We start from the raw sequence: 72089 nt of genomic DNA on the forward strand, positions 1-72089 counted from the left end.
ATGGAGGCTTGGTTATGCTCATGCATGCTTAGTGATAGGATAATTGTGATGCATGCTACAATTATGTACGAGTTTGACCCAAAGCCCTTACAACTACTACGGTGTGAAAGATGAAAAGATGCAGGGGGGAAGAGAGCTTGAGCTCTTGCAAGCACACACACACTCACAAAACCCTAATAGAGAACACACACAAGGTGAGAGGCTGAAAGTCTTCTTCTTCTTCACTCAACACTCAACACACCATATACAAAGATAAGAGTACTCATAATATGAAAGGTACTCAACCAATACATGTAACACGGGTTCTCTATAGTGTGAACCCAACTAAATGAGCTGGCGCTATAACTATGCCAGTCTCTAGAATGGCTGTCACACAGCCTGTCATCCCACTGGCCGCATATCACCCAAGATCTTACAAACTATGCCAGTGGTGTAAGTGTGGGGCCTATCCCCCAGGCGGGTCATCAGTGTCCACCGCCTCACTAGACGAGCTCGATATCTCAACACTCCCCCTCGAGCTCAACTCCATCTCATGTACACCAAGCGAAGCGAAGCCCTGAATCTGTGGAGCTTCTCTGTACCCAATGCTTTGGTGAAGATGTCAGCTACCTGATCCTCTATGCTGACATAAATAAGGTCGAGGTCTCCTGCCAAGACCTTCTCTCTGACGAAATGGTAGTGGACCTCTATATGCTTCGTACGAGCATGAAAGACTGGGGGTTCCTGGCCAACTGTATACTGCTAATGTTGTCACAGAAAATGACAACTTGTCTATCCACTGATAGACCCAAATCTGCAAGTAGCTTTCTCAACCAAGCTACCTCACATGCTGCCATAGCAGCTCCTCTGTACTCGGCCTCTGTACTGGATAGAGCAACCGTAGGCTGCTTCTTGCTGCTCCAAGTCATAGCAGCACTCCCCAAAGAAAACATGAATCCACTGGTAGATCTTCTATCTGAGATACTACCAGCCCAATCAGCATCTGTGTACCCATGTACACATATCTCTGTCCCAGTCTCATAAAATAGTCCACAATGCAAAGTAGACCTCACATACCTCAGTATGCGTCTCACTGCATCCAAGTGCGGTTTCCGTGGAACCTGCATAAACTGACTCACCAATCCAACAACATAGCTCAAATCTGGTCTGGTGATCGTCATGTAGACCAAACTTCCTACTATGCGCCTGTACATAGTAGGATCCTCCAAGCTCTCTCCTGAATCTGCACTCAACTTGCCATTCTGATCCAATGGCACGAAAATAGGCTTACGGCCTGTCATACCATACTTGGACAACATGTCCAAGCCATACTGTCTCTGCAGTAATCCAATACCATGTGGTGACCTAATCACCTCAATGCCCAAGAAATATCTGAGCTCCTCATTGTTTCTGCTCGAGGATGCATAGTTATTTTGCTGCAATTTTCCATTTTGTATGTCAGCCTTCTTCTTATAATAATCTGCTTGTACATGTCCAGGCTTACCACAATAAAAGCATCCAAGTGTATCATTATGCTACCTTTGCCAATTTCCATGACCTCTTTGACTCCCCGTGCCTCTGAACAGATCCTTCATCTCAAATTTCTGTCTAAGCAAGATCTTTACATCAAAGATCTCTGCATCATGGTCCCCCGTAATGATCAAGTCATCTACATAGATGACAACAAGCACAACCCCTCTACCACCATGTCTCACATATAGCGAGAAATCTACATTGGCTACATGAAAGCCAATAGTGACAAGATATTCAAAAATCTTGTCAGACCATGCTCTTGGTGCTTGTTTTAAGCCATACAAGGCTTTCTTCAACCTACAAACATGCTCGGGGTGACCCACATCCTCATAACCAGGTGGCTGCAACATATACACCTCTTCTTGCAAATCCCCATGCAAGAATGCATTCTTTACATCCATCTGATGTAAAGACCATTACTTTGACACAGCCACTGCTATCACAACTCTCACTGTTGCCATCTTGGCAACTGGGCTGAAAGTTTCCTCATAATCAATGCCATACATCTGCGCATATCCTTTGGCTACCAATCTAGCCTTGTACCTGTTTATGCTTCCATCACTGTTATGTTTTACCTTGTACACCCACTTGCATCCAATGGCTTGTACACCCACTTGCATCCAATGCCATGCGCATATCCTTTGGCTACCAATCTAGCCTTGTACCTGTTTATGCTTCCATCACTGTTATGTTTTACCTTGTACACCCACTTACATCCAATGGCTTTCTTGCCTTCAGGTAATTGCACTAAATCCCAAGTCTCATTTCCATACAGTGCATCCATCTCCTTATCCATAGCTTTCTCCCAACACACATTTCCAACAGCCTCATCAATGCATGTGGGCTCAACAACCTGCACAACCTTTGCCATATATGCATAGTGATGTGCCACATAACCATCATAGGTAAATCTCTGATTTTTCACTCTCCCAGATCTTCGCAGCTTTTCATTCATGGCTTCCATAGCCTTCTTTACACCAGGTGTTCTCATAGCTGGGATCCCAAGCTCTTCATCAAGGCTCATATCTGAGCCACTAGACTCTCCATCAACATGAGAATGCCCTGCAGAAATGTCAGGCATACCAAGGGCCTCAACCACATTAGGAACTCAATGGAGTCTTTTTGGGCCCTTTAATTTGCCATGAGATTATGGAAACGTTTAACTTTTTGACAAATAGGAGCCCGCCATGTAAGCAAAAACCATGGGTTTGTAAGAGAGGTGTAAGAGTGGTCAAAGGGTGCACTTTTCCCCCCAAAAAGAGGGGGCAATTTTACAATTTTTCAGACCTCCATAACTTCTACATACAAGCTCCGATTTGAGTGGAGATTATAGGTCCGTGATCTACGCATCAAGAGCTTTCCATAGATATGTTACATGATATGGTTTTATCCGCTAGATTTTAAATTCCATTTTCCCCCCAGAATTCAAATTCGAATAAAGTAGCCGTTTTGAAGCTTCAAATTAGAAAACGTTTCTTCTTAAGAGAAAAGGTTTGACTCTCTTAAACTGCCAAATAAAAGGGCCCAAGAAGACTCCATTGAGTTCCTAATGCTTTCTCTTTTCCTTTACGTGATGTACTAATCACATTTGCAGGACTGGTATTATGACGCAGCCTGCCACTCCATGGTCTATCAACAGGCCCACTAGATGAGGACTCTCCTAGTCCACTCAAAGACTGTGATTGCTGACCTGCATTCTGTGCAACCACACTTCCACTCACATCAGCCCCAACAGCTTCTTTTTGAGCAGCATACCAGCTGCTCATCTTATCAAAGACAACATCCTTGCATACCCTCAACTCACGTGTAGCAGGGTTATAACACCTGTATCCCTTTTGCTCAAGGGAATATCCAATAAACACACATTTTTCAGCTTTCGGATCCAGCTTAGTTCTCAGCTCATCTGGCACATGCACATATGCAATGCATCCAAAGACTTTCAGATGAGACAAATCTGGTTTTCTGCCAGTAAACCTCTCCTCTGGAGTTACATCATGTATGGCTGCAGTTGGAGTCCTGTTCATGATGTATACTGCTATAGAAACAGCCTCAGCCCAATAGCTATGCGGCATATTTTTCTCTTCCATCAATGCTCGCGCAATCTCAGTAATGTGCCTGTTTTTCTGCTCAGCAACTCCATTTTGCTGTGGAGTGTATCTGCATGTAAACTGTCTCCGAATACCATTCTTCTTAAAAAATTCAGAGAACTCATTAGAGAAGTACTCTCCCCCTCCATCTGACCTTAGGCACTTTACGTATTTCCCTGTTTGCTTTTCAACCAAAACTCTGAAATTCTGAAAGTGAGTGAACACCTCACTCTTCTCCTTCATGAAATATACCCACACTTTCCTTGTGTGGTCATCAATGAATGTCACATATAATACCTGCAGCCTCCCATAGACATGGTCTTCGTAGGACTCCATACATCTGAATGCACAACATCTAGTGCATTTCTGCTCACATATCTGTTACGTGGCAATACATGCTTTGTTTGTTTTCCAAATTAGCCTGCTTCACATATTCTCTGCATACCTTCCACTTTAAATTTTGGCAACCCTATCACAATTCCTTTGTCTGCATAGACTTCATTCACTGCACATTCACATGTCCAATTCTTTTATGCCATATGTCTGTGTCTGCAACAATTCCTGAACCATTTGCAAACATCACAGCACTCATTTCTTCAGGCATGTCTACATTCAACGTAAACATTCTGCCCACTCTTTTGCCTTTTGCAACCAACCTACACTTGTCTTTAAAATCTTCAACATAACAACCATCAGGGTTAAACCGAACCTGCAAACCCTACTCAATCATCTGGCCAACTGAAACCAGATTCTTTGTTATGTTTGGAACGTGAAGTACATCTGCAAGGTACTTCACTTTGCCATCCTGCATAGACAATGGCACATCAACATGGGCAATTGGATGAGCAGTGTCATCCCCTGTTTCCACAAAACCTGGTCTTTCCGGGTTTTTCATCTCCTTGAACCACTCCCCATGACTTGTCATGTGGTTCGAAGCACCTGAATTCACATACCACACATCATCTTTTTGTGCTGCTTCAACATTTTCAGACATGGCATTCACGAGGCGACATGCTGCATAACAAACAACCTTTCATTATTCTCATTATTTCTGCTTGAGGATGCATAGTTGTTTTGCTGCACTTTCCCATTTTGCATGTCAGCCTGATTCTTATAACATTCTGCCTGCACATGTCCAGGCTTACCATAATAATAGCATTCACGTGCATCATTATACTGCCTTTGCCAATTTCCACGGCCTCTTTGACTCCCCCTGCCTTTGAATTTACCTCTTCCACCTGCGTGTTGTTGTTGTTGTTGTTGTGTATTCTGGGACTGTTGTTGTTGCTGCTGCTGGCCATAATTCTGATTACCTGTTCGGCCACCTCCTTGACCGTGTCCATGACCTGCTCTACCTCGTCCTCTTCCTGAACTTGTGTAGAAGGCCTGTTGCTCTAAACTGTTTTTGTTTTGTGACTGTTGATCTTCACCCAAGCTCTTCTCTTCTATAATCAGCATAGACACCAAATCTGCAAAGTTGGGAATGTTTTTCCGAGTCTGAATAGACGTCTTGAACGCCTTGTATTGTGGCTCGAGACCACGTAGACAGACTTCCACCTTATCATCATCATCTACTGACACACCAATAGATGCAAGGGATTCCACAATACCCTTTATCTTCAATGCATAGTCGTTCACAGACATGCTCTTTTTCTCCACAGTATGAAGTTCGTTCTTCAACTGTATCATGCGTGCCTTGGTATTTGTTTCATAGAGTTTAACCAAGGTGTCCCACGCCTCCTTGGGGGACTTGGCATCCTGAATATGCCCAATCATGGTATCCTGTATACTAATGGAGAGCCAATACATTACTTTCTTGGCTCCTTGGTTCCAGTCTTTAAACTCTTTCACATCTGTAGTAGCAGTCGGCAGATTTATGTCCGGTATCTCTGGTGCCTCTTCATGCTCACCTTCTATGTAGTCCCAATAGCCTTTTCCCATCAGGAAATTCGTCAACCTGAACCTCCAAGCATGGAAGTTATTCTTATCAAGCTTCTCAGCCACAATCTGAGTTATCCCATCATTTGACATCTTGCCAAACACACAATTTTACCAGAAACAGCTTTCTGGTTTGTCCTGCATAAACTACTGTATTTTCTGCAGCGGTTCTGCAGCGGTACTGTAGTACTCTCAAATGTCACAACCAGTGACTTCAATGTGCATACATACACCCAATGGCAACTATTGACCTCTTTGCAGCACCCACAGTGTCTGCAGAGTCAATCTGTCTTCCTGCAGTTCTTAAAACAGAGTTCTGCAGAGAATCGATGACTTACCCACAGTGCTTGAAATCGCCTGCTTTCTGAAAAACGGAGGTCCAGACGTGCCCGAAACGTGTTTTCGGCCCAGAAAAATTCGTCCGATAGGATAGTATAGTTGCCCTATAGCTTTACTCCCGCGAAGAAAGCTCCTCAATCAGAGATCGTTTGCCAGTGCCTCCCGTAGAGCTCCCGACAAGGGTGTAGTCACCAACACAAATAGGGAAGAGTAGTTGAAGCTCTTACCCTCGTACCGCTTCCTGTGGTTCTCCTGCTTGCAGCTCAGCCCTTAGCACGACCAGGCTCTGATACCATGAAAAGATGCAGGGGGGAAGAGAGCTTGAGCTCTTGCAAGCACATACACACTCACAAAACCCTAATAGAGAACACACACAAGGTGAGAGGCTAAAAGTCTTCTTCTTCTTCACTCAACACTCAACACACCATATACAAAGATAAGAGTACTCATAATATGAAAGGTACTCAACCAATACATACACGGGTTCTCTATAGTGTGAACCCAACTAAATGAACTGGCGCTATAACTATGCCAGTCTCTAGAATGGCTGTCACACAGCCTGTCATCCCACTGGCCGCATATCACCCAAGATCTCACAAACCATGCCAGTGGTGTAAGTGTGGGGCCTATCCCCCAGGCGGGTCATCAGTGTCTACCGCCTCACTAGACAAACTCGATATCTCAACAAAAGATTGTATGCTCTTTTGGCCAATAGCCATTGGTTTGTCTCACTAGTAGCTAAAAGTAAAGGTGATTTTTTGACTTTTCTTGCTAAGACTCCTTTGTTTGTTTGATGTGGATGCATTCATTTTTCTTGAAGTTTCTTTTTTTTAATAACGGTTCTTGATGGATATCCCAAAAATTTATTTTCAAAGATTTTTTTAAATGTACTTCATTGGACTAGTGGACATGTGTCATGCATGGGGTTTACATATCCAACATATTATAATGGATTTTTTTTTAAGTATTAGAATAATTCAAGGGAACAACATTTAAAATTGACGTCATTTGTCTAACTTTAATTATGCATAATAAGTCACAAATTAAAACATCTATTCAAATCAAGGCTCAAATCTATCTTTAAGGCAGACATTAAGGATCACATTATTTTGTTTCAATTTTTCAATGTCACTCGTTTAGCTTTTATTATTTACAATAAGTCACAATAACTATTGAAATCAAGGCTCAAATGTACCATTAAGATAGAGACAAAGACATCAAGATGAAAATTTTTATATTAATTTTAAACTCTTATTAAATATAATAAGATGAGATAAGAAGATGTTCACCCAACCTTTTTGCATAGCATCATTTTTTATATGTTCAATAATGCTAAACAAATATCAAAGCCATTTAGTTCTATGAGCTCTTGCAACTCTGGTTCACACATATTCACACAATGTGAGTCAATATGTACACGAGGTTCTTAGAATTTTCATATTGAACATTTCACACAAGGTAAGGCCGCTTTATATATTCCAGTGTCTTACAAACAATAAGTGCATGTTCAAGTGGGTAAGATAATAAAGTGCCTTAGGTCAGGTAGGTGAAACCATGTTAACTTAAAAATGGTAAACATGCACACCTTCCTAATGGTGACTTTGTCCTCACATCACACCCAAGTCAGTGGTGAAGTTGCTATTGGGGTATAGATGGTCTAGGATACACCATCACTACAAGAGATCAGCCTAATATTGTCATATATATCGACGATTTAGACTTAGTTTTTTTGGCCTAAAATTTCTCGTGACATCATCGATATCAGTATCGACATTAAATCATTGGTATAATTGTCAGAATATTCATCGATTTCATCGGCTTCTTTACCGACCAATATACCAATGCTACCTTTGACCCGAACGTCAATATATGCATCAGGTATCAATGTTTTTGTTGATACAAATATTGACCTTTATACCGAGAGAAATACCAACAGTGGTATAATTGTCTTTTGGTAGAATGGTAAATATTGGGGCAATTTTCCCCTACTTATCCCATTCTACCCACAATACCTACCCAAGCACTTTAAATATAAACACATTAAAGACAAAGATGCAAAAAAGATAATCCAATTTATGTGTAAAATTTAGAAAACTAAAAAGTTAATAAATGTCCCTATTCAAGATTTTGTAACTCATTGATATTAAGAAACCTCACAAGCAGTATAAAACTCCAAACATTGTATTAGAAAATTTTGGAAAATCTTGATACTTCGAGACTTTTGAAAGTTGTTTTACAAAAAAAAATGAGTGGAGCTAGCGCTCTTATAAAAATTAAAAAATTAGCCCTTACAAAAAATATGAGTATGCTGATTGGTATGGCGAGATTACTAACATTGGTGATTACCTCAAAAGTTTCATCCCATGATGCAAGTTTAAGAATTAGTGCTTCGGAAGCTTCCTTTTGCAGAGCAAAGAAAGCCTCTAAAGCCTTACCTGTGTGACTGAAACTTTGTCTTCTAGTCTTCACTCCCTTGAGCAAATCTGTCAATGGTGCTGCAAGGTTAGAAAATCCATTCATATGCAAGCTATATGCTTGGCACAAGCCCACGAAGGAGCACATCTCTTGGGCTGTCTTTGGAACGTCCCAATCAAGGATTGCCTTTATCTCAAGGCAAATGCCATTGGAACTGATCACATAGCCCAGATACTAGGTACTGGACTTCTTGAACTCCAAATATGCTCTTCTTTGCATTAATGTAGAGTTCTTTTTCTCACAAAAGATGCAAGACCTTTTGTACATCTTTCATGTGTTGCTCTGCAATGGCAGAAAAAATAAGAATGTCATCCAAAAAAATGAAAAGACATGTACCGATGAGTACAGCGAAGACTTGTGACAATGGTCTTGTTGAATGTCAAGAGTGCATTGGTCAAACCAAGAGGCATGACCACAAACTCATAATGCCCTCGTTCTATTCAAAAGGTACTCTTTGGGATATCTGTACTCTATCCTTAACACATGGGAAACTTATTCTTGATTGTCAACTTGTTCAAGGCTCGGTAATCCACACAGAGTCATGTGGTCTTATCTTTCTTCTACACAAATAGAATCGGTGCAGCGAATGGAGATGATGAAGGCCTGATGAAACTAGACCTCAGTAACTGTGCTAGTTTCATCTCCAACTCAGCTTCTAGCGCCTTGGAAAGAGGATATGGAAACTTACTAGGTGGCTCAGCCTCGAGGTGCCAATTCGATACAATGGTCTTCAGGGACGAGAGGGTGGGGGTCTTGGTGGATGGACGATCATCCCTTAACATGATGCCCTGAAACTGTTGGAGGAGGTCGGTCATCTCGGGTTCTAACGGAGTCACGGTGGATGTTGCTATCTGCCATGGGGTGGACATAGATCATCGCACACTCAGTTCCCTTTCTAATAGCTCTATTGGCTTGAAGGTAGTATTACTAGCATTAGCTTAGGCTAATGAGTTGTGGGATTTGGTCATTAAAAGATGTCATATCAAGAAGTTGCAAGAGGGCTAATGGAGAGTTAGGATCTTGTGGAGGTTATGGGAGCCCAATAGTCACATGGTTATGGGAGCCCAATAGTCACATGGTTGGATGGCCATATAAAGCTTAGGCTAATGAGTTGTGGGATTTGGTCATTAAAAGATGTCATATCAAGAAGTTGCAAGAGGGCTAGTGAAGAGTTAGGATCTTGTGGAGGTTATGGGAGCCCAATAGTCACATGGTTGGATGGCCATATAAAGCTTAGGCTAATGAGTTGTGGGATTTGGTCATTAAAAGATGTCATATCAAGAAGTTGCAAGAGGGCTAGTGAAGAGTTAGGATCTTGTGGAGGTTATGGGAGCCCAATAGTCACATGGTTGGATGGCCATATAAAGCTTAGGCTAATGAGTTGTGGGATTTGGTCATTAAAAGATGTCATATCAAGAAGTTGCAAGAGGGCTAGTGAAGAGTTAGGATCTTGTGGAGGTTATGGGAGCCCAATAGTCACATGGTTGGAAATTTTACATGACATATGAAATGTAATACACTATGATGTTTTTCTTGTATCTTGTTCTTGATCCATGTCTCCTACTCCAGGTTCATATCTCGGTTCCTATGTACATGTGTACTCCATGGATATGTGTGTAGAAGCATGTGTTTTGTACTATGTTAGCAAGGCAATGCTAACACTTGGCCACATCACAACGTGACAAGAAGCTTTGATCTTCTCCTTGCCCAACCCACTCTCTTCCTCCTTGGATTCTCCATCTCTTGAAGCTTTAGCTATGGCTTCCTCCTCCTCTACTTTGTGTGAGCCTCACAGAGGCAATGATCCACAGTGAACTTGGCCTTCACTTTGGAAGTCTATACGCATGACTGTACCAAGCAGTCTAAATCGCCACATTTGTTCACTTGTAATCCTTTAAGGAAATATGACATGTCTGTGTTGCTTTTTCTCAAAAAAAGTCTTTCACGGTTTAGGCATACGTTTATAAATTAAGGTTTGGTTTTCTTCTTTGTTAGTAGGAAGGAATAATTATTGCAAACTCAAGCACTTCCACTCTCACTGTTGAATGTGTAGATGGCCCACTGCTTGGCAGATTTTTTTCCTGTGTTCTACATTCAAGTTGGAAATATCCTTTGTCATGTTATGCCTAATGAGTTTTCTGCTATGTGTTCCTCTTTGGAGTTAGAATCGTGTGTTGTGTTACTATAGCCGCCTGTGTGCTTATTATGAGACACATAACACGTGTTCCAACATCGCTCTAGTCGGCCAGCAAGTCCTACAAGAAGCGCTAGAAAGAGCATGATGACAATGTGGTGAAGGTGATCAAGCGCCTCAAGGAGTGAGACCCTTAGCAAGACGGCCTGGTGTGCACAGCTTGCAAGCCCTACACAGCCATGGGCGTGCGCAATGTGGACTACAAGCGGGCTCTTCACTTCAAGGTCGACCTCTACGCCTTTCGCCGCAACGTTCTGGAGATCAACACCAAGCGTATGGTGGCTCAAGTGGAGCCGGTGGTCAACAAGGGCCAGATCACACGGGTGACAGTGCCCTCGAACCTGTCCCTGGCTGTGGTGGCACTGCTGGATGACCTTGTCAATAATTAAGGTGTCCATTTGTATGTGGTGTCAGTAATTAAGGTGTCAGTATTAATGCTTTGAGGTGTCCATTTATATGTGGACTCATGTTTTTAGGATTTCCTTTATTCTATGCATGTATCTGGAGATGCTCTCCAATATTCTAGGGAAGCATAATTCTATTTTTATTCTTGCAACATGACTTTGCAACAGTCACTTCTATTTATAGTGACTCCACTTTGTATAAAGAGCTACTCATTCTCTCATTTGAATATATGCTTAACAAGCAAGTTGTTGCTCATGTCAAGAGCTCTCTCTCTCTCTCTCTCTCTCTCTCTCTCTCTCTCTTCTTCTATTTGTCTACTCTCCTCATTCTTCTCACCATCTCTACTCTAATAAAAGTTCTCACATGGTATCAAAGCATTGAGAACTCCATAGCCGTCCATAAGCCTTCTTCATCTTGAGATCTCATACCTTAGCTTTAATCTCTACTATCTTCAAGCTCCAAGCTGAAGCTCCTTCTCCTTCAATCAAGGAATCATGAAGGTAATCTCTTCTTTCACTACAACAACCAAGCCAAGGTTGTTCTCCATTGACAAGCTCAATGACAATAATTACTTAGTATAGAATCTAAGAATGAAGCTATATCTCAAGAAACTTTAATTATGGAAGTACATCAAGGAGGCTGACGACACCCAATGAGGAGAAAACCGAAGCTCTCAAGCTTTGCAAAGCAGTAAGACATCACGGTGCAGATGGAGATCATTATTCATTGGCGGATATCGACGAGTGCAAATGGTGAGAAGCTTAAAGTCCTCACAAGAATATGGCAATTCTTGAAAGATTATTATCTACACACTGACTTGATTTATCAAGTGTCTTTATAGAAGATCAAGTGTCTTTATAGAAGAGACTTGTCAACTTCAACATGCAAGAAGGTCAAGCAACCACCAGTTCTTGGACTCTTGGCAAGGTCTTCTAGATGAAACCTTTCTCTCTTGGCAAGAAGGTCAAGCAACCACCAGTTCTTGGACTCTTGGCAAGGTCTTCTAGATGAAACCCTTCTCTCTGGTCTTGAGATCCTAGAGACTCTTCAATCAATGTTCTTGTTGTGGCAGCCTTACCATCAACATGGAGGGCAGTCGTGCTTCAACAACGGAGCTCAAGCTTCAAAGCTTAGTGGCAAAGATTCAACAAGAGGAGGCCTTAAGGGATCAAACATCCCACTCCAACATCAAAACAGTGGCTCTAGCCACTTCTATCAATGCTCATAAGAATGGTCATCACAAAAGTGGTTTTCACCACTCGCGCAGGCGGCATCATAACTTCAACCCTAAGGGGGGAACCCAAAAGAATTCTCATGCTAGAAATACCCTTTACTCCAATGTGCAATGCACATATTGGCACCATCATGGGCATGAAGAGAAGGACTACCCCACAAAGCAACGGGCACTCTTCAACAACAACAACAATCACAACAACAAGAGGCCATTTGGTAGGGCTCACTTCACTGAGGTTCAAGAAGGTAATCCAGATTCTACTCCTACTTTCTATAATCCTCTTACTTCTCATGATTACCCTCTCCACCTATTTGATACTAGTATTTCACATAATACTCCTTCTACTATTACCTAGATACTGGTGCAACCCACCATATGACCTTTAATCTCTCATGGCTATCTAACTTTACTTCTCTTCACAATCCCTTAGATGTATGCTTAGGATATGATAGCCTACAACAAGCCAAAGGCTATGGTGAAGTTGTCATCACTCTACCTAATGGAAAATCTACCTTAGTCAAGAAGGTTTACTATGCCCAGGATTAAAGAAGTATCTCATCTCTATGAGTGAGCTTGCTGATCAAGGTATTGAGTTCAAATTTGTCAAAGATGGTTGTCATATCATAGCTATAGATTATTTATGGTAAACCAAAGCTATGCCTAGACAAGAGACTATTACACAGAGATGCCTCATTGGAGCCTTACACACAGACAGAGGGAGAGCAACAGAAAGACTCGTAATTCTTGATTCAATTTCCCATCCACACTACAAGAAGGCTATGCCTTCAAAAGACCCAAACTGACTCTTGAAAAACCCAAAATGACTCTTGACCTTTCGATTCCTAAGTAACTATTCAAATCCTAACCGACTCTTCAAATCCCAACCTAAATGACACTTCTGATGACAACTTGAATGACACTTTTGATGACACTACTACTGACAATTTTTCGAGCAACAAAGACCCTTCTAATGACACTCTCTACACTTGGCACACCCGAGGGAACAATTTACGAAGCAAGTTGAGAACCCACTACACCCTTGAGAGAGGTCAAATGCCTTATCCAGGGTTTACATTCATTGTTGAGAGAAGAAATGACAAATTTAAAAATCCCACTTTGACACAGCGATTGACCAAAAGACGCCTCCATCCGCTCGTCCAAGATTGCGCTCCTTGCAAGCTTCGCGTCGCCAGGTGGTACATCCGGTCTTTTGCGTGGTCTGTCCCCTTCGGATCAATCCATCCTTGCAAAAAGTCACCCGCTTGAATCTGCTTCAAAAAGCTCCTCTTGATGTCGACACCTTGAGAGACTTCCTCTTCATCAACTCCTCACACTGATTTTCTTTGTACGACTCCCTCGAATGCGTTAAAACTCTCCTTAACCGATTGCAATAGGTCCTCATCTGTAACTTCACCATTACCACACATGAACAGCCTCTTGAATTTCTACCATAAAAACAGCCATACGAAATTAGAAAAGAAAACGCCCCTCTGATGATTCGCCCTTCTGCAACATCTGTGTCTCCTCCATTCTGAAATCTAGCAGCGTGAACCCGCTCCTGTGTAACCATAGCATATGGCATGAAAAGAAATGAAGCTTCTGCTACGTATACAGTCGAACCATTGACAAAAAATAATGCGTATATGAAATTATTGATGGTGGCCTTTATTAAGACAAAAAATATTGATTGCTTCTGGCATCCGCCCTTCTGCAACAGAATATTCTCACATTCAGCCTGCACCAGCGCTCCTTTCTTGACGCCTGATGCAACCCCTTTGTGTTGTGTATTCTGAACCGCCGCCATGAGCGCCAAACTACCCACCTTGAATGAACTTTGAACAGCAAAAAGAAACCGCTTCCTCCTCGGAATTAGCCAAATTGCTCAAAGAAAATAGTACGATGATTGAGCCTTGCACTTGCCATCTCCACACAGCAACGCTATCCGCATAGGTGCTGAAATCGTCCAGCCAAGCTGCTTCCCTTGTTAATGGATTCGCCCTACTGTCACTGAATAAAGAATTCCTGATTGAACTGCAGCATTCGAGAACCTCCTGACTACTATGATTTGCGCCTTTGGCTTGGTGCCATCCACACCAACCTTCCTGACGCCTTCTCTGCAATCAGCCATGTGTATGCTTCACTGCTTCTGCCTTCTAACCTCTACCAGCGAGAGACAGGATACCCACCGTGTTGATTGCCAAGTGTTTATGGTAAACCAAAGCTATGCCTTGACAAGAGACTATTACACAGAGATGCCGACTCTCATTGGAGCCTTACACACAGACAGTGGGAGAGCAATAGAAAGACTCGTAATTCTTGATTCAATTTCCCATCCACACTACAAGAAGGCTATGCCTTAAAAAGACCCAAACTAACTCTTGAAAAACCCAAAATGACTCTTGACCTTTCGATTCCTAAGTAACTATTCAAATCCTAACCGACTCTTCAAATCCCAACCTAAATGACACTTCTGATGAAACTTGAATGACACTTTTGATGACACTGTGACGTGAAAAATTGATATCTTTCATTGTCAATTTTGTGCATATTTTGATGGTTTCGCAATGGTAATAAGGTGGAAGCTTGTCCAAGAAGATTGCGGCGCCCACAATGGAATAACGGTGTGGTGATGCGGCGGCTTGGCGGCTACCTTGATAATAACATTCTATCTTCAAATATAATGGTTTTACTTGATTTAGGGTGCACACATTGTAAATGCCACAAGTATGCTTGATAAATACTTTGGTATGGTAGATAGGCTAGTGATGTGGAAAATAAAAGTGGGCCTTCATGCTCACATGGATTTTTATTGTATTATTAATATGGTATTCACCATAAGGCTACAAGTTGGGGAGTGTGGAAGGCATGTGGAGGAGTGTGTGTAGGTGCATAATTGGAAAAGATTCTTCTAGAATGCCTACATGGAAGAGGAGAATTCCGCCATGTGTAAGTGGGATCTCCACCTGCATGCCACTTAGGCTTGGCTATTATCTCATCACACTCTCAAAGTCAAAAAGTCTTCAATTTAATAATCAATAGAAGACTTAGCCTAAGAGGACAATTGATGGTGACATCTACCCTTATGTCACTGAAGGGTTGAAGATTTTTATGTTGTAATTTGTAACAATGGAAGAGAGGGTGATTCTCCACCTATAAAAGGAGCCCTTCTCTCCCTTTCAAATCAAGGAATGAGCCTCCTCAATTGAGCATTTTGTGTCATTGCCATTCTCTTAACTTTCAAACCCTTATTCAAGCACTCTTTACATGTGAATGTCTCATTTAGCATTAGCTCCTCATGCTTAACCCAATTTTGGACCTCTTTGATGATTCATGATAAGGGGGATAAGGAGTTATTATCTTGGTGGGCCTGTGACTTCTCAAGGTAGCCCTTGCCTTATTGCTGCCCTCCTTTGGAGGTACCAATGGTTTTAGCGGTAATGAGCATGTGGAAAGACTTTGGGGACCATAGGTAAATCTTTATGATTGTCCGCTGAGCAATGTTAACCCTTACGCTCTAGCTTGAATCATGAAGGAGATGAAAGGCAAGAGGCTATGTGAAAATTGAGGCTTCATGCAAAGAGAGAGAAGTGCAGTTTTTGTGATTCAATACCCAAATTTCAATCGGTAATTACTCATCACTTGGGTGTTAGTTTCTTAAATTGATCATATGGCTAGGAAGCTCTTTCTATGCTCTTTCCACTCATGTAACTAATTTCTTAATCCCTTACTTCATTGATGATTAGAATTTCTCCCAAAGTTGCTAACTTTTAGGCGAATTTTGGCAGTTTTATAGTCTTGTAGTAAAATGCTCATAACTTTTCGCTCGGTTGTCCGTTTTTGAAAGTTTTTATATGGGCGCGAAGCTCTCTTCAAGCTCTACGCATCTATCTAATCCTCTCTTGCACAGCCTCTGGATTTAAAACTGCAATTCTCTTTGTATCTCTGTTTTTATAGAATTTTGGTAGTTTTATAGTCTTGTAGTAAAATGCTCATAACTTTTCGCTCGGTTGCCCGATTTTGAATGTTTTTATATAGGTGCGAAGCTCTCTTCAAGATCTACGCATCTATATAATCTTCTCTTCCATAGCCTATATGGATTTAAAACTGCAATTCTCTGTGTATCTCTGTTTCTATAGACTTTTGGCCATTATTTCTTCTTAATCATGATTAATTCCTCCTAATCTCTTATAAAAAGGCAAACCCCATGTGTCTTATCCTCTTGTAAGTGATTGCTATATTCATTTGCTTTAATATGTTCCGACCAAATCGTCCAATTCGAACGGATGAACCTTACCAATATTCCCCGTATGTTTCCGTTCACATAATCCTGAGTCGGAAGATTTTCTTTCAACAAAGAATCGCCCTCTTGTTTGGAGCTGCAAGACTGGCTGAAATTCTTGCTTCTTCGGAGCCTTTCATCTTTCCTTCCATGAATTATGATCTCACCTTTGATGTGTATATCTTTATCTTAATCTAGGGAGAGAAAGGGAGGTGAGGAGGCTGTGAGGTTTCATACAAGTGTGTTTTGATTCTGAGAAGTGACCGAAGTCCAAACCCCAACTTCATGTCACATCTTTTGGTGGAGGCGGTGGGCAGGTTTTACTTAGAATTATTCTATTTCAACCTCAAGGTCCCGCAGGATTAAAGGAAAGTTATTTTGAAACAAGTAAATTTTCCTTGTTGTTTTGGTGCAAGATGTTCAACATTCCGGTGTTCCGAGGATCGGAAGGAGAAGACCCGGGGAGTTATCTCCGAGAGTTTAACCGAGCATGCCGCTTGACGGGTTGGTCTATGAAGGAGAGGGCAGAAATACTCTCAGATTTCTTGGAGGATGTAGCCTTAACTTGGCATGAGGCTTTGCCAGAGGAGTCCAAGAATGATTGGGAAAGGTTGACCAAAGCAATGAAGGAGAGATTTGGGACAGTGGAGTCGCCAAATGCTTTACTATTGCAATTGGATCAAATTTTCCAAAAGGAAGGAGAGTCAATTTCTGCCTTTTCAGTGAGGTATAAAGCCTTATTCATCAAATATCAACAAGCTGCTTTACATGTTGTTGCTTCTTCTTCGTCACCTTCTATGGAAGATTCAAAGAGTTCTTTAGCAATGGAGCACCTTAAGATGAGTAAGTTTATCAGGGCTTTGGATCCCCGCTTGCATGGAAAAGTTCTTAGCAAAGATCCCACTAGTTTTAAAGAGGCCCTTCGTATTGCTTTGAAGAAGGAGGCCACTCTTCATATTGAGTCCACATTCCAATCTTCTACAAGTGTGCCAACCCCACCACGAGTAGAGATAGCCTCAACATCTCAGGTACAAGCTCCATCCTTGGATCATAACATTGCACAACTTATGGCAGAATTTGCTGATTTGAAGTTACACTTAGTCAATGCAAGGCCACCTAGGGTTCCACGAGCTGAGGATAAACCTAGGGATAGAAGTAGTGTCACATGCTATGAATGTCAAGAGAAGGGGCACTATCGCACTGAGTGTCCAAAGTTGAGGAAAAGTGAGGATAAAAGTTTAGCACTTTTAGAGGAAATATGCTCAGAAGAAGAGGAAACATTGATGCCATTAATGGCAAAAAGGGGTCGTAAAACTAGAAGCCAGGAAGAAGAAGAACAAGAAGATAAATCTGAAGAAGAGGAGAAAAATAAGAAGAAGAAGAAGTCATCTAGGAGAAAAATTGGACAATCTGACTTTCCTCTTGGACAAGGATCTCTTAGTTATGACCTCTTAACGGATCTTAGGGAGAAAACAGCACAAATCACATTTGGACAGCTTTTGGCACTCTCTCCAAAGCTTAGAAAGGAATGGGGTAAGCTGGCTAGCACAAGGGAATCTAAGAAAAAGAAGAAGAGGGATAATGGGACTCCTATGGTTCGATGTGATTGGATGAGAATGGATGAAGGACGATGTGATAAGCATAAATGTGGATACATGTGATGAGATGGATATGATGTGATTGGATGAGAATGGATGAAGGACGATGCGAATACATATGATTGGACGTGGATTAAGAAATGCAGATTGATGTGAAACAATGTGGAAAGACGAGAGTTTGTTATAGAAACTGTATTTATGAAATTTGTTTTTAAATGATTGTTTTATGTCAAGAATGCTAGGAAAGCATTTTGACCATCTTGTGAATGAGGTCATGGAGACCTAAGTGATAAAGTTGCAACAGCTAACGGAGAGTCAATGGAGGACGGCTCATGTAGCAAGGTCGGTCAAGGTCTTGACCAGCCTCGATTCGATTTAAATGGTGAGCTTTCGGTAGGTGGATGAGGGACCAAGGAAGTGGCCTATGAGTGAAGCGCTAGGTGACTGTGAAGGATCCTAGAGGGTGCTGACCATACGGTGCTCAGGCTCTTGGTCATCGAAGATACCCATGCATGAATCGAGGAAGAAAATGGAACAAGGTGTTAGAGTTGTCTTCTGAACTCGGGCATGGATCTGGTTGATTGACCTTGCTGGTCCTCAACGGATGAGTCCATGGCTCTTTTATATGGATCTATTGGTTGATCTTGCTGATCTTCAACGGAGAGTCCATCTGGATTTTTATAAGTGAATATATTTCTAGGTACTATGAGCTAGGAACTATTGAAAAGGCCCCTGAGTGGACAGGTGGTGAGCGTTCTGGTTGCCAATGATGCCATAGGTACACCGATGAAGGAATGATTAGAAATTAACTGGATATTATGGACGATTATGAGCAGTGATACTATGGTTTCATTAAAAGATTGTTTATTATCAGTAATAGCAACACGGAGCTATGGCAAAAATTTTAAGAAATTGATACATAATTCATTCTTATGCATAACGTGAAAAGAGAACTTCCTACCATATACTAGGATTGGTCATCCTATGCTAAAAGAATGATTTTCATCACATTCAATGGAAAACTAATTTTTTAGTTTTATGCATTGGTCATCCTATGCTAAAAGAATGATTTTCATCACATTCAATGGAAAACTAATTTTTTAGGTTTATGCATAATTAAATAATTAAGAAAAGAAAAAATTATGGTAATTTTATTTAAATGATAAAAGAGGAATTCCCATGACATTTGGAATTCAATCATTTAAATGGAAAAAGTGGAATTCTTAACATATTGAAATTAATGGATATTTTATTTTAGATAAATTTATTTTATGCATGAGAAAATTTAAATGATAAAAGAGGAATTCCCATGACAATTGGAATTCAATCATTTAAATGGAAAAAGTGGAATTCTTAGCATATTGGAATTAATGAATATTTTATTTTAGATAAATTTATTTTATGCATAAAAAAATTTAAATGATAAAAGAGGAATTCCCATGACATTTGGAATTCAATCATCTAAATGGAAAAAGTGAAATTCTTAGCATATTGGAATTGATGGATATTTTATTTAAATTGAAAGAGAAATTATTAGATAAATTTATTTTATGTATGAGAAAATTTAAATGATAAAAGAGGATTCCCATGACAATTGGAATTCAATCATTTAAATGGAAAAAGTGGAATTCTTAGCATATTGGAAATAATGGATATTTTTATTAAAGAAAAGAGGAATTTTAGATAAATTTATTTTATGATAAAAAAGGAACTCCCATGACATTTGGAATACAAATAATTAAATGCAAAAAGAGGAATTCCCATGATATTTGAGATCCAAGAAATTAAATGGAAAAAGAAGAATTTTTAGTATAATTCAATTTTTGAATATTTATCAAAAGTGGAATTTTGAGCATTATTGGGAAATATGGGTAGAATTGATTTTTCTAAATCCCATGAATTCTTTTATTCAAAAGAAGAATATTGAACATATTTCACTTGAGAAAATTGAGAAAGAATATGAAAATAGCCGTCTCGAGAAAAAGAACCTTTACTTAGGCCAAGCAATTGGCAAAAATTTAGAAAAAGTCCCATCGTTCGATATCGAAGTAGAAAAAGCTACTAAATGGGAATGAGATGTGATAGGATGTGATAAGATGTGAATGGGATGTGATAGGATGTGGTGTGATATAAATGAATGCAGATGAGATGTGAAGTAAATGGATGTGAATGATGATGTAAATGGATGTGATGTAAATGAATTTGGATGTGAATGATGAGATGAGAATGAGATGTGAGGTTATGTGAAAGGATGTGATGTGATGTAAATGGATGTGGATGAGGACGTGATAAGATGTGATGTGATGTAAATGGATGTGAATGTGGATGCGATAAGATGTGATGTAATGTAAATGGATGTGGATGCAATAAGATGTGATGTAATGTAAATGGATGTGGATGCGGATGTGGAATGAGATGTGATGTGATGTAAAGGGGATGAAGATGTGAATGGATGTGATTAAATGAAGGTGACGAATGTGAATGGATGTGATGTGATGTGAATCGGGATAGATGTGAATGGATGAGATGTGATGTGATGTGATGTGAATCGGGATAGATGTGAATGGATGAGATGTGAGGTGAAATGGATGTGATTTGATGTGATGTGGATCAGGGTAGATATGAATGGATGAGGTGTGAATGAATGTAATGTGATGAGATGTGGACATGGGTAGATGCGTATGGATGAGATGTAATATGGATAAATGTGGATAGATGTGGATAGATGTGATGAGATGGAATATATGTGATTGGATGAGAATGGATGAATGTAATGTGATGAGATGGAATATATGTGATTGGATGAGAATGGATGAAGGACGATGGAAATACATATGATTGGACGAGGATTAAGAAATGTAGATTGATGTGAAACAATGTGGAAAGAGGAGAGTTCGTTATAGAAACTGTATTTATGAAACCTATTTTTAAATGACTGTTTTATGTCAAGAATACTGGGAAAGCATTTTGACCATCTTGTGAATGAGGTTGGAGACCTAAGTGATAAAGTTGCAACAGCTGACGGAGAGTCAATGGAAGATGTCTCGCGTAGCAAGGTCGACGGAGGTTTTGACCAGCCTCGATTTAAATGGTGAGCTTCGGGTAGGTGGATGAGGGACCAAGGAAGTGGCCTATGAGTGAAGCGCTAGGTGACCGGCGAAGGATCCTAGAGTGTGCTGACCATATGGTGCTCGGGCTCTGGGTCACCAAAGATACCCACGCGTGCATCGAGGAAGAAAATGGAACAAGGTGTTAGAGTTGTTTTCTACATGCATACATCCACATTTCCATGTATACATCCACATCTACATTCTCATTCACATCCATACATCTACATCTACATGCATACATCCACATTTTCATGTATACATCCACATCCATATTCACATTCATATCCATACATCTACATTTACATGCATACATCCACATCTCCATGTATACATCCATATCTACATTCTCATTCACATCCATACATCCACATCTCTATGCATACATCCATACATACACATCCACATTCACATCCACATCCACATTCATACATCCACATCTACATGCATACATCCATACATACTCATCCACATCCACATTCACATCTACATGCATACATCCACATTCACATCCATGCATCCACATCCACATTCATACATCCATACATACCCATCCACATTCATATCCATACATCCACATCCACATCCACATTCACATCCATACATCCACATCCACATTCATACATCCATATCTATATGCATACATCCATACATACACATCCACATTCACATCCATGCATCCACATACACCTTCACATCTATTCTTTTACATTACATCCATTCTCGCCCTATCACAACCCATATACATCTTATCCCATCACATACACTTCTTACCTCATCCCATACACATCTTATCACATCTTAACTCATCTTATCACATCCTAACTCATCTCATATGCATCTTATCACCTCTTATCACTTCCCATATCTTTTATGCATACCTCTATGCATGAAATTCAATTATGCTAAAAGTAACACTTTTACAATAAAATATTCATCTTTTATGCATACCTCTATGCATGAAATTCAATTATGCTAAAAGTAACACTTTTATAAATAAATAATCAACTTTTATGCATACCTCTATGCATGAAATTCAAATATGATAAAAGTAACACTTTTATAATAAAATAATCAACTTTTATGCATACCTCTATGCATGAAATTCAAATATGATAAAAGTAACACTTTTATAATAAAATAATCATCTTTTATGCATACCTCTATGCATGAAATTCAATTATGCTAAAAGTAACACTTTTACAATAAAATATTCATCTTTTATGCATACCTCTATGCATGAAATTCAATTATGCTAAAAATAATACTTATAATAAAATAATCATCTTTTATGCATACCTCTATGCATGAAATTCAATTATGCTAAAAGTAACACTTTTACAATAAAATAATCATCTTTTATGCATACCTCTATGCATGAAATTCAATTATGCTAAAAGTAACACTTTTACAATAAAATATTCATCTTTTATGCATACCTCTATGCATGAAATTCAATTATGCTAAAATAACACTTTTATAATAAAATAATCATCTTTTATGCATACCTCTATGCATGAAATTCAATTATGCTAAAAATAATACTTTTATAATAATTTAATAATCATCTTTTATGCATACCTCTATGCATGAAATTCAATTATGCTAAAAATAACACTTTTATAATAAAATAATCATCTTTTATGCATACCTCTATATGCATGAAATTCAATTATGCTAAAAATAACACTTTTATAATAAAATAATCATCTTTTATGCATACCTCTATGCATGAAATTTAGTTATGCTAAAAATAATAATTTTATAATAAAATAATCATCTTTTATGCATACCTCTATGCATGAATTTCAATTATGCTAAAAATAACACTTTTATAATAAAATAATCATCTTTTATGCATACCTCTATGCATGAAATTCAATTATGCTAAAAATAACACTTTTATAATAAAATAATCATCTTTTATGCATACCTCTATGCATGAAATTCAATTTTGCTAAAAATAACACTTTTATAATAAAATAATCATCTTTTATGTATACCTCTATGCATGAAATTCAATTATGCTAAAAGTAACACTTTTATAATAAAATAATCATTATTAAAAAAAACTTGACATTAATCAATTAACCATTCAGCTAAGATAGAGAATGGTTGGTTTTGTTAGAGAAGAGAGGGGAATGCCTTTTTGTAATGAGGCATAACATTCTTAGAGAAGACATAAAGCATAAAAACCATTTAAATCATAAAAAGAGAATCAGCAACTTACTAAAGACCTTGATAGCTTTCCTTTGGCTTGATGGTTTGAGGGTTCAACTCTTGTTTGAACAAGAGTGGCCACCAATCTTTGGAAGAGGAAAATGTCAAGAACTAATGAATTATTAATTAAATTCATAGTTCTTGGCTTGGGTGGAGTAGAGTAACAATGCATTAAACATTATTGTTTTTCAACAAAGGGGAGGCTTCTATTTATAGGAAAAATTGAGCTCCTAACCAAACAAACTGATTCTAGAATTTTTCAAATCAGTTTGGTCAATTTTGGACCATCTTTAGGTCAGTTGAGCTAACTTTTTGCAACTAGACTTGAATTAGGAGAGAGGAGAGATAAAATATCACATTATTTATGAGTTTAAAACTCATTCAAGCATGTGAAATACGCACCTCCTTTAATGGACTCCCCTTCCTTACATATGTGTCAAAATGGAATCATTATACCCACAATATCTCATATTTTTAATATCACTCATAGTTTTTTACTAATAAACCTTGTACATTTTCAACTCTTCATCTTATGTGAGCATTTACTCATTTTTGGATACCCAAAATATCTCATATTTTTAATATCACTCATAGTTTTTTACTAATAAACCTTGTACATTTTCAACTCTTCATCTTATGTGAGCATTTACTCATTTTTGGGTATCATCTTTTACAAAATTGGATTTATCTCCTCCCCACACATGGATTGATCTTATTGGTCCATAGGAACCTTAATTGGACCATAATCCAAAAATTTCTGAAAATCTAGACCCTTAGGCTAAGGTCCTTTATACCCATTTCCAATTAATTCCAATTGCACATTGGAAAGTTCTTTTTGAATTTCTGTTTCAGGGGAATTCATTTTAATAAGATGAGGTATTTTTCTATCCAAAAATATTAAAAATCTGAATATTCTCTCTAAAACATTTTCTCTCTCTAAGTCAAAACAGCCAGAGACAAGATCTTTTATATTTCTGAAGAGGGGATTGATTACAGGGGAAGATGCTGGATATCTTGAGAGGCTGGGGAGGAATCTTACAGATTGGCCCCATAGCACGCAGCTGGGCTACCTTCGGTCAGAGTTTTGGTGTCTGACATCTCCTCCCTTCCTAAGGTCATTCAGTTACCTAGGATAGGGGGGGGATGGATTGATCAGAGAGTGGAGTTCTCGGGGCTCCCGAACCAGTGCTTCATTTGCAGGTAGGTCGGTCATCTGGCCAAGGCCTGCCCTCGCAGGAGACCCCGACCCTCACCATAGCAGCAGCAGGCCCCTGATGGCCCGCCCACAGATGCGGCTTGGCAGGCCGCCTCAGGGACACCTGCTCAAGCCACAGAGACCTCGGAGTGGTAGCCTGGACAGGGACGCCGTCGAGGGAGATAGCCACACTGCAGCAGCAGCAGCCACAGTCTCAGCATCACTGGGTTCCCATGAGGAACAGCTTTGCTCCCCTCTAGGAGGAGACCCTTGCGACGACTGAGGACTAGGAGATGCCAGCACCCCCTCCTTCACCTCCCCCACCCTCGTTCCCCCCCACCGCCTCGCTTCCACCTTCGCCTCCTCTCGTCCCCGCTCCGATTACGGCAGCGGCTCCCTCTCCACCCCCCTCCTCCCCCCCGCCCGCCTCACCTCCCCGAGAGGGGGAGGTGAGGCCCCTGGCGTTCACCTGCAGTTCGGAGGGCGCTGAGCACCGACCTCGCTCGAGCACCACAGAGGAGACTTACCATGCCAATTCAGGCTTCACGGATATCATCTATCCGCAGTCAGCAGAGTCGCCTCGGCACTAGACAACGCTTGGAGGCTTTTGATTACGCCTTCACACGGCTTTTTGGAGCAGAGGGCCCCCATGAGCCAGCACCCATCACAGTTCATGTAGTGATTCCTCCGGCCTGCGGGGTGGAGGCACTTTTTTGGAGCAGAGGGCCCCCATGAGCCAGCACCCATCAGAGTTCATTTGGTCGTTCGCATAGTGGCAAGCTTAGCACGTGACCCTGGATATGTATGTATACACGAGGTTGCTCTGTCTGAGCGGGAGGCAGTCGCCATGGGACACAGCCACCACTGGCGCCTGATCCGTGATTCTTGCAGTACACCGGGTGGGCAGATTCACAGCCGCTTGGATGGGGACTATTCTCCATCCAAGCCGCTTGCGAAGGCCCGCCGTATGGTTGAGACAACATCCACCTCAGCAGGTCATCCATGAGGATCATCTCATGGAATGTACAGGGCCTTGGCGGAGCACATTATATACGCTATCGTGGTTGCTTGAGGCAGGAGCTTCAGAGATGCCTGGTTGGTGGCAGCATTGATATTTTGATGATGCAGGAGCACCACTTGGGTGAGAGCAGGATCCGGAGATATGGTTCGGTGATGCCTGGTAGATGGGACACCTTTTGGTCTGCAGGGTTTGGTCCTTTGGGTGGACAGGGAGGAGTATGCATGGTCATTGCAGATGTATGGTGGCAGGCCATTGTGGATCGAAGGATCATTGTGCCTGGTAGAGCACAGTATGTCATTCTGAGGATGCATGATGAGCTAGTGGGCGTGCTCAACGTCTATGCGCCCAGCCATGCTAGTGCCAGAGCAGAGTTCTAGACCCAGGTTATGGATGCATTGCCCAGAGGCCGCACATTGGTGTGTTGGGGGTGACTCCAACATGCTTGAGGACCCGGCGGGGTGGGAGGCAGTCATGATACAGTGCACGGCATGGAGCTTGCAGCTTGGGAGCGATTTTGCATGTCACTGAGGATCACTGATACATGGAAGCATGGGGCCTTCTCCCGCTCTCAAGACAGTCTTAGTTTCTCTCGGTCGGATCGCCGGTAGGGAGGGACTAATCTATCACGGATTGATCGCTTTTATGTGGGCGACTGGTTCGGGGAGCGAGGGGGCTCCGTTGGCATTCTCGCTGGCACCTTATTTTTAGATCATGCGCCAGTTATTTTGACGCTTGAGGAGAGGACCCGGGAGCCCAGCTTGCAGTTGAGGATCCCAGAGAGGGTACTTATAGATCCTAGTCTCGCAGAGGACATTGAGGATCTGGCATGATAGTCAGTACTCTGACCAGGATGCAGCAGGCCAGTGTGCCGAGGGACTCATGGAGCTTAGCTCTTTTCTGCACGCTGCAGCTTTGACACAGCTGGGAGAGATTCGCGAGCGGGAGCAACGACTCAGACGCAACCTTGCTTCGCTTCAGCGCCTTCAGGAGCAGCAGCTTGCATGTGAGTGGGTGGCGTCCCATTGAGCCAGGCACGCCAGGAGGTTAGAGAGGTAGAGGAGCAGAGACATGAGTTTTACTATCGTCGCCGCCAGGCCTCTCAGTGGACGCAGCTTGGGGATAGAGTGACTGGGGAGTTTTTTGAGATTACTGGACCCCGCCATGCTCAAGTAGGAGTCCGTCAGCTTGGGAGGCCGGACGGGTCTGTAGCTACTGAGCCCGGGGAGATCAGAGCCATTGCCACTGGTTTCTATAGAGACCTGCTTTCAGCGGAGCCAGCCACCACTGAGGCTCGGGATGCTTGCAGGCAGACGGTGTGGGCCCAGGTGGTGCAGAGGAGGGTCATAGATCGTATGCGTACAATCCTTGGTGTGCCTCTTTCAGAGGTTGAGCTTGCTGAGGCCTTGAGGGTCCTGCCGTGCCATAGTTGCCCAGGGGAGGACGGCTGACGCCTGCCTTTTTTATGCGCTATTGGGACCTTTTGGGGCCAGGCCTCCGCAGGGGCTTTCAGTATGTTTTGGACACTGGGGTGATGCCACAGAGCTTTTCAGAGGGCTTGATCTTTCTCATCCCCAAGGGGGAGGGAGTTTCAGATGATATTCGGCATTGGAGACCTATTACGATCCTCAATACTGTCTCTACAAGGTCTTAGAAAAGGCCTTGAGTTTGAGGATCCAGCCCTTCCTGGGGGAGTTGATTCATGCTACCCAGACAGGATTCGTCAAGGAGCGTAGTATCCTTGACAACATTTTCACCTTCTGGGAGGCGACGACCCGAGCTAGATTTCTTGGTGAGAGGACTTGGTCGTAATGCTTCTCGATTTTGAGAAGGCATACGATAGAGTCGATTGGGGTTTCTTAGAGGGCACTATGCTTCGCCTGGGCTTTGAGCCAGGTTGGATTAGAGGGGTGGCGGCTCTGTATTCCACAGCTCGCAGCCAGGTGTTGATTGCAGGAGGATGGGGGCCGAGTTTTGAGCTGACCAGATCAGTCCGTCAGGGGTGTCCCCTCGCCCCTTTTCTTTTTCTCTTCTTTGCGGAGGCTATGAGCATGTATTTGACAGCAGAGGAGGTTGGTTTGAGAGGACTCCAGCTCCCAGTTCGGGGGGAGGACCTGTTTGATGCTGAGTTTGCGGACGACATGGGCTTATTTTTGCATGGCCAAGAGGCCAATCTTCTTCGAGCAGAGCAGTTGCTCCAGGTTTTTAGTGTAGCTTCAGGAGCTTTGATCAAATGGCGCAAGACAGTGGCCTTTTGGATCAGTAGCGCTCCTACTCCGGCATGGAGCCCGGACCTCGGCTTTAGATGGATTCCTCCTGGCACAGCAGTGCAGTATTTGGGATGCCAGATTGGACTAGATTTGTCACCTGAGCAGCAGATTGCCCCGCTTCTTCTGAGCATTCGGAAGAAGCTTTTGTATTGGAGTACAGCTCGAATATCCTTGGCCGGGAGGGTGGTGGTGGCAAATCAGGTGCTGTTAGCGGCCATGTGGTACATTACGTCTTGCTGGATCTTCTCGAGCTCTTGCATTAGCCAGGTAGTACAGAGGCTGATCAGGAACTTTCTTTAGTCTGGGCGGGACGGTCAGCCAGCTCGGGCAAAGGTTGCATGGGCAGTTATTACACTTCCGCTGGCTCAGGGAGGCTTGGGCATTATAGATCCAGTCGATCAGAGTAAAGCCTTATTGGGGAAGCTTATTGTTCGGGGATTGCTTCCAGGTGCGCTGAGCCTTGGAAAGAGCTTCTCTTGCAGCGGCTGCTGGCAGGCTCGGGCTCCCCCAGCATGGGGCACCTGGGCACCAGAGATTCGATGGATCTTCATAGAGATGAGGAGGACAGACCTCAGTAGAGGATGGGAGGACAGATTTGCTTTGAGCATCCTGAGAGCTTGGGAGCTGCTGAGACCGGGGCTCTCTCAGCTACCTCCTTCTTGTGTTGAGGAGCGGGCTAGACAGCCGCTCATCTGGAGCCCAGTGGTTCGCACAGAGCAGGGTCATATGCTGGGTTCTCGGTTGCGTCTAGCCTGGGGACCTTTGGCGGTAGGCCCAGCACGTAGCTTTGGAGACTGGCAAGCCTTCTGCAGTCTACCAGAGGAGATCCAGGTGGAGAGGCTGTCACTTCAGAGGGGGGTTGATTATGAGGGATGACATTTAGGAGGCACTCACAGAGGAGTGGTTCACGCCTATCGAGCTAGTGGTCCCACGGTGGATGGGAGCCTTTACACAGTTAGAGATCCTAATTGCTGTTAGAGCTTGCACTGAGGATGGCAGATGCCTCTACTATGAGATTCAGGATGAGGGCAGACTTCAGAGAGTGGAGGTGGAGTTGCCTTTGGTTGCAAAGTGCACCTTTCAGAGGATACGGGTAGTGGCCGCCGCTTCTCGGAAGTGGCATATTGACCCAGACCCTGCAGATGTGCTCCCGGATTAGCGCATATGGGCATATGCAGCGCGCCCCTTGGCCCGGCTATAGTGGGACCCTGGTGAGTACGAGTGGCACGATCCTTATGCATCCCTTGAGGCCACAGAGATTACCTTTTTTCAGTATACTGTTCGGTTGGGACGGCATATTTTGATGGCGAGGAGGATGGTCTCTCCAGCTGTGCAGCGGGGCACTGGCGGGCTACAGGGACTCTCACAAGAGTTTCTGGAGGATTTTTGGGCCCGGCTCTGGGCTAGTCGACAGGCCCGTAGGATCTCGACTTTCCAGTGGGGCTGGTCGCCCACAGGGGCTCAGCAGTTGGCACCTGGCTTGTCTACAGCAGTCTTCCGGCGGCCTGCGCGTCCGATGCGACCACCCTATGGAGACACAAAGACATTGCCTTTGGGACTGCCCTCAGGCGCAGCTGATTTGGCTGTGGATGCTGCGTATTCTAGCCCCCCTCTCTCCAGAGGGTACGTATACGTGGGGTGCCGCTGCTTGGTCGACTTCGTCAGGGCCTGCTATGGGCTATGAGACGGAGCAGGACAGCCAGGCCATCAGATTCATTAGGGGCCAGCCTTGCCTTGTTCCTTCACCGGATTTCTCGTGCGCCAGTTGGACACAGGAGAGGGATCTACGATGGGAGCTCCTCAGTAGCATCACCATCTGGTTCACCTAGAAGGCCCGGTGTTTCAGGGTCTTTGAGAGGAGACTAGAGCCATCAGCAGAGACTATTCAGGGGATCTGGCAGGAGTTGATCCACACCTTGCAGGGACAGTACGACCGCATTCGGATGAGGCGATCTTGCGGCGCTAGGCCTTTCACACCACCTGGCGCAACGGTCCCTTCTATACCCTTCACCCGGGGGCCGCTGGCACTACAGGCCACCTGTTTGGCTTTTCCCCCCTCCTATTGTATGATATAGCCATTCAGTTCTTTGTACTGATACTTGTACTTTTCAGCACACCTAGGGAGAGTCTCCCTGGCTGCCCTACTATTTTCTCTGCTCTGTTTTTTCTTGTGAGCAGGAGAGGATCTTTTGTAGCCCTACGGGAATTTTTTTATAACTAATGAAAGGATCTTTTCTCGAAAAAAAATAAAAGAATAAGTTTTCATTGGTTGGTGATTTATTTGATCCAATGAGTAAGATTCCTTCTTGTGTTGATGTCTCAAATGTGGTTAATGATGATAGTCGTATGTGTTCTACTTTGGAAACAAAAGAAATGCTTCTCAATGACAAATGTGATGTTCATTATTGTGTTCTTAAGAATGAAGTGCATCTTCTCTTAAGAATAAATTTGAATCATTTCAAGGTTTTGAAAGTTCTTTCTATGGTAGTTGTTTTCCTCAACATGGAGTTGATGTTATGCTGACATCAACTTCTAGGGCTATGAGCTTAGCTCTAGGAAAGAGAGAAAAGAGTGATTATACTCCTTTTAAGAGGTTTGTTGTTGGAGATCAACATGCTAGTTGAGATTTGGTGCCATTAATATGGTAGTAAGGTTGACACTCAGAGTGTGGATACTCTTGAGGGAAAACTCTTTTGAGAGATTATGTCTGGGTTTTTTATTGTGTTTTCCATGGGTACACTTGTTTTATTAGTGGACACGAAAGATAAGACCAATAGGATGTGTGTGATAAAAAACAGAAGTAGGAGACAGCACACACAAGAGAAGCAAACCCTAATCCATATCCATCAATCATAAAGAAGGAGAGAAGCCATAGTCACCATCTCTCTCACACACACAAAGGAAACCCTAATCCATATCCATCAATCATAAAGAAGGAGAGAAGCCATAGTCACCATCTCTCTCACACACACAAAGGAGAACACCACATAGTGTTATGTCCACACTACAAAGTAAACCTAATGTAATGTCCACACCACACATGACCAGCTGGACGCGGTCATAAACACACCACACGATATCTATCTACCATACTGTCACTCTGTCATCAGCACCCATGTGCTATCCTCCAGCTGTATACGAGCTTGACATTTCAACACTCCCCCTCAAGCTCGACATGTCCATCTCTAGGACTCCCAATCTGGTACGGAAATACTCGAACTTATCCTTACCAAGTGCTTTGGTAAAGATATCTGCAACCTGCTCATCTGTCTGTACATATGTCAAATCAACATGCCCATCTAGCACCTTCTCTCTGATGAAATGATAGTGGACCTCAATATGTTTGGTCCTAGCATGATAAACTGGGTTGCTAGCAAGCTGAATACTACTCATGTTGTCACAATGAATGACAACTCTCATATCACTCTGTAACCTGACATCATCTAGCAACTTCTTCAACCACATAGCCTCACATGCAGCTATGGCTGCTCCACGATACTCTGCCTCTGTGGTAGACAAAGCAACTGTAGGTTGCTTTTTACTGCTCCAACTCACAGCTCCACTACCAAGGCTGAAAACATAGCCACTGGTAGACCTCCTGTCATATGCACTACCAGCCCAATCTGCATCTGTATATCCATAGACATGCATGTCTTTTCCTGTCTCATAGAAAAGACCATAATGCACGGTAGTTTTGACGTATCTCAGAATACGTCTCACAGCATTTAAGTGAGGTTTACGAGGACTCTGCATAAACTGACTCACCAGACCAACTGCATAACTGAGATCTGGCCTCGTAATGGTCATGTAGATAAGGCTACCAACCATTTTCCTGTACATGGTGATATCATCAAGCTCATCACCCAAATCAGCCCTAAGCTTCATGTTTTGTTCTAATGGTGTCAACATTGGTTTGCATGCTGTCATACCATACTTTGCCAGCATGTCAAGTGCATATTGCCTTTGCACCAACCATATACCTTTGCTTGTTCTTATCACCTCAATGCCAAGAAAGAACCTTAAATCACCAAGGTCTTTCATATCAAACTCTTTGCATAAAGAGGCCTTAACCTCATCAATGCCTTTCCCACAATCACCTGTGATAATCAAATCATCAACATAAATGACTATCATCACGATACCATCATGTGTCTTCTTCACATAAAGTGAAGAGTCTGCATTTCCAACCACAAATCCAATACTGACAAGATATCTGCTGATCTTGTCACTCCAAGCACGAGGTGCTTGCTTCAAACCATAGAGTGCTTTCTTTAACCTGCAAACGAAAGTAGGATATTTTGGATGTACATATCCTTCTGGCTGTTCCATGTACACCTCTTCTTGTAGTTCACCATTCAAGAAAGCATTTTTTACATCCATTTGATGTAAAGCCCAAACTTTTTGTGCTGCTAGTGCAATGATAGACCTCACTGTAGCCATCTTAGCCACTGGGCTGAAAGTTTCATCATAATCAAGACCATAAGTTTGTGCATATCCTTTAGCAACCAGCCTTGCCTTATGTCTCTCTAGGCTGCCATCTGCTGACTTGCACTTTACCTTATACACCCATTTGCAACCAATTGCATTCTTTCCTTGAGGTAACTCAGCCAATTCCCATGTATCATTTTTGTCCAAAGCATCCATCTCTTCATCCATGGCTTTCTCCCATACATGCTCTCCAATAGCCTCTGTATAGCATGTAGGTTCCACATGCTTTACCATAGATGTCATGTATGCATAGTGCATAGCAAAATCTCTATATGTCAATCTTTCAACTGGATATCTGACTCTCTGGGATCTCCGCAATGCATGCGGATCACTCTGTATACCTGTAACTCTAGCATGTGGTGGTACATATCTGTCCTGCCTAGCACCAGCAGGTGTGCGTAAAACAGGTATGCCGAGCTCCTCATCCAAACTCTCACAACTAGAAGACTCGTAACCTGTGATTCCAATGCCTTCGACTTTCTTCTTGCCTTTATCCATAGCACTGCTCCCAGTGCTCACACTCTCATGCCTCAGACGTCCTGACCATAGACGTACACTGCTACTCTCAGTTTTTGCTGGCTGCTGGCCCAGACATAGTAGTAGAACTAGAACTTGCTTGTGATGGCAAGTTCACAGACACATCTGCCTCAAGTGAGTCAATAACTCCCTCATCTTTTGCTTTGTACCAACTAGCAAGCTCATCAAACACCACATCTCGTGAGATGACTACTTGTCTAGTTTGAGGGTTATAACATTTGTAGGCCTTTCAATCCTGTGCATATCCAACAAATACACATTTCTCTGCCTTAGGATCCAATTCCATCTTCTTTCATCAGGCACATGGACATAAGCTACGCATCCACCAAAGACTTTGAGATGTTCAATGTCTGGCCTGTAACCTGTAAGCCGCATCTCTGGCGTGCTTCCATGAATGGCTGCTGTAGGTGTTTTGTTCAGGATATACACTGCAGTAGCACATGCTTCTGCCCAATAGTAATCTGGCATGCTCTTTTCATTGAGCATTGCCCTTGCCACTTCACATATAACTCGATTCTTTCTCTCAGCCCACACCATTCTGCTGAGGTGTATACCTGCATGTCAACTGTCTTCTTATCCCATGCTTCCGCAAGAAATGCTCAAAAGCTTTTGAGGTGTATTCATCACCTCCATCTGTTCTCAAACATTTAATCCAACAGCCATATTGCTTTTCTACAAGAGCTTTGAAATCCACGAACTTTTCCAGCACTTCACTCTTCTCTTTCAAAAAGTATATCCATGTCATTCTGCTGAAGTCATCTATAAATGTCACATAGTAGAGACTTCCTTTGATAGATGGATTTTGTGCAGGGCCCCATACATCACTGTGTACTATCTCAAGTGGCCTGTTACTCATGTTTCCTTCTCTAGGAAACCTCAACCTTGCCTGCTTTCCAAACTGACAGGCTTCACAAACATGCATATGTCCACCATCATATTGGAATCGAGGCAATCCACTGACAATGCCTCTTGTTTGCATGTTCTTTAATCTCTGTATATTGACATGTCCAATCCTCTTGTGCCACATGTCAATGTCCTGCACAATCCCATTGCTCTTTGAAAACATGGCTGAGCTCAATTCTGGTATGCCTGCATCCAATTTGAACAACCTTCCTTCCTTCTTGCCCTTGGCAATCAATCTACAGCCATGCTTAAAGTCTTCCACAAAACAGCCATTCTCATTGAATCTTACTTGTAATCCCTGCTCAACCATTTGGCCTACTGATGCCAAATTCTTTGTGATGGATGGTACATATAACACTTCTGACATATTCTTCACATTTCCATCATGCATCCTCAAAGGCACACTGCCAACATGTGTTATAAGATGCTGAGTATCATCTCCTGTGACCACATAACCATTTGTATCCAATGGTTGCATCTTCTCAAACCACTCACCATGACATGTCATGTGGTTTGAGGCACCTGAATCCATATACCATGACTCATCTCCAGCATTCTGAGAATCCATTGTCCCCATAACGTGCTTCATTGCAAAAAGATGATTTGAACTCCCATCATTGTTACTAGTAGATGCATAATTTCCATGTTGTGGTCTTCCATTCCTCAGATCATTCTGCTTTTTGTAACAATCTTTTGCCATATGTCCAAGTTTGCCACAATAGTGACATTCAATCCCATTCAAATTTTGTTGAGGACCTTGCCATCGTCCTCTACCACGAGCACCTGTTCCAAATCTCCCCCTATGGGATTGAAATCCACGACCTCCACGTGAACCAAATGATGATTGTGAATTCTGAAAATTCTGATTTGATTGTGGTTGAGTAGACCTGTCATTCCAACCACGACCTCCACGGCCTCGAGGGGTAAATCTCCCCCTACCTCGAAAGCCTCTAGATGAGTAAAAAGCCTGATTTCGTGCATGCTCATCATTGCTTGACGAGGATGCACCACCTGTAACACTCATACCACCAAGGCCAAGCTTCAATTCTTCCACAATGAGCAATGACACAAGCTCATTAAAGTCTGGCATTCCTCCCAACCTTACTGAGATGGAAGTGTCAAAAGATTTGTATTCTTTGCCTAAACCACGCAATGTGAGAGCAACCAAATCATCATCATCCATTGGGGCATGGATTGATGATGACAAGGAATCTGCATAACCCTTGATTTCCTGAACATACTCATGTATACTCCGATTCCTTCGTGTTACACTGTGAATCTATTGCTTTAGTTGTATCTTCCTTGCACCAGTGTCTGTCTCATACATTCGGCACAAGATACCCCATGCTTCTTTCGGTGTATCTGCATCTTGGATGTGAATAAGCAAGGCATTTGTTACACATATTGAAAAATAATGCAACACTTTCGAAGACCGCTCTACCCATTGCTTGTGAGCCAGTAGTTATTTGGTTGAGGAGGTAGGTATGGCTCCGGGTCTTCCTCCGAGACAAGACTCCATAAACCTTTGCCTTTCAAAAAACTCTTCATTTGAAACTTCCACACTTGAAAGTTAGTGCGGTCAAGCTTCTCTCCAACAATCTGTATCGGACCATCTCCCATTGTTGCAAAAATATAGTAGATGTACCCCTTTGACAAGTTGTATGCCGAACCTCTAAAGCTTCAAATCTCTCCAAATCACATCAAATTATTGCAAATTGTGTGCATTAACATCCCACAATGATTCACCAACAATGTACACTCGATCAAAGTTGAAACCAAATGATACTCCTTCACAAAAAAAAATTTGGTTTTTTTCTCGCCAGTATAACCAGTCAAGATTATGCTCTCAATCCTTCAAATCTTGTCCAAATTCAATGATTCAACTTGAATTGGCTTCCCAACACATTGCTCCAACATATCCTAGAAGGGTTTGATCAAATTCTTCAAGGTGAATGAGAACCACCAATTTTTGTAGCTCCCTGGTTTGCTTTTTTCTGCATCTGTCAGGTACCACCTCTCACTAAAAGTGCTCTATCTCCTTCAAATCTTATCCAAATTCAAAACTTTTTGATTCAACAGTTTAGCAACACCTTTCTCCTTGCTTGTACCAAAGGAATTAGTCCAATTCTCAACAGGTAGAGATTAATGATTGCATTAGTGAAGCTCTGTTTCTGCAACACATTTCTGTACTTTTGCTAATGACTGGTTATTGAGTTGAATGAGCTCCAAATCCTTCAAGTAAGCTTCCCAAATGTTAATGTCAGATCCAAACAAGTATTTGCTAAGCTCCAAGTGACTTCAACCTCTTGTAAAGACCTTGTAATGATCAAATATGAGTGTAGATGATGAAAACTATCCAAAATCTGCTAGAAAACACACCGCCTGCTCCTGGAGCTCTAGAAGAGAGGGGAAATCACCAATGAGTTGATAAACTTCTTAGCAATGACCTAATGCATCATGGGTATGAAGGGTTTGGCTCAATTTTGCTTCAATCTTCCACATTCAATCCTCCACCGAGCATATGTTCTCTGTTTTTGTAGGGTCCAAAAAACCAGAGTTTTTTTCTTCACAAATTGCCTGTAAAGCATCAATTTTCCATGCAATGATTTGCCCCAAAGTTGCTAATACATGTGTTCATTCACAATACATGAGAGCCTCAGTGTTTTCTTTGCATTTGATCCAATACATTTGCCAAGACACACTCCTTTATAAGCTTTCCATTAAAGCTTCAAAATAGAAATTTTCTGCTTGCTTTTGCACCTTTAATCTTCTCTTACACTTGCTCTTGATACCTGCAATCCGCAGAGGGGGTCTTGCTACACTTACCAATGGTCCTTAGCTCTCAGATCTGATGCCGATGTGTGCTCCACAGCTTCTCCTTTGCTCCAAGCTCCAATGGCTTCCTTCACAGCTTTTTCTTCTTCTTCCCTCTTCTCTCACTCACTCTCACAACACAGCTAATGAGCTCTTGGCTCTGATACCATGATAAAAAACAGAAGCACGAGACAGCACACACAAGAGAAGCAAACCCTAATCCATATCCATCAATCATAAAGAAGGAGAGAAGCCATAGTTGATAAAAAAACAGAAGCAGGATGTAACACACACAAGAGAAACAAACCCTAATCCATAATCATCAACCATAAAGAAGGAGAGAAGCCATAGTCACCATCTCTCTCACACACACAAAGGAGAACACAACATAGTGTTATGTCCACACTACAAGTAAACCTAATGTAATGTCCACACCACACATGACCAGCTGGACGCGGTCATAAACACACCACACGATATCTATCTACCATACTGTCACTCTGTCAGCACTCATGTGCTATCCTCCAGCTGTATACGAGCTTGACATTTCAACACTCCCCCTCAAGCTCGACATGTCCATCTCTAGGACTCCCAATCGAGTACGGAAATACTCGAACTTATCCTTACCAAGTGCTTTGGTAAAGATATCTGCAACCTGCTCATCTGTCTGCACATATGTCAAATCAACATGCCCATCTAGCACTTTCTCTCTGATGAAGTGATAGTGGACCTCAATATGTTTGGTCCTGGCATGATAAACTGGGTTGCTAGCAAGCTGAATACTACTCATGTTGTCACAATGAATGACAACTCTCATATCACTCTGTATCCTGACATCATCTAGCAACTTCTTCAACCACATAGCCTCACATGCAGCTATGGCTGCTCCACGATACTCTGCCTCTGTGGTAGATAAAGCAACTGTAGGTTGCTTTTTACTGCTCCAACTCACAGCTCCACTACCAAGGCTGAAAACATAGCCACTGGTAGATCTCCTGTCATATGCACTACCGGCCCAATCTGCATCTGTATATCCATAGACATGCATGTCTTTTCCTGCCTCATAGAAAAGACCATAATGCGCGGTAGTTTTGACGTATCTCAGAATCCGTCTCACAGCATCCAAGTGAGGTTTACGAGGAATCTGCATAAACTGACTTACCAAACCAACTGCATAACTGAGATCTGGCCTCGTAATGGTCATGTAGATAAGGCTACCAACCATTTGCCTGTACATGGTGATATCATCAAGCTCATCACCCAAATCAGCCCTAAGCTTCATGTTTTGCTCTAATGGTGTCAACATGGGTTTGCATGCTGTCATACCATACTTTGCCAGCATGTCAAGTGCATATTGCCTTTGCACCAACCATATACCCTTGCCTGTTCTAATCACCTCAATGCCAAGAAAGAACCTCAAATCACCAAGGTCTTTCATATCAAACTCTTTGCATAAAGAGGCCTTAACCTCATCAATGCCTTTCCCACAATCACCTGTGATAATCAAATCATCAACATAAATGACTATCATCACGATACCATCATGTGTCTTATTCACATAAAGTGAAGAGTCTGCATTTCCAACCACAAATCCAATACTGACAAGATATCTGCTGATTTTGTCACTCCAAGCACGAGGTGCTTGCTTCAAACCATAGAGTGCTTTCTTTAACCTGCAAACAAAAGTCGGATATTTTGGATGTACATAACCTTCTGGCTGTTCCATGTACACCTCTTCTTGTAGATCACCATTCAAGAAGGCATTTTTGACATCCATTTGATGTAAAGCCCAACCTTTTTGTGCTGCTAATGCAATGATAGACCTCACTGTAGCCATTTTAGCCACTGGGCTGAAAGTTTCATCATAATCAAGACCATAAGTTTGTGCATATCCTTTAGCGACCAGCCTTGCCTTATGTCTCTCTAGGCTGCCATCTGACTTGCACTTTACCTTATACACCCATTTGCATCCAATTGCATTCTTTGCTTTAGGTAACTCAGCCAATTCCCATGTATCATTTTTGTCCAAAGCATCCATCTCTTCATCCATGGCTTTCTGCCATACATGCTCTCCAATAGCCTCTGAATAGCATGTAGGTTCCACATGCTTTACCATAGATGTCATGTATGCATAATGCATAGCAAAATCTCTATATGTCAATCTTTCCACTGGATATCTGACTCTCTGGGATCTCCGCAATGCATGCGGGTCACTCTGTACACCTGTAACTCGAGCATGTGGTGGCACATATCTGTCCTGCCTAACACCAGGTGTGCGTACAACAGGTATGCCGAGCTCCTCATCCAGACTCTCTGAGCTAGATGACTCATAACCTGTGATCCCAATTCCTTCGACTTTCTTCTTGCCTTTATCCATAGCACTACTCCCAGTGCTCACACTCTCATGTCTCAGACGTCCTAACCATGGACGTACACTGCTACTACTCTCAGCTTCTGCTGGCCCAGACATAGTAGTAGAACTAGAACTTGCTTGTGAGGGCAAGTTCACAGGCACATTAGCCTCAAGTGTGTCAATGACTCCCTCATCTTTGGCTTTATACCAACTAGCAAGCTCATCGAATACCACATCTCGTGAGATGACTACTTGTCTAGTTTGAGGGTTATAGCATTTGTAAGCCTTTCGATCCTGTGCATATCCAACAAATACACATTTCTCTGCCTTAGGATCCAACTTCCGTCTTCTTTCATCAGGCACGTGAACATAAGCTACACATCCAAAGACTTTCAGATGTCCAATATCTGGCCTGTAACCTGTAAGCCGCATCTCAGGCGTGCTTCCATGAATGGCTGCTGTAGGTGATTTGTTCAGGATATACACTGCAGTAGCACATGCTTCTGCCCAATAGTAATCTGGCATGCTCTTTTCATTGAGCATTGCCCTTGCCACTTCACATATGACACGATTCTTTCTCTCAGCCACACCATTTTGCTGAGGTGTATACCTGCATGTCAACTGTCTTCTTATCCCATGCTTCCGCAAGAAATGCTCAAATGCTTTTGAGGTGTATTCACCACCTCCATCTGTTCTCAGGCACTTAATCCAACAGCCATATTGTTTTTCTACAAGAGCTTTGAAATCCATGAATTTTTCCAGCACTTCACTCTTCTCTCTCAAGAAATATATCCATGTCATCCTGCTGAAGTCATCTATAAATGTCACATAGTATAGACTTCCTTTGATAGATGGGTTTTGTGCTGGGCCCCATACATCACTGTGCACTATCTCAAGTGGTCTATTACTCATGTTTCCTTCTCTAGGAAACCTCAACCTTTCCTGCTTCCCAAACTGACAGGCTTCACAAACATGCATATGACCATCATATTTGAATCGAGGCAATCCACTGACAATGCCCCTTGTTTGCATGTTCTTTAATCTCTGTATATTGACATGTCCAATCCTCTTGTGCCACATGTCAATGTCCTGCACAATCCCATTGCTCTTTGAAAACATGGCTGAGCTCAATTCTGGTATGCCTGCATCCAATTTGAACAACCTTCCTTCCTTCTTGCCCTTGGCAACCAATCTACAGCCATGCTTAAAATCTTCCACAAAACAGCCTTTCTCATTGAATCTGACTTGTAGTCCCTGCTCAACCATCTGTCCTACTGATGCCAAACTCTTTGTGATGGATGGTACATATAACACTTCTGACATATTTTTCACATTTCCATCATGCATCTTCAAAGGCACACTGCCAACATGTGTTATAAGATGCTGAGTATCATCTCCTGTGACCACATAACCATTTGTATCCAATGGTTGCATCTTCTCAAACCACTCACCATGACATGTCATGTGGTTTGAGGCACCTGAATCCATATACCATGACTCATCTCGAGCATTCTGAGAATCCATTGTCCCCATAACATGCTTCATTGCAAAAAGATGGTTTGAACTCCCATCATTGTTACTGGTAGATGCATAATTTCCATGTTGTGGTCTTCCATTCCTCGCATCATTCTGCTTTTTGTAACAATCTTTTGCCAAATGTCCAAGTTTGCCACAATAGTAACATTCAATCCCATTCAAATTTTGTTGAGGACCTTGCCATCGTCCTCTACCACGAGCACCTGCTCCAAATCTCCCCCTATGGGATTGAAATCCACGTCCTCCACGTGATCCAAATGATGACTGTGAATTCTGAAAATTCTGATTTGATTGTGGTTGAGTAGACCTATCATTCCAACCACGTCCTCCACGGCCTCGAGGGTTAAATCTCCCCCTGCCTCGAAAGCCTCTAGATGAGTAAAAAGCCTGATTCCTTGCATGTTCATCATTGCCTGACGAGGATGCACCACCTGTAACACTCAGACCACCAAGGCCTAGCTTCAATTCTTCCACAATGAGCAATGACACAAGCTCATTAAAGTCTGGCATTCCTCCCAACCTTACTGAGATGGAAGTATCAAAAGATTTGTATTCTTTGCCTAAACCACGCAAAGTGAGAGCAACCAAATCATCATCATCCATTGGGGCATGGATTGATGACAAGGAATCTGCATAACCCTTGATTTCCTGAACATACTCATGTATACTCCGATTCCTTCGTGTTACACTGTGAATCTGTTGCTTTAGTTGTATCTTCCTTGCACCAGTGTCTGTCTCATGCATACGGCACAATATACCCCATGCTTCTTTCGGTGTATCTGCATCTTGGATGTGAATAAGCAAGGCATCTGTTACACATATTGAAAAATAATGCAACACCTTCGAAGACCGCTCTACCCATTGCTTGTGAGCCAGTAACTGAGCATTATTTGGTTGAGGAGGTAAGTATGGCTCCGGATCTTCCTCCGCGCGACAAGACTCCATAAACCTTTTCCTTTCAAAAAACTCTTCATCCGAAACTTCCACACTTGAAAGTTAGTGCGATCAAGCTTCTCGCCAACAATCTGTATCGGACCATCTCCCATTGTTGCAAAAAAAATAGAGTAGATGTACCCTTTCGATTACAATGTACGAAGTACCTGTAATGCTCCAAATCTCTCCAAATCACATCAAATGCTTGAAAATTGTGTGCATTAACATCCCACAATGATTCACCAACAATGTACACTCGATCAAAGTTGAAATCAAATGAAACTCCTTCACAAAAAATTTTCTGGTTTTTTTCTCGCCAGTAAATTCTCGCCAGTAACCAGTCAAGATTATGCTCTAAATCCTTCAAATCTTGTCCAAATGCAATGATTCAACTTGCAATGGCTTCCCAACACATTGCTCCAACATATCCTAGAAGGGTTTGATCCAATTCTTCAAGGGGAATGAGAACCATCAATTTTTATAACCTCTGGTTTGAATTTTTCTGCACCTGTCAGGTACCACCTCTCACTAAAAATGCTCTATCTCCTTCAAATCTTCTCCAAATCCAAAACTTTTTGATTCAAAAGTTTAGCAACTCATAGGACTTTACTTGTACCAAAGGAATTAGGCCGATTTGATATAGACAAAGATTAATGCCTTGATTAAAAATGCTCTGTTTCTGGACAGAATTTCTGCAAACCTGCACACCTCTGATAAATCACTTCAATGAGCTCCAAATACATGAAATGAGCTGCAACCAATCATCATAAGGCCTTAGCAATGTCTTTGCTAAACTCTCCAAGCTTTAAAGCATTCAATTTGGTGTCCAAATGAGTGAATTAGGATGAAATCTTTGAAAACTGTCCAGAATTCTGCATCTTCATGCACCGCCTGCTCCAGAGGGCTGTAGAGAGAGGGGAAATCACAATTGAATAGATAGGCCTCTTAGCAATGACCTAATCTACCTTGGGTATGAAGGGTTTAGCTCAATTTTGCCTCTAGCTCCTGCAATTGATCCTCCACGGGGGGTATGTTTTCTGTTTTTGTGAAAAACCAAAAATTTTTGCATAAACTCACTTTCACTTGATTTTGCTCAAATCTGTATGCATCAATCTGCTTCAAGATCCTGTATGTTGTTTGTGTCCACTTTGTTAATACATTTGCAAGCCCGAATACATGTGCCTTTGTGTATACATTTGCCAAGAGTATACATTCACTTCAAGCTTTCCATGGAAGCTTTGAGAAAAAAACCAGAATTTTTCACTTGCTCTATGCACTTCAATCTTCACTGAACTTGCTCTTTGATACCTGCAATCCGCAGAGGGGGTCTTGCTACACTCACCAATGGTCCTTAGCTCTCAGATCTGATGCCGGTGTGTGCTCCACAGCTTCAATGGCTTCCTTCACAGCTTTTTCTTCTTCTTCTCTCTTCTCTCACTCACTCACACAACACAGCTAATGAGCTCTTGGCTCTGATACCATGATAAAAAACAGAAGCAGGATGTAACACACACAAGAGAAACAAACCCTAATCCATAATCATCAACCATAAAGAAGGAGAGAAGCCATAGTCACCATCTCTCTCACACACACAAAGGAGAACACAACATAGTGTATGTCCACACTACAAGTAAACCTAATGTAATGTCCACACCACACATGACCAGCTGGACACGGTCATAAACACACCACACGATATCTATCTACCATACTGTCACTCTGTCAGCACCCATGTGCTATCCTCCAGCTGTATACGAGCTTGACATTTCAACAATAGTCACCATCTCTCTCACACACACAAAGGAGAACACCACATAGTGTTATGTCCACACTACAAAGTAAACCTAATGTAATGTCCACACCACACATGACCAGCTGGACGCGGTCATAAACACACCACACGATATCTATCTACCATACTGTCACTCTGTCAGCACCCATGTGCTATCCTCCAGCTGTATACGAGCTTGACATTTCAGCAGTGTGGTGATTACAAGGGTCTTTAATAAGTTTAAAGATAAACATCCCTTACCTAGGATGGATGAACTTTTGATTGATACTTCATGAAGATTGATCTGAGGACAAGTTACCATTAGATTAGGATATTTAAGGATGATGTCTTTATGATAGGTTTCACCATTAAACCTTTTGATTGTCTTTGTGGAGTCGAGATACTTCACAAACATTGATATGGGTTACCATCAGATTAGGAGGAGAATGTCTTCAAGAATAGTATGGGCATTATAATTTCTTGGTTTTGCAATTTCGACTCATGAATTCATCAACAACTTTCCAGCATATGATGAATGATTAACTTTGTCCATATCTGGAAAATTTTGTGATTATCTTTTTAGATGGTATACTTGTATATAGTTGAACCATTGAGGAACATGCTCATCATCTAAGAATTGTATTAGACATTTTCAGAAAAGAAGTCTCTTTTGTGAAATAATGGAAATGTTATTTCTTTAATCAATAGTTGATGTACCTTAGACACAAATTACCATTAATGGTGTCCACATTGATTATGAAAAGATTAATAAGGTCTATGAATGGCCAATCTTAAATACCATCACCTAAGTCGAGTCCTTTTTAGGGTTTTGTTAACTTCTTCGAGACATTCACTGAAATTGTGTAAAGATGTATTACCTCTTTTCGTATCTTTCCAAAGGGGTGGAGAAAGGCAAGTACACAATAAGTACAAGAATTAGTGGACTCAAGAGTGGGATAGATGTTTAAATGAGTTAAAGCATCAAGCTACTATAGGTCCTATGTTAAAGATTATGGATCCAAGTGAACCATCAGTGGTTGAAATGGATGTCATTGATTTTTTCATCGGAGCTACATTGTTTGAGAATGGCATGCCATGTTGCTTTTCAGAGTAAAAAGTTGACTAACCCTCATAAAAAAGCTGCATATGCATGAAAAAGAGCTCTTGTAGTTATTCATGCTTTGAAAAAGTGGAGACATTATTATTATGCCTCTACTTTTGTGGTATTTATGGTAGCTTGTCTTTAAAATACTTTTGCAATTCTCCATAGTTAAGGAAAAAAAAGGCTTGTTTGTCCGGCAGCTAACATCTTCACAAAAGACATTAGGTATAGAGAAGCTTCATAGGTTTAGGAGCTTACTTGAAGTGCATGGTATGGAGTTGAGATTGAGGAAGAGTGTTGAGATAGTTGTTGGAAAATCATTCCAATGCTCCACTCATATATTGTTTCTACGGGTGACATATGTATGTTCTAATATGTAAGGCCCCCTTTATGAGGAGTAGCCATTGTCGAGCACCTAGGAACCTAGAGATTCTCGGTTTAGAAATTGTAAGTATGCTAAATGGTTAGAAGATGGTTTATGTGGACTTGGCACTAAGTATGTGAAATGGTTAGAAGATGGTTTACGTGGACTTGGCACTATGCCAAGTAGGATACATGCTTGTGCGTGCTAAAATTACTATTGTGCGAATAATTGGACTATTATTGTCGAGAATTCTAATTTCCTTGTCAGCCACCACCTTGGCCTTGACCAACGACCTCTACCTCTGCCTTTACTTGCATTAGAGTAGAGGGCCTCTTCTGGTGTTTTCTTGCTTTGTGAAAAAGAGTCCTCCCCTAGAGACTTTTCTTCAATGATCAGCATCAATGACACCAAGTCCCGAAAATTGGGAATATTTTCTTCGACTGCAATGGAGGTCTTGAATGGCTTGTACTCTTTGCAAAAAGAAAGATCTTGTTTTACCTTGTTTTGGCCTAGAGAGGGAGAATGTCTAGAGAGAGGTAATTAAAAATTAAGATATCTTTGGATACAAAAATTCTCCTAGTGTCTATAATGGATTCCCTTGAAAAAGAAGTTCAAAATGAACTTTGCAAGGTGCATTAGGAATTAATTGAAAATGTGTATAAGGGACCTTAGCCTAAGGATCTACATTTTCAGAATTTTTTTATTATGGTCCAGTTAAGGTTCCAATGGGCCAATTGGATTAATCCAAGTGTTGGGATGCGATAAATCCAAAAGAATAAAAGAAAATACCCAAAAATGAGTAAAATCTCACGTAAGATGAAGAGTTGACTAAGTACAAGGTTTATTTGTTAAAAATTATGAGATATTACCTAAAAAATGAGATATTTTGGAGTAATGATGCATTTTTGACACCTTGGTAAGGAAAGGGGGACCTTTGAGGTAGGCACCTTTTTCACATGTGTGGAAGGGTTTTTTAATTTAAAAAAATGTGATATTTTTATCTCTCCTCTCTCCTAGAACAAACTAGATCAAAAAGGGAGCCAAAGTGGTCCAAATCTTGTCCAAATTGAGTCAAACTGAACCTGGAAAATTCTAGAACCTAGTTGGACTTGGTTAGTGGCCTCCCTCATCTATAAATAGACCCTTAGTCTTTTGTTAAAAAATATGGGAGCTATACCATGCAAGTATTATATTAAAATAATCATAGTTTTTATTATCCCTTAAATTTTTCTCTCTTGGGAGCTTGGAGCTCTCTCACTCTCTACAACAACTCTTGGAGTTGCTCTTCTCCTCTTGGTGGACCAATTGATTGGTCTCAGGGGCTTCACTGCTAATAGAATCAAGCCAAACTTGGAGGTAAAATCAAATTTTATGGTTTTTTCCAATTTATCTCAATGACTTTCTTCTTCTCAACCCCTCTCAAGCTTGAGAAGCTTTCTAAATAATTGTTTTAATTCAAATCAAGCTTTCCCTTAAAGTCTTAATGCTTAATTATTAAGAGAAAGTTAATCTTTATGCTTATTTGTAATGTTTTCTTTAAGAAAATCTCTCTCTCTAAAAGAATAGCCATCTTTATGGCTAAATCCTTTGAAAAAGGATGCTTCTCAATGAGACAGTCTCTTAATTCAAAGCTAAACTCTAGGCTTGATAAGCTAGAGATTAAGAAAATGGTATTTTTATGATTTTGTATTACAAAAATAATGGTTATTTCTTTTAGATTATTTATAAGTAGTTAAAAACTACTTTGAATGATTCTAAATGAGAAATAGATTATCCTATCAATTTGGGAAAAGAGAAATAATGGAATTAGCTTAATCTAGTGGGATAATCATAATTAAGTTTATGATTATGGTTAACATTATGATTTAAATTCATAATTTGATTTTAAGCATAAAAGAGGAACTACTATCATATTTCCATTACAAGTTTTTATTCTGTAACATTTTTTTAGAATTATCAGTAATAGCAAAGAAGCTATGGTAATTTTTTTAGAAAATAATACATATTTTATTTTTATGCATAATGCTAAAAGAAGACTTCCTACCATATTCTAGTATTGGACATCCTATGCAAAAATAATTCTTTTCATCATATTCATGAGAAATAAATTTTTTATAATTATGCATAATTAATTGATATGAGAAAAGAGTAAATTTTGGTAAATTTATTTTTATACAAAAAGAGGAATTCCCATGATATTTGAGATCCAAGTAATTAAATGGTAAAAGAGGAATTTTTGGTAAATTTATTTTATGCAAAAAGAGGAATTCCCATGATAATTGAGATCCAAGAAATTAAATGGTAAAAGAGGAATTTTTGGCATAATTCAAATTATGAGTATTTATCAAAAGAGGAATTTTGAGCATTATTAATTTTATTGTTTAGGAAATATGGGTAGAATTGATTTTTGTAAATCCCATGAATCTTTTACCCAAAAAGAAGAATATTGAATATATTTCACTTAAGAAATTTGAGAAAGAATATGAAAATATCCATCGAAAAAAAGTACCTTTAACTAGGCCAAGCAATTGGCAGAAACTTAGAAAAGTCCCACCGGTATCGAAGTAGAAAACGGTACTAAATGTGAATGCGATGTGATAAGATGTGAGTGGATGTGATGAGATGTGGATGTGATGTGATGTGCATGTGAATGAATGGATGAGATGTGGATGTGATGTGATGTGATGTGATGTGATAAATGTGCATGTGAATGAATGGATGGATGTGGATAGGTGTGCATGTGAATGAATGGATGGATGTGGATAGATGTGCATGTGAATGAAGGAATGGATGTGGATAGATGTGAATGTGAATGTAGGTGTGCATGTGAATGAATGGATGGATGTGGATAGATGTGCATGTGAATGAAGGAATGGATGTGGATAGATGTGAATGTGAATGAATGGATTGATGTGCATAGATGTGCATGTGAATGGATGGATGGATGTGGATAGATGTGCATGTGAATGAATGGATGCATGTGGATGAATGTGAATGTGAATCAATGGATGGATGTGGATAGATGTACATGTGAATGAATGGATGGATGTGGATGGATGTGAATGGATGTGGATGGATGTGAACGTGAATGAATGAATGGATGTGGATGGATGTGAATGTGAATGAATGGATGAATGTGGATAGATGTGCATGTGAATGTGAATGAATGGATGAATGTGGATAGATGTGCATGTGAATGAATGGATGGATATGGATAGATGTACATGTGAATGAATGGATGGATGTGGATGGATGTGAATGTGAATGATGTTGAAAGAACGGTAGAGGAGGAGGAGACACACACACAGGAGCAAACCTTAATGTATATTGCAAACCCTAACCAAAGAGGGAAGCCATGTCCACTCTCACACAAAGCATAATGCACTACTCCATAATCCACACACCACACAATGAGTTGTGTCCACACTCTACTAACCCTAGCTAATGTCCACACACTATGACCAGCTGGACACGCGGTCATTTATGTCTCACACATGTTCCTACCTAATCTGCCAGCACATAGCATAGCTGGCTCACACTGACATCGAGCTTGAATATCTCAACAGCCCCTCTCAAGCTCATGATGTACTGCCGATGAAGATGTAGATGAGCTTGGGATATCAAGACTCTCAACACTCCCCCTCAAGCTCATCCCATGTACTCCCAACATAGTCCGGAAGTACTCGAACTTCTCCCTGCTAAGTGGCTTCGTGAAGATATCAGCCACCTGCTCATCAGTCTTCACATAGTGAAGATCAACTGTACCATCCAGCACCTTTTCTCTGACAAAGTGATAATGGACCTCTATGTGTTTGGTCCTCGCATGAAACACTGGATTCTTTGCCAGCTGTATACTGCTCATGTTGTCACAATGTATGACAACTTTCCCATCAAGAGGCTCACATAAATCTGCCAAGAGACTCTTTAACCAAACAGCCTCACAAGTAGCGATGGCTGCACCCCTGTACTCAGCCTCTGTACTGGATAAAGCAACTGTAGGTTGCTTTTTGCTACTCCAACTCACCATGGCACTTCCAAGTGTAAAAGCATATCCACTAGTAGACCTCCTGTCATATGCGCTACCTGCCCAATCAGCATCTGTGTAGCCATGAATGTCCAAGCTTTTACCACTCTCATAAAATAGACCATAATGTGCTGTGGTCTTCACATATCTCATGATGCGTCTCACTGCATCCAAATGTGGTTTCCTGGGGCTCTGCATAAACTGACTGACTAGCCCCACTGCATAACTCAAATCTGGGCGTGTGATAGTCATGTATATGAGACTACCAACCATCTTCCTGTACATGGAAGGATCATCCAATTCCTCGCCATAATCAGCCCTTAACTTCATATTTTGCTCCAATGGCGTACTCATAGGTTTACATCCTGTCATGCCATACTTTGCCAACATATCCAAGGCATATTGGCGCTGTACTAACCAAGTACCTGCATGATCTTTCACCACTTCAATGCCAAGGAAGTATCTCAACTCACCAAGATCTTTCATGTCAAATTTCCCACTTAAAGCTTGCTTGACATGCATCACATCTGCACCATGATCACCTGTAATAATCAAGTCATCCACATAGATGACTAGTAACACAATCCCATGCTGTGTCTTCTTCACATACAGTGAAGAATCTGCTGTAGAAATCTGGAAACCAAGTGAGATAAGATATCTGCTCATCTTATCACTCCAGGCACGTGGTGCTTGCTTTAGACCATACAATGCCTTTTTCAACCTGCATACGTGAGTGGGATATCTAGGGTGTACATACCCTTCTGGCTGTGCCATGTATACTTCCTCTTGTAGATCTCCATTAAGAAATGCATTCTTTACATCCATCTGATGCATTTCCCAGCCATTAGCTGCAGCCATAGCAATGACTGCTCTCACTGTGCCCATCTTAGCCACTGGGCTAAACGTCTCATCATAATCCAATCCATGAGTCTGTGCATATCCCTTTGCTACCAATCTTGCTTTATGTCTTTCAATAGAACCATCAGATTTGCACTTCACTTTGTAGACCCATTTACATCCAATAACATTCTTGTCCTTTGGTAGGGCAACCAAATCCCATGTATCATTATGGACCAATGCATCCATCTCTATGTCCATTGCTTTCTCCCATACATGCTCTCCAATAGCCTCTGTGTAGCATGTAGGTTCCACATGCTTTACCATAGATGTCATGTATGCATAGTGCATAGCAAAATCTCTGTATGTCAACCTGTCAACAGGATATCTGACCCTCTGGGATCTCCGCAATGCATGCGGGTCACTCTGTACACCTGTGACTCTAGCATGTGGTGGCACATATCTGTCCTGTCTAGCACCAGGTGTGCGTAAAACAGGTATGCCAAGCTCCTCATCCAAACTTTCAGAACTGGATGACTCATATCCTGTGATTCCAATCCCTTCGACTTTCTTCTTTCCTTTGTCCATAGCACTACTCCCAGTGCTTACGCTCTCATGCCTCAAACGTCCTGACCATGGACGAACACTGCTACTCTCAGCTTCTGCTGCTGGCCCAGACATAGTAGTAGAACTTGAACTTGCTTGTGATGGCAAGTTCACATGTACATCAGCCTCAAGTGTCTCAATAACACCCTCATCTTTTGCCTTATACCAACTAGCAAGCTCATCAAACACCACATCACGTGAGATGACCACTTGTCTAGTTTGTGGATTATAACACTTGTAGGCCTTTCGATCCTGTGCATAGCCAACAAATACACATTTCTCTGCCTTAGGATCCAATTTCCGTCTTCTTTCATCAGGCACATGAACATATGCTACACATCCAAAAACTTTCAAATGTCCAATATCTGGCCTGTAACCTGTGAGCCGCATCTCAGGCGTGCTTCCATGAATGGCTGCTGTAGGTGTTTTGTTCAATATGTATACTGCAGTAGCACATGCTTCTGCCCAATAGTAATCTGGCATGCTCTTTTCATTTAGCATTGCCCTTGCCACTTCACATATGACACGATTCTTTCTCTCAGCCACACCATTCTGCTGAGGTGTATACCTGCATGTCAACTGCCTTCTTATCCCATGCTTCCGCAAGAAGTGCTCAAATGCTTTTGAGGTATATTCACCACCTCCATCTGTTCTCAAGCATTTGATCCAACAGCCATACTGCTTTTCTGCAAAAGCTTTGAAATCCATGAATTTTTCCAATACTTCACTCTTCTCCCTGAGAAAATATATCCATGTCATCCTGCTAAAGTCATCAATGAATGTAACATAGTATAAGCTGCCTTTGATAGACGGGTTTTGTGCAGGACCCCATACATCACTGTGCACAATCTCAAGTGGTCTGTTACTCATATTTCCTTCTCTAGGAAATCTCAATCTTGCCTGCTTCCCAAACTGACAGGCTTCACAAACATGCATATGTCCATCATATTTGAACCGAGGCAATCCATTCACAATGCCTCTTGTTTGCATGTTCTTTAATCTCTGTATATTTACATGGCCAATCCTCTTGTGCCACATATCAATATCCTGTACCACATTCCTGCTCTTTGAAAACATGGCTGATTTTAGCTCAGGAATTCCAGCATCCAGCTTAAACAGTCTTCCTTCTTTCTTGCCTTTAGCAATCACTCTACATCCATGTTTGAAGTCTTCAACAAAGCATCCATGCTCGTTGAATCTAACCTGTAATCCCTGTTCCACCATTTGACCAACTGAGGCCAAGCTTTTAGTGATTGAAGGCACATACAGCACATCTGACATAGACTTTGTCTGACCATTATGCATGACCAATGGTACACTTCCAACATGTGTAATGACATGCTGGGTATCATCACCTGTTTCCACATAACCTTTGACATCCATTGGCTTCATGTGCTCAAACCATTCACCATGGCATGTCATATGATTTGATGCTCCTGAGTCCATATACCATGTATCATCATTCTCAGCATTTGTTGTCATAGAACCCACAACATGCTTCATGGCAAACAAATGATTTGCAGCTCCATCATTGCTACTTGATGCATAGTTGCCACCATGTTGTGCATAGTTCCCACCATAATGACCACCACGCTGTGCTCTTCCCCCTCTCAAATCATTCTGTTTGCGAAAGCAATCTCTCGCCATATGACCATATTTGCCACAATAATGGCATTCCACATCTTGCATAGAATTTTGTTGGCCTTGCCAACGTCCTCGACCACGGGGGGTACCTCTACCTCGCTGAGGTGCATAACCACGACCACCTCGAGCACCATAAGAAGGCTGAAAATTCTGTTGTGGAGGTCTATCCTGCCATCCACGACCATTACAACCACGTCCACGTGATGCAAATCTCCCCCTGCCTCTAAAACCTCTCTGCGAGTAAAATGCCTGATTTCTGCCATCATCATGGCTAGTAGATGCATCCAGAAATGAATCACTGAGCTTGATTTCCTCAACCAACAAGAGGGAAACCAACTCATCGAAGTCGGGTAGACCTGTACTCCTCACTGAGATAGATGTATCAAAGGATTTGTATTCCTTGCCAAGACCACGCAAGGTAATATCCACCAAATCATCATCAGGCATGGGGGCATTTATTGTGGCCAATGCATCTGCAAACTTCTTGATTTCTTGCACATAATCATGTATACTCCTTTTATTCCTTTTCACATTGTGTATCTGCTGTCGCAATTGAGACTTGCGAGCACTCGTATCTGTATCAAACATTTTGACCAAAGTATCCCATGCATCTTTGGGATTCTCAGCATCCTGAATGTGTATGAGCATAGCATCAGATATACATATAGACAAATAATGCAGCACTTTGAATGCTCTCTCTGACCATTGCCTATGAGCAATAAGCTGCTGCTGTGTAGGTTGCCGAGGTAGCTCAGGCTCTGGCTCAGCACCTGTAATGAGATTCCAGAATCCTTTCCCTTTCAAAAAACTCTTTATCCTGTACTTCCATGCTTGGAAGTTCTTCCTATCCAGCTTCTCACCAACAATCTGAACTGGATTGTCAGACATGTTCGCTCAATGCGTACACCTTCCGCACACGTCAAATCTGTAAGTGAGCCTTCCTCAGCTCAACCACACTCCAGTGAATGTTTCAGATACTCCAAGATAGCCAACAAACTCCAAATTTGATGTAGAAAAGCAACCTGTAATCATCTGAGATGAACTGACTCACGCAGTGCGGAATACCCTCAACTGACACGCCTTCCAAGGCTCCAAATCGCAATGTAATGGTGCAATCAAGTCTAGGCAACTTGCATTGACACCTAATGAACCTCAATGTTGAGTATCAACTCCATCTGACATGTGTAATTATCAATTTTTGAAAACCCCTTTCTCTGTTTTTGAAAAAACCAGAAAAACCAGAAAAACCAGTAAATGATTTGGCTCTAATTCCTTCAATATTTCACCAAATTGAGCAACCAGGCATTCATTGGCTTAGCAATAGTGTCCTTCAACTCCATGTAAGAGGAATTTGTCTAATTGTAAAACACCAAAGATTAATTGCTCGATTAAAATGCTCTGTTTCTCTGCAACCAGTGGACAGCCTGTTTTAATCAGCTCATTCCCAGCTCAATTAAGCATCATTTGTCAAACAAATCACATAGCCCTCTTCTCCAAGATGTAAAGCATCCAATTGCTAAGAAGATTGTGGAAGATATCAAGTAACCAATGAGAAATCAAACTCCTCGTGGGTAAAAAACCAAAAAACTGCACTGTTTTGTCTGTATGGGCTGCGCCGCCTACATTCAGGGTCTTTGGGAGTGTTTATAATGTCAATTGATGATGGATATAGGTGCCCAACACACTTGGGTATGTGTGCAACCAATCAATGGTTGGATTTTAGCAAAAACCTCACTCCAAATGCTTCAAATTTGAGCTTCTTTTTCACTGTTTTGTGAGAGCTCAAAAACCAGAGTTTTCCACTCAATTAAATGCATGTAAATTGCTCCAAATTCACAGTAGGGCTTGCATAGAAGTTGCCAATACATCCCTCATTGTCAGATACATGTTTGCTTTGCCAGAATCACACATATTTCCACCATACATCAATGTTCCCCAAGCTTTAATGGAAAGCTTCAAAAACCAGAATTTTGCCTTGCTTTGATTTGCTCTAAAATGCTTTGCTTTTGCCTGTTTCACCTGCAATCCGCTCAAGGATGTTTAGAAGACCTTACCCGATAGGCCAAGCTCTCAGATCTGATAGTATTTGGTGTGCTCCAAGCTTCACAGCTCCAATGGCAGCTTCACAGCTTCTTTTCACAGCTTCTTCTTCTCCCTCTTCACTCACTCACTCATAAACCCTAATAAACAGCACAAGGCTCTGATACCATGTTGAAAGAACGGTAGAGGAGGAGGAGACACACACACAGGAGCAAACCTTAATGTATATTGCAAACCCTAACCAAAGAGGGAAGCCATGTCCACTCTCACACAAAGCATAATGCACTACTCCATAATCCACACACCACACAATGAGTTGTGTCCACACTCTACTAACCCTAGCTAATGTCCACACACTATGACCAGCTGGACACGCGGTCATTTATGTCTCACACATGTTCCTACCTAATCTGCCAGCACATAGCATAGCTGGCTCACACTGACATCGAGCTTGAATATCTCAACAAATGAATGGATGGATGTGGATGGATGTGAATGTGAATGAATGGATGGATGTGGATACATGTGAATGTGAATGAATGGATGGATGTTGATAGATGTGCATGTGATTGAATGGATGGATGTGGATAGATGTGCATGTGAATGAATGGATGGATGTGGATACATGTGAATGTGAATGAATGGATGGATGTGGATGAATGTAATGAGATGTGTATGGATGTGATGTGATGTGGATAGATGTGGATGTGATGTAATGTGGATGGAATGAATGTGATGTGATATGGATGGAATGAATGTGATGTGAGAAGGATAGATGTGGATGGAATATATGTGATGTGATATGGATGAAATGAATGTGATGGATGTGAATGGGTGTGATGGATGTGAATGAGTGTGATGAGATGTGAATGGATGTGAATATGATATGATGAGATGTAAATGGATGTGATGTGAATATGATATGATGAGTTGTGAATGAATGTGAATGTGATGTGATGAGACGTGAATGGATGAGATGTGATGTGGATGTGATGTGATGTGATGTGATGAGATGTGGATCTAAATGAATATAAATGGATGTGATGTAATGTGAATTGATAGATGAGATATAAGGTGGATGAATGTGATGTGATGTGGATCTACGTAGATGTGAATGGATGAGATGTGATGTGATGTGATTTGATGTGATGTGATGTGGATCGGGGTAGATGTGAATGGATGAGATGTGATGTGAATGGTTGTGATGTGGATATGGGTAGATGTGGATATGGGTAGATGTGAATGGAGGAGATGTGATGAGATGCAATATGATGTGATTGGATGAGAATTGATGAAGACAATGAGAATACATATGACTAGATGTGGAATAAGCAATGTGAATTGATGTAGAAGAATGTGGAATAACGAGAAATGATGTGAAACAATGTGGAAAGATGAGAGTTTGTTAGCAACTATATTTATGACCTATTTTTAAATGACTATTTTATGTCAAGAATGCTGGGGAAGCATTTTGACCATCTTGTGAATGAGGTCGTGGTGGAGACCTAAGTGATAAAGTTGTAACAGCTGACGGAGAGTCAGCGGAGGACGTCTCGCATGTAGCAAGGTCGGCCGAGGTCTTAACCATCCTCGGTTTGATTTAAATGGTGAGCTTCCGGTACGGTGGATGAGGGACTAAGGAAGTGGCCTATGAGTGAAGTGCTAGGTGACCTGCGAAGGAGCCTAGAGGGTGCTGACCATACGATGCTCGGGCTCTGGGTCACCCCCGAAGATACCCACATGTGCGTCAAGGAAGAAAATGGAACAAGGAGTTAGAGTTGTTTTTTGAACTTGGACATGGATCTGGTTGATTGGCTTTGCTGGTCCTCAACGGATGAGTCCATGGCTCTTTTATATGAATCTGTTGGTTGATCTTGCTGATATTCAACGGAGAGTCCATCTAGATCTTTCTTATGTGATTATATTTCTAGGTACTATGAGCTAGGAACTATCGAAAAGGCCCCTGAGTGAGCAGGTGGTGAGCACTTCGGTTTCCAATGATGCCATAGGTACACTGGGGAAGAAATGAATGTAATACTTGATTATATTTCCAGGTACTATGAGCTAGGAACTATCAAAAAGGCCCCTTAGTGAGCAAGTGGTGAGCGTTCTGGTGCCAATGATGCCATAGGTACACCGATGAAGGAATGATTGGAAATTAGAATTCAAGCTAGATATTTTGGAGGATTATGATCAGTGATACTATGGTTTCATTAAAAGATTGTTTTAAAGACAGCTGGATCTGTGAGAAAGGCAATTTCATATTGGGTGTGTAAGTGGTGTGACTATCTTGAACTTTGCTTGAAGCGTCGGCTAGGGGGCCTGGGAACTCTTTTCCGTGGTACCCGGGGCAAAACATAACCAAATTTCTAAATGGATCCTATCACTACAGTGGTTGGGCGGTTGGCTAACCCATGGGATTGGATGGGGTTAGGCTGGACAGATGGATCCCTAAAATGAGACTCAATTCTGTTATGTTACGATAGATGAAGTAAATCCCGGATAGTCTTTGTTCTATGGAAAAGAATCAACGGTTATGCCTCTTGATGACGAAAAAAGCGTTGGTCTCTATGATCCAAGTGCAAGTCTCTTCCTTGATCTCACCATGTGACTTACGGGTTCGGTCGGATTAGTTTGGTTAGTTAAGGCTCTTGACTACGTTAGAATAAAAATATCAAGGAGGAATCTCCTATGTCTACTGGGTGAGAGAGGTTTTTCCAGGTTCGGTTTTGGAAGAACCGAGGGATTAGTCTCTTGTCCGGATATCCATGGGCAAGGCCCCGAGTGAGAGGCTCTGCCCTACGCAAGAAGTGCTACTTCCACTGCTAGCACCCCAGAATTCGTTGCGTGGAGGGGGCAGGGATCTTTCAGCTGGTATCAAAGTGAATTGGCTAAAGTGGATCAACCGAGAAGCAAGATATGTCAAAAATTTATGAAGTACCAGTAGAAGATTGTAATTGTGTGATGAAATTCATATAAATTGATATTGAGAATGAAGGTTCATAAATTGGAAATTGGGTCTTCAGATGAAAGTACCGTAATTGTATGGAATCCCTGACTTGCTTGATGTCTAGATATGATGGTATTTACCTTATAGCTCCAAGGACCGTGACTACCCGTATGTACCGTGGGTATATCTGCAGCTCTTTACTGACAATATATATGAGTAAATCTAAGACCTTGAAGTTATAAGAAAAAATGCTATCCAAAGGATGAATTCAAATTTTGGTTGATATGATTTTTTGAATTCTGGTTGAGAATTGATGGATTTATTTGGATTCTGATTGAAAGATGATGATTTTTGAATTCTGGTTGAAGAAAGATAAGTTGAACAAAGCCACAATGAGGATGAATGGGACGAATCCCAGTGAGATGAGGGTAGTAACTAGAAGATGATTATAACTTTCAGCAGATCACTATGAGATTAGTGGATTGTGCTAATAGATTGCTGCTGTTTGACCTTTGACCCAGTGGACCTAATTAAGGAATGAAAAATTGAGAACTTGCATAATTGAAATTTCCGTGGAATGTTAAGATGGAATTTTCGGTCTGATGGACCATTATTGTGTTAAGTATATGAATGATATGTTTTGAATGAATTGTTCTCTGATAATGAGTTCTGTATGTTCTTCTTGTAGAAGGGATCTTTATCCGAGGATTCTACGTGGGTTTACCAGACTATAAGGAACCCGAGAATCAGTTAGATCTTAAGGTGAAATAGTTTATCCTCCAGCTGCGAGATGAGGACATCTCGCGTTTTTTAAGTGGGGTAGGATCTAAGATTCCTCCCTCCAACTTTTGAGGTGTAAAGGTGTAAGAACCTCCCCTTCTGTTCTTGTAATCATCCCCTCTCTGAAATAGAAGAAAGATCTTGTTTTACCTTGTTTTGGTCTAGAGAGAGAAAATATCTAGAGAGAGGTAATTCAAAATTGAGATATATTTGGATTAAAAAAAATCTCTGAGTGTCTAAAATGGATTCCTCTGAAATAGAAGTTCAAAATGAACTTTCCAAGGTGCATTAGGAATTAACTGAAAATGTGTATAAGGGACCTTAGCCTAAGAGTCTACATTTTTAGAAATTTTTGGATTATGGTCCAATTAAGGTTCTAATGGGCCAATTGGATTAATCCAAGTGTTGGGATGAGATAAATCCAAAATAATAAAAGAAGATACCCAAAAATGAGTAAATTCTCACATAAGGTAAGAGTTGACTGAGTACAAGGTTTATTAGTTAAAAATTATGAGTTATTACTAAAAAAATGAGATATTTTGGAGTAATGATGCATTTTTGACACCTTGGTAAGGAAAGGGGGACCTTTGAGGTAGGCACCTTTTTCACATGTGTGGAAGGGTTTTTTAATTCAAAAAAATGTGATATTTTTATCTCTCCTCTCATTACAAGTTTTTATTCTTTAATTTTTTTTAAGAATTATCAGTAATAGCAGCGAAGCTATGGTAAAATTTTTAGAAAATAATACATATCTTATTTTTATGCATAATGCTAAAAGAGGACTTCCTACCATATTCTAGGATTGGACATCCTATGCAAAAAGAATTCTTTTTCATCATATTCATGAGAAATAATTTTTTTTTGTAATTATGCATAATTAATTGATTATGAGAAAGGAGTAAATTTTGGTAAATTTATTTTTATACAAAAAGAGAAATTCCCATGATATTTGAGATCCAAGTAATTAAATGGTAAAAGAGAAATTTTTGGTAAGTTTATTTTATGCAAAAAGAGGAATTCCCATGATAATTGAGATCCAAGAAATTAAATGGTAAAAGAGGAATTTTCGGCATAATTCAAATTATGAGTATTTATCAAAAGTGAAATTTTGAGCATTATTAATTTTATTGGGAAATATGGGTAGAATTGATTTTTGTAAATCCTATGAATCTTTTACTCAAAAAGAAGAATATGGAATATATTTCACTTGAGAAATTTGAGAAAGAATATGAAAATATCCATCGAGAAAAAGTACCTCTAACTAGGCCAAGCAATTAGCAGAAACTTAGAAAAGTCCCACCAGTATCAAAAGTAGAAAATGGTACTAATAAATGTGAATGCGATGTGATAAGATGTGAGTGGATGTGATGAGATGTGAGTGGATGTGATGAATGCGATGTGATAAGATGTGAGTGGATGTGATGAGATGTGATGTGATGTGATAGATGTACATGTGAATGAATGGATGGATGTGGATAGATGTGCATGTGAATGAATGGATGGATGTGGATAGATGTGAATGTGAATGAATGGATGGATGTGAATAGATGTGCATGTGAATGGATGGATGGATGTGAATGTGAATGAATGCATGGATGTGGATAGATGTGAATGTGAATGGATGGATGGATGGATATGGATAGATGTGCATGTGAATGAATGGATGGATGTGGATGGATGTGCATGTGAATAAATGGATGGATGTGGATAGATGTGAATGTGAATGAATGGATGGATGTGGATAGATGTGCATGTGAATGAATGGATGGATGTGGATAGATATGAATATGAGAACGAATGGATGGATGTGGATAGATGTGCATGTGAATGAATGGATGGATGTGGATGGATGTGAATGTGAATGAATGGATGGATGTGGATGGATGTGAATGTGAATGAATGGATGGATGTGGATAGATGTGCATGTGAATGAATGGATGGATGTGGATGGATGTGAATGGATGTGAATGTGAATGAATGGATGGATGTGGATAGATGTGCATGTGAATGAATGGATGGATGCGAATGTGAATCAATGGATGGATGTGGATAAATGTAATGAGATGTGTATGTTGAGATATCGAGCTCGTCTAGTGAGGTGGTGGACACTGATGACCCGCGTGGGGGATAGGCCCCACACTTACACCACTGGCATGGTTGGTGAGATCATGGGTGATATGCGGCCAGTGGGATGACAGGCTGTGTGACAACCATTCTAGAGACTGGCATAGTTATAATGCCAGCTCATTTAGTTGGGTTCACACTATAGAGAACCCTTGTATGTATTTGGTTGAGTACCTTTCATATTGTGTGTACTCTTATCTTTGTATATGGTGTGTTGAGTGTTGAGTAGTGAAGAAGAAGAAGATTTTCAGCCTCTCACCTTGTGTGTTCTCTATTAGGGTTTTGTGAGTGTGTGTGTGTGCTTGCAAGAGCTCAAGCTCTCTTCCCCCCTGCATCTTTTCATGGTATCAGAGCCTGGTTCGTGCTAAGGGCTGAGCTGCAAGCAAGAGAACCACAAGAAGCAGTACGAGGGTAAGAGCTTCAACTACTCTTCCCTATTTGTGTTCCTTGTCAGGAGGTCTACGGGAGGCACCGGGGATCTCTGATTGAGGAGCTTTCTTTGTGGGAGTAAAGCTATAGGGCAACTATACTGTCCTATAGCTTTTCGGGCTGAAAACGCGTTTCGGGCGTGTCTGGACCTCCGTTTTCAGAAAGCAGGCGATTTCGAGCACTTCGGGTAAGTCATCGATTCTCTACAGAACTCTGTTTTAAGAACTGCAGGAAGACAGATTGGCTGTGCAGACACTGTGGGTGCTACAAAGAGGTCAACAGTTGCCATTGGGTGTATGTATGCATATTGAAGTCACTGGTTGTGACATTTGAGAGTACTACAGTACCGCTGCAGAAAATACAGCAGTTTGTGCAGGACAAACCAGATGCTGTTTTTGGTAAATTTGTGTGTTTGGCAAGATGTCAAATGATGGCATAACCCAGATTGTGGCTGAAAAGCTTGATAAGAATAACTTCCATGCTTGGAGGTTCAGGTTGACGAATTTCCTGATGGGAAAGGGCTATTGGGACTACATAGAAGGTGAGCATGAAGAGGCACCGGAGATACCGTACATAAATCCGACTGCTGCTGCAGATGTGAAAGAGTTTAAAGACTGGAACCAAGGAGCCAGGAAAGTTATGTATTGGCTCTCCATTAGTATACAGGACACCATGATTGGGCACATTCAGGATGCCAAGTTCCCCAAGGAGGTGTGGGACACCTTGGTAAAACTCTATGAAACAAATACCAAGGCATGTAAGATACAGTTGAAGAATGAACTTCATACTGTGGAGAAAAAGAGCATGTCTGTGAATGACTATGCATTGAAGATAAAGGGTATTGTGGAATCCCTTGCATCTATTGGTGTGTCAGTAGATGATGATGATAAGGTGAAAGTCTGTCTACGTGGTCTCGGGCCACAATACAAGGCGTTCAAGACATCTATTCAGACTCGGGAAAACATTCCCAACTTTACAGATTTGGTGTCTATGCTGATTATAGAAGAGAAGAACTTGGGTGAAGACCAACAGTCTTCACAAAACAAAAACAGTTCAGAGCAACAGGCCTTCTACACAAGTTTAGGAAGAGGATGAGATAGAGGAGGCCGTGGACGTGGTCAAGGAGGTGGCCAAACAGGTAATCAGAATTATGGCCAGCAGCAGCAACAACAACAGTCCCAGAATACACAACAACAACAGTCCCAGAATACACAACACACAGGTGGAAGAAGCGAATTTAGAGGCAGGGGGAGTCAAAGAGGACGTGGAAATTGGGAAAGGCAATATAATGATGCACGTGAATGCTTTTATTGTGATAAGCCTGGACATGTGTAGCAGAATGTTATAATAAGAAGCAGGCTGCCATGCAAAATGGGAAAGTGCAGCAGAACAACTATGCATCCTCAAGAAGAAACAATGAGGATAATGAAAGGTTGTTTGTTATGCAGCATGTCATGAATGCCATGTCTGAAAATGTTGAAGCAGCACAAAAAGATGATGTATGGTATGTTTGAAAATGTTGAAGCAGCACAAAAAGATGATGTATGGTATGTGGATTCAGGTGCTTCGAACCACATGTGGTTCAAGGAGATGAAAAACCTTGAAAGACCAGGTTTTGTAGAAACAGGGGATGACACTGCTCATCCAATTGCCCATGTTGGAGATGTGCCATTGTCTATGCAGGATGGCAAAGTGAAGTACCTTGCAGATGTACTTCATGTTTCAAACATAACAAAGAATTTGGTTTCAGTTGGCCAGATGATTGAGCAGGGTTTGCAGGTTCGGTTTAACCCTGATGGTTATGTTGAAGACTTTAAAGACAAGTGCAGGTTGGTTGCAACAAAAGGCAATAGAGTGGGCAGAATGTTTACGTTGAATGTAGACATGCCTGAAATGAGTGCTGCAATGTTTGCAAATGGTTCAGGAATTGTTGCAGACACAGACATTTGGCATAAAAGAATTGGACATGTGAATGTGCAGAGAATGAAGTCTATGCAGACTAAAGGAATTGTGACAGGGCTACCAAAGTTTAAAGTGGAAGGTATGCAGAGAATATGTGAAGCATGCCAATTTGGAAAGCAAACAAAGCATGTATTTCCACGTAACAGATATGTGAGCAGAAATGCACTAGATGTTGTGCATTCAGATGTATGGGGTCCTACGAAGACCATGTCTATGGGAGGTTGCAGGTATTATGTGACATTCATTGATGACCACACAAGGAAAGTGTGGGTATATTTCATGAAGGAGAAGAGTGAGGTGTTCACTCACTTTCAGAATTTTAGAGTTTTGGTTGAAAAGCAAACAGGGAAATATGTAAAGTGCCTAAGGTCAGATGGAGGCGGAGAGTACTTCTCCAATGAGTTCTCTGAATTTTTGAAGAAGAATGGTATTCAGAGACAGTTTACATGCAGATACACTCCGCAGCAAAATGGAGTTGTTGCTGAGCAAAAAACAGGCACATTGCTGAGATTGCGTGAGCATTGATGGAAGAGAAGAATATGCTGCATAGCTATTGGGGTGAGGCTGTTTCTATAGCAGTATACATCATGAACAGGACTCCAACTGTAGCCATACATGATGTAACTCCAGAGGAGAGGTTTACTGGCAGAAAACCTGATTTGTCTCATCTGAAAGTCTTTGGTGGATGCATTGCATATGTGCATGTGCCAGATGAGCTGAGAACTAAGCTGGATCCAAAAGCTGAAAAATGTGTGTTTATTGGATATTCCCTTGAGCAAAAGGGATACAGGTGTTATAACCCTACTACACGTGAGTTAAGGGTAAGCACGGATATTGTCTTTGATGAGATGAGCAGCTGGTATGCTGCTGAAAAAGAAGCTATTGGGGCTGATGTGAGTGGAAGTGTGGTTGCACAGAATGCAGGTCAGCAATCACAGTCTTTGAGTGGACCAGGAGAGTCCTCATCTACTGGGTCTGTTGATAGACCATGGAGTGGCAGGCTGCGTCATAATACAAATGTGATTAGTACATCACGTAAAGGAAAAGAGAAAGTGGTTGAGCCCCTTGGTATGCCTGACATTTCTGCACGGCATTCTCATGTTGATGGAGAGTCTAGTGGCTCAGAGATGAGCCTTGATGAGGAGCTTGGGATCCCAGCTATATGAGAACACTTGGTGTAAAGAAGGCTATGGAAGCCATGAATGAAAAGCTGCGAAGATCTGGGAGAGTGAAAAACCATGTGCAGCGGTTTACCTATGATGGTTATGTGGCACATCACTATGCATATATGGCAAAGGTTGTGCAGGTTGTAGAGCCCACATGCATTGATGAGGCTGTTGGAAATGTGTGTTGGGAGAAAGCTATGGATGAGGAGATGGATGCACTATATGGAAATGAGACTTGGGACTTAGTGCAATTGCCTGAAGGCAAGAAAGCCATTGGATGCAAGTGGGTGTACAAAGTAAAACATAACAATGATGGAAGCATAAATAGGTATAAGGCTAGGTTGGTAGCTAAAGGATATGCGCAGACATATGGCATTGATTATGAGAAAACTTTCAGCCCAGTTGCCAAGATGACAACAGTGAGAGTTGTGATAGCGGTGGCTGCGTCAAAGCAATGGTCTTTACATCACAGATGGATGTAAAGAATGCATTCTTGCATGGGGATTTGCAAGAAGAGGTGTATATGTTGCAGCCACCTGGTTATGAGGATGTGAGTCACCCCGAGCATGTTTGCAGGTTGAAGAAAGCCTTGTATGACTTAAAACAAGCACCAAGAGCATGGTCTAACAAGATTTATGAATATCTTGTCACTATTGGCTTTCATGTAGCCAATGCAGATTTCTCGCTGTATGTGAGACATGGTGATAGAGGGGTTGTGCTTGTTGTCATCTATGTAGATGAATTGATCATTACGGGGGACCATGATGCAGAGATCTTGCTTAGACAGAAGTTCGAGATGAAGGATCTGGGGGAGCTCAGATATTTCTTGGGCATTGAGGTGATTAGTTCACCACATGGTATTGGATTACTGCAGAGACAGTATGGCTTGGACATGTTGTCCAAGTATGGTATGATAGGCTGTAAGCCTATTTCCGTGCCATTGGATCAGAATGGCAAGTTGAGTGCAGATTCAGGAGAGATCTTGGAGGATCCTACTATGTATAGGCGTATAGTAGGAAGCTTGATCTACATGACAATCACCAGACCAGATTTGAGCTATGCTGTTGGGTTGGTGAGTCAGTTTATGCAGGTTCCACGGAAACCGCATTTGGATGCATTGAGACGCATACTGAGGTATGTGAGGTCTACTTTGCATTGTGGACTATTTTATGAGACTGGGACAGAGATATGTGTACATGGGTACACAGATGTTGATTGGGCTGGTAGTATCTCAGATAGAAGATCTACTAGTGGCTTCATGTTTTCTTTGGGGAGTGCTGCTGCTGTGACTTGGAACAGCAAGAAGCAGCCTACGGTTGCTCTATCCAGTGTAGAGGTCGAGTACAGAGGAGCTACTATGGCAGCATGTGAGGTAGCTTGGTTGAGAAATCTACTTGTGCAAATTTGGGTCTATCAGTGTGGATAGACAAGTTGTCATTTTCTATGACAACATTAGCAGTATACAGTTGGCCAAGAACCCAGTTTTTCATGCTCGCACGAAGCATATAGAGGTCCACTACCACTTCGTCAGAGAGAAAGTCTTGGTAGGAGAACTTGACCTTGTTTATGTCAGCACACAGGAGCAGGTAGCTGACATCTTCACCAAAGCATTGGGTACAGAGAAGCTCCGCAGATTCAGGGCTTTGCTTGGTGTACATGAGATGGAGTGGAGCTCGAGAGGGGGAGTGTTGAGATATCGAGCTCGTCTAGTGAGAGGCGATGGACACTAATGACCCGCATGCGGGATAGACCCCACACTTACACCACTCACATGGTTGGTGAGATCATGGGTGATATGCGGCCAGTGGGATGACAGGCTGTGTGACAGTTTCATGTCAAGAATGCTGGGGAAGCATTTTGACCATCTTGTGAATGAGGTCGTGGAGACCTAAGCGATAAAGTTGCAACAGTTGACGAAGAGTCAATGGAGGACGTCTCGTGTAGCAAGGTCGGCCGAGGTCTTGACCAGCCTCGATTCGATTTAAATGGTGAGCTTCCGGTAGGTGGATGAGGGACCAAGGAAGCGGCCTATGAGTGAAGCGCTAGGTGACCTACGAAGGATCCTAGAGGGTGGTGACTATACGGTGCTCAGACTCTAGGTCATTGAAGATACCCACGCATGCATCAAGGAAGAAAATAGAACAAGGTGTTAGAGTTGTTTTCTGAACTCGGACATGGATCTGGTTGATTGACCTTGCTGGTCCTCAATGGATGAGTCCATGGCTCTTTTATATGGATGCGTTGGTTGATCTTGCTGATCTTACGGAGAGTCCATCTGGATCTTTCTTATGTGATTATATTTCCAAGTACTATGAGCTAGGAACTATCGAAAAGGCCCCCCTGAGTGAGTAGGTGGTAAGCATTCTGGTTGCCATTGATGCCATAGGTACGTTGGGGAAGAAATGAATGTAATACTTGATTATATTTCTAGGTACTGAGCTAGGAACTATCGAAAAGGCCCCTGAGTGAGCAGGTGGTGAGCGTTCTGGTGCCAATGATGCCATAGGTACACCGATGAAAGAATGATTTTAAATTAGAATTCAAGCTAGATATTTTGGAGTATTATGATCAGTGATATTATGGTTTCATTAAAAGATTATTTTAAAGATAGCTAAATCTATGAAAAAAGGCAATTTCATATTGGGTGTGTAAGTGGTGTGACTATCTTAAACTTTGCTTGAAGCGCCGGCTATGGGGCCTGGGAACTCTTTTCCGTGGTACCCGGGGCAAAACATAACCAAATTTTTAAATAGATCCTATCACTAAAGTGGTTGGTGGGTGGTTGGCTAACCCATGGGATTGGATGGGGTTAGGCTGGACTGATGGATCCCTAAAATGAGACTCATTTGTGTTATGTTACGATAGATGAAGTAAATCCCAGATAGTCTTTGTTCTATAAAAGAATCAACGGATGTGCCTCTTGATGAGGAAAAAAGCGTTGGTCTCTATGATCCAAGTGCAAGTCTCTTCCTTGATCTGACCATGTAACTTACGGGTTCGGTCAGATCAGTTTGGTTAGTGAAGGCTCTTGACTATCTTAGAATAAAAATATCCTTGAGGAAGGGAAGTTTTTTTGGGTTCGATTTTGGAAGGACCGAGGGATTAGTCTCTTGTCTGGATATCCATGGGTGAGGCCCTGAGTGAGAGGCTCTGCCGTGTGCAAGAAGTGCAACTTTCGCTGCTAGCACCCCAAAATTCGTTGCATGGAGGGGGCAGGGATCTTTCACTTGCAGTGACAGAATGGAGACCGAAACATGTTAAATGTGAATCTGGCTGCAAAGCCATAGTACAAAGCACTGTGTACCACACAGCCACCTCCAAGCTTGCAAAGAAAACTCCTTAATCAGAGATGTGTAGCTCCCAGAGCTACCGAGGGGTGTCATACCTAAACCAAGAAGGGAAAAAGATGACGATGCTCTTACCCGTGTACCACTTCCTTGCTTGCTTGTTCTTTCCTCTTGCTTGCCTCCTTAGAACTCACATGAACCAGAGATCTGATACCATAAAGAGAATGCGGCACAGAGAGAGAGAGAGAGAGAGAGAGAGAGAGAGAGAGAGAGAGAGAGAGAGAGAGAGAGAGCATGAGTTCCTTGCAAAAGCAAACACACACACACACACAAGAGAGAGCAAGACACGAGAGATATGGATGGCTGAATTTTCTTCTATCTTCTTCTCTTCTCTACAACCACATAACTAAAAGATAAGAGTATATACATATAGGGAAAGTACTCTCCTAAAATAACATACAAATGGTCAGTCCATAGTGTGAACCTGACTATATGAGTTGGTGCTATAACTATGCAAAAACTTTAGTACTCCAAAGTGGTTGTCACATAGCTTGTTATCCACACTGGTGGCATATCAACCATAATCTCACCAACCATGCCAGTGGCGCCGTAGCACTAGTTGAGCTCGATATCTCAACAGGGATGATGGTTAGAAGTAATTGGGCATAGTAGCAGCATAACTGCCAAAGATGATTAATGTTCTGCTCTATGCCAAGTTCATAATAAAGACTTATGATATAAGAGGGCGAAGATGGGAGATGTCACCTTCCCAGATGATATCCAAAGGATTATGATCAAAGAAGATGACATCATACGGACATCAAGTGTGGAGAAAAAAGACCTTCCATTTTGATACCATGCTCTAGGAAAACGTTTTCAACAATAATGATGTGGAGTACTCAAATGTCAAGGAGAGGGCAAATGAGCTAACCAGGAGGGTTATTTCAATAATTATGCAAATTAAGCTAGTAGAAAGATAAAATAGGATTAACCTGCAAAAGATTCACATAAACTTGAAAATTAAGCAATGTGCTTAATCATGTTTCTCATATGCTTTGATCCACCATAAGCTCAAGCATACTTGATTTCTCAACACCACTATCAACCAATGATGCCCTAATTCCACTTCTTCTTCATGTCAATGGTGCTTCTCTTCCTGTGCCACCACTTCCAAGAGTAAAAAAGAGAAGATACCAAGTAGAATGCATACTTGTGTAGCCTATGTGATCGCAAAAATGAGTGCCCAAGAACATTGTGTCTCGAGTTGTGGGGTCCATTCAGGTGTCCAGGCCATGGGAGCTAAGCTAAAGTCTCTATGGGACTTTGTTGTAGTTTAATATGGTCCTAGACGGATAAGATAATTTTGGAGATATATTTACTATTCGAGGTGCAAATAACTCATCTTGTTGGTAGATTCTTTTTGATAATGGATCTTGACATTGAACTCTTGCTAGAACACATGGCAGTGATCTAGGTGTATGCAAGTCTACGAGGGTAGGGTACCCTGTTTTGATAGGTTGAGATATGATGGATATAAAACCCATCATTATTCTTACATGGTTAAAGAAATATAAGAGTTGGAGCCAATCCACTTGTTTTAAGCAGGCATTTGGAAATAAGTAATGGGAAGATGCCATGAATGAGGAGATGGTAGCATTGGATGTAAATGTAATATAGGAGTTAGTGCCTTTACCTAAGGAAAAGAAGGCAATTGGATGTAAGTGGGTGTATAAAGTCAAGCATAACGATGATGGTTTAGTGAGAAGTTGGAGTGGAATCAGTCATGCAAATCAACTTTCATTTATTGAGATTCAGCCTAACCTATTTAAGTCTCTAAAGGGCTTGTATTTACATGATAGACTCTTTGGTAGAATCTATAATATTTTCCAGGCTAGGCCGCAACCCCTATTTCTATGAATATGAGGGAGTATTCTATTTTGAATGATGTGTTCTTTGGAAAGGGAAAGGTATGTGTACCTAGTGCAAGGAGTCACATCATTTTTGAGGGAAAGGAATGTACACCTTCTGCTAGGCATCCGGGTGTGAAGAGGACCAATCATTTGGTAAGAAGATATTTCTTTTAGCGAAAGTTGAAGGTTGATGTGGAATAATGTGTTCAAAATTGTCAACAATTCCAAGTCAATATCTGGAATAATATGTTCAAAATTTTCAACAATGCCAAATCAATATAAAGCTGAATGTTTGTGGTTTCCTAATTTGAAATACCTAAAAAGAAATGGTAGAATATTTCTATGGATTTTTTTTTGGTTGGATTTATAGGTACTTTTAGGGGTATAATGCCATTTGAGTTATCGCTTGTGAGCTACTTAACTAAGATGGCAAGATTTATTTATACCAAAAAGAAAATCTTAGCTATGTAGCTTGCTTATTTCTTTATTGAGAAGTTGTTTAGCCTTTATAACTTGTTATATTTGCCAGTGAATCAAGATCTAAAGTTCACTAGACATTTTTGTCATTAGGTGTTTAAGAAATTGGAGACTAAGCTAAGTATGAGTTCATGAGGTAATATGATTGAAAAGATTATCTATTTGTTTACAATAGTGCAAAGCATTCTGCTACTAATGAAAGATTATCTTCCATTAGTAGATTTTGCTTATAATGGTTCTAAGCATTTTAGTACTAAGATAAGCCCTTTTATATTGATGTGTGGCTATCAACCTAGAGCCATGTGGATGATTGGCTTAGAACATGATTGTGAGGTGCCACGGTTGATTTCTTGAAACAACAACAAGAGATGTTGCAGTTTACAAGTGAGCATAAATGTGTGCGTAAAATAGAGTGCAATTATATGCTAATCAAAATCTATCACTAGAGTCTTGGAAGAAGGCTGATGGGGGTTTACTTGAGAATTCCAAAGGATTCTCAAGTAATGAGATGGGTTGGAAAGTCTATATAATATCAAATGTGAGTTGTCCGACATACTAGTAGGTGTATTCTTACTTGGGGTGTTTTAATTGTAATTTGGTTGTAATTCTTTGAGAGGTAAAGGCATGATTGCTTTAAAAGCGTCCCTTGGTTGGCAATTGAGGGAGAGGGTGTTGAGAATATGCAAATGGCACATGTATTTGGTGGATGGTCAAGATACCTATTAGCATAAGGTTGAATGAGTAATATGAAACTAGACCTTGAAAATTTTGACAAGATGGGCTTACAATGAAGCCACCATCTCCTTGTACTTATCATTCTACCACTACAAGGTAGTTTTGACCATCACACTCAATAGTGCAGTAGGTATCCTATAAATTTCTTTGAATGATGGAAGACATAACTGATGAAAATTGGAAAGTACTTTATTTACGATTATCCATGAAAATTGGAGAGTAGTTTATTTACGTTTTTACTAAGCTACTCCTAAAAACACTTAATGACTTAATGGCTACATCTTGATACACATGAGACACAATAAACAAGAAAATGTGTGTATTCAATTATGGGAGGAGAATGCATGTTCTTATTTACAAAACATTATCCCAAAATGTCCAACTATGATAAGAGGACGAAGATGGGAGATGACACCTTCCCAGATGATACCCAAAGGATTATGATCAAAGAAGATGACATCATACGGAGGCAATGTAACTATCTACACACATCAAATGTGGAGAAAAAAGACCTTCCATTTTGATACCATGCTTAAGGAAAACGTTTTCAACAATAATGATGTGCAGTACTCAAAAGTCAAGGAGAGGGAAAATGAGCTAACCAGGAGGGTTATTTCAATAATTATGCAAATTAAGCTAGTAGAAAGATAAAATAGGATTAACCTTCACAAAGTGCAGAAGATCACATAAACTTGAAAATTAAGCAATGTGCTTAAACATGTTTCTCATATGCTTTGATCCACCATAAGCTCAAGCATACTTGATTTCTCAACACCACTATCAACCAATGAAGCCCTAATTCCACCTCTTCTTCTTCATGTCAATGGTGCTTCTCTTCCTGTGGCACCACTTCCAAGAGTAAAAAAGAGAAGACACCAAGTAGGATGCATACTTGTGTAGCCTAAGTGATAGCAAAAATGAGTGCCCAAGAACATTGTGTCTCGAGTTGTGGGGTCCATTTAGGTGTCCAGGCCATGGGAGCTATGCTAAAGTCTCTATGGGACTTTGTTGTAGTTTAATATGGTTGTCCTAGACGGATAAGATAATATTGGAGATATATTTACTATTGGGTGGAGGTGCAAATAACGCACCTTGTTGGTAGATCCTTTCTAATAGTAATGGATCTTGACATTAAACTCTTGCCAGAACACATGGCAGTGATCTAGGTGTATGCAGGTCTATGAGGGTAGGGTACCCTATTTTGATAGGTTGAGATATGATGGATATACAACCCATCATTATTCTTACATGGTTAAAGAAATATAAGAGTTGGAGCCAATCCACTTGTTTTAAGCAGGCACTTGGAAATAGGAAATGGGAAGATGCCATGAATGAGGAGATGGTAGCATTGGATGTAAATGTAATATAGGAGTTAGTGCCTTTGCCTAAGGAAAAGAAGGCAATTGGATGTAAGTGGGTGTATAAAGTCAAGCATAACCATGATGGTTTAGTGTGCAGCTGGAGTGGAATCAGCCATGCAAATCAACTTTCATTTATTGAGATTCAGCCCAACCTATTTGAGTCTCTAAAGGGCTTGTATTTCCATGATAGACTCTTTGGTAGAATTTATAATATTTTCCAGGCTAGGCCACGACCCCTATTTCTGTGATATGAGGGAGTATTCTATTCTGAATGATGTGTTCTTTGGAAAGGGAAAGGTATGTGTACCTAGTGCAAGGAGTCACATCATTTTTGAGGAAAAGGAAACCCCTATTTCTGTGAATATGAGGGAGTATTCTATTCTGAATGATGTGTTCTTTGGAAAGGGAAAGGTATGTGTACCTAGTGCAAGGAGTCAAGGAAACCCCTATTTCTGTGAATATGAGGGAGTATTCTATTCTGAATGATGTGTTCTTTGGAAAGGGAAAGGTATGTGTACCTAGTGCAAGGAGTCACATCATTTTTGGTAGAATTTATAATATTTTCTAGGCTAGGCCACGACCCCTATTTCTGTGAATATGAGGGAGTATTCTATTCTGAATGATGTGTTCTTTGGAAAGGGAAAGGTATGTGTACCTAGTGCAAGGAGTCACATCATTTTTGAGGAAAAGGAAACCCCTATTTCTGTGAATATGAGGGAGTATTCTATTCTGAATGATGTGTTCTTTGGAAAGGGAAAGGTATGTGTACCTAGTGCAAGGAGTCACATCATTTTTGAGGGAAAGGAATGTACACCCTTCGCTAGGCATCTGGGTGTCAAGAGGACCAAGCATTTGGTAAGAAGATATTTCTTCTAGCCAAAGTTGAAGGTTGATGTGGAATAATATGTTCAAAATTGTCAACAATAACAAGTCAATATCTAGAATAATATGTTCAAAATTTTCAACAATGCCAAATCAATATAAAGCTGAGTGTTTGAGTCATGGTGTCTTCCTAATTTGAAATACCTAAAAAGAAATGGTAGAATATTTCTATGGATTTTTTTGTTGGATTTATAAGTACTTTT

This window comes from Cibotium barometz, chromosome 55 (genome assembly GCF_041138505.1).
Source record: "Cibotium barometz isolate CiBa-2024 chromosome 55, ASM4113850v1, whole genome shotgun sequence".
NCBI lineage: Eukaryota > Viridiplantae > Streptophyta > Polypodiopsida > Cyatheales > Cibotiaceae > Cibotium > Cibotium barometz.